Source organism: Somniosus microcephalus, unplaced genomic scaffold (genome assembly GCF_052327205.1).
Source record: "Somniosus microcephalus isolate GS21.2 unplaced genomic scaffold, FLI_Smic_1.0 unresolved_chr5, whole genome shotgun sequence".
NCBI classification, from domain to species: domain Eukaryota; kingdom Metazoa; phylum Chordata; class Chondrichthyes; order Squaliformes; family Somniosidae; genus Somniosus; species Somniosus microcephalus.
In genome coordinates, this window is record NW_028225183.1 from 35,407,779 (window position 1) to 35,475,250 (window position 67,472).

Below are 67,472 nucleotides of genomic sequence, written 5' to 3' on the forward strand. Positions count from 1 at the left end.
ATTCCTCTGTTTCAGGTTCTCTCCTAATTTCTCTGTTTCTGGTTCTCTCCTAAGTCCTCTGTTCATGGTTCTCTCCTAATTCCTCTGTTGCTGGTTCACTCCTAATTCCCCTGTTTCTGGTTCTCTCCTAATTCACTGTTTCTGCTGCTCTCTCCTATTTCCCCTGTTTCTGGTGCTCTCTCCTAATTCCCCTGTTTCTGGTTCTCTCCTCATTCCCCTGTTTCTGGTTCTCTCCGAATTCCTCTGTTTCATGTTCTCTCCTAATTCCCCTGTTTCTGGTTCTCTCCTAATTCCCCTGTTCCTGGTTCTCTTCTAATTCCCCTGTTTCTGGTTCTCTCCTAATTCCCCTGTTTCTGTTTCTCCCCTAAATGCCATGTTTCTAGTTCTCTCCTAAATCCTCTGTTTCTGGTTCTCTCCTAATTCCTCTGTTTCTGGTTCTCTCCTAATTTTCCTGTTTCTGGTTCTTTCCTAATTCCCCTGTTTCTGGTTCTCTCCTAATTCCTCTGTTTTTTGTTCTCTCCTAATTCCCCTGTTTTTGGTTCTCTCTCCTAATTCCCCTGTTTCTGTTTCTCCCCTTAATCCCATGTTTCTGGTTCTCTCTTAAATTCTCTGTTTCTGGTTCTCTCCTAATTCCTCTGCTTCTGGTTCTCTCCTAATTTCTCTGTTTCTGCTTCTCTCCTAATTCCTCTGTTCATGGTTCTCTCCTAATTCCTCTGTTGCTGGTTCTCCCCTAATTCCTCTGCTTCTGGTTCTCTCCTTATTCCCCTGTTTCTAGTGCTCTCTCCTAATTCCCATTTTTCTGGTTCTCTCCTAATTCCTCAGTTTTTGGTTCTCTCCTAGTTCCCCTCTTTCTGGTTCTCTCCTAATTCCTCAGTTTCTGGTTTTCTCCTAATTCCCCTGTTTCTGGTTCTCTCCTAATTCCCCTGTTTCTGGTTTTCTCCTAAATCCTCTGTTTCTGGTTCTCTCCTAATTCCTCTGTTTCTGGTTCTCTCCTAACTTCTCTCTTTCTGGTTCTCTCCTAATTCCTCTGTTCATGGTTCTCTCCTAATTCCTCTGTTGCTGGTTCTCTCCTAATTCCCCTGTTTCTTGTTCTCTCCTAATTCCTCTGTTTCTGGTTCTCTCCTAATTCACCTGTTTCTGGTTCTCTCCTAATTCCTCTTTTTCTGCTTCTCTCCTAATTCTCCTGCTTCTGATTCTCTCCTAATTCCCCTGTTTCTGGTTCTCTCCTAATTCCCCTGTTTCTGGTGGTCTCTCCTAATTCCCCTGTTTCTGGTTCTCTCCTAATTCCCCTGTTGCTGGTTCTCTACTAATTCTCTGTTTCTGGTTATCTCCTAATTCCCTGTTTCTGGTGCTCTCTCCTCATTCCCCTGTTTCTGGTGCTCTCTCCTAATTCCCCTGTTTCTGGTTCTCTCCTAATTCCCCTGTTTCTGTTTCTCTCCTAATTCCCCTGTTTCTGGCTCTCTCCTAAATCCTCTGTTTCTGTTTCTCTCCTAATTCCCCCGTTTCTGGTTCTCTCCTAAGTCCTCTGTTCATGGTTCTCTCCTAATTCCTCTGTTGCTGGTTCTCTCCTAATTCCCCTGTTTCTGGTTCTCTCCTAATTCCCCTGTTTCTGGTCCTCTCTCCTAATTCCCCTGTTTCTGGTTCTCTCCTAATTCCCCTGTTTCTGGTTCTCTCCTAATTCCTCAGTTTCTGATTCTCTCCGAATTCCTCTGTTTCTGGTTCTCTCCTAATTTCTCTGTTTCTGCTTCTCTCCTAAGTCCTCTGTTCATGGTTCTCTCCTAATTCCTCTGTTGCTGGATCTCTCCTAATTCCCCTGTTTCTGGTTCTCTCCTAATTCCCTGTTTCTGCTGCTCTCTCCTATTTCCCCTGTTTCTGGTGCTCTCTCCTAATTCCCCTGTTTCTGGTTCTCTCCTAATTCCCCTGTTCCTGGTTCTCTCCTAATTCCCCTGTTCCTGGTTCTCTTCTAATTCCCCTGTTTCTGGTTCTCTCCTAACTCCCCTGTTTCTGTTTCTCCCCTAAATCCCATGTTTCTATTTCTCTCCTGAATCCTCTGTTTCTGGTTCTCTCCTAATTCCTCTGTTTCTGGTTCTCTCCTAATTCCCCTGTTTCTGTTACTCCCCTGAATCCCATGTTTCTGGTTCTCTCCTAATTCCCCTGTTTCTGGTTCTCTACTAATTCCTCTGTTTCTGGTTCTCTCCTAATTCCCCTGTTTCTGGTTCTCTCCTAATTCCTCTGTTTTTTGTTCTCTCCTAATTCCCCTGTTTTTGGTTCTCTCTCCTAATTCCCCTGTTTCTGTTTCTCCCCTAAATCCCATGGTTCTGGTTCTCTCTTAAATTCTCTGTTTCTGGTTCTCTCCTAATTCCTCTGCTTCTGGTTCTCTCCTAATTTCTCTGTTTCTGCTTCTCTCCTAATTCCTCTGTTCATGGTTCTCTCCTAATTCCTCTGTTGCTGGTTCTCCCCTAATTCCTCTGCTTCTGGTTCTCTCCTTATTCCCCTGTTTCTAGTGCTCTCTCCTAATTCCCATTTTTCTGGTTCTCTCCTAATTCCTCAGTTTTTGGTTCTCTCCTAGTTCCCCTCTTTCTGGTTCTCTCCTAATTCCTCAGTTTCTGGTTCTCTCCTAATTCCCCTGTTTCTGGTTCTCTCCTAATTCCCCTGTTTCTGGTTTTCTCCTAAATCCTCTGTTTCTGGTTCTCTCCTAATTCCTCTGTTTCTGGTTCTCTCCTAACTTCTCTCTTTCTGGTTCTCTCCTAATTCCTCTGTTCATGGTTCTCTCCTAATTCCTCTGTTGCTGGTTCTCTCCTAATTCCCCTGTTTCTGGTTCTCTCCTAATTCCTCTGTTTCTGGTTCTCTCCTAATTCACCTGTTTCTGGTTCTCTCCTAATTCCTCTTTTTCTGCTTCTCTCCTAATTCTCCTGCTTCTGATTCTCTCCTAATTCCCCTGTTTCTGGTTCTCTCCTAATTCCCCTGTTTCTGGTGGTCTCTCCTAATTCCCCTGTTTCTGGTTCTCTCCTAATTCCCCTGTTGCTGGTTCTCTACTAATTCTCTGTTTCTGGTTATCTCCTAATTCCCTGTTTCTGGTGCTCTCTCCTCATTCCCCTGTTTCTGGTGCTCTCTCCTAATTCCCCTGTTTCTGGTTCTCTCCTAATTCCCCTGTTTCTGTTTCTCTCCTAATTCCCCTGTTTCTGGCTCTCTCCTAAATCCTCTGTTTCTGTTTCTCTCCTAATTCCCCCGTTTCTGGTTCTCTCCTAAGTCCTCTGTTCATGGTTCTCTCCTAATTCCTCTGTTGCTGGTTCTCTCCTAATTCCCCTGTTTCTGGTTCTCTCCTAATTCCCCTGTTTCTGGTCCTCTCTCCTAATTCCCCTGTTTCTGGTTCTCTCCTAATTCCCCTGTTTCTGGTTCTCTCCTAATTCCTCAGTTTCTGATTCTCTCCGAATTCCTCTGTTTCTGGTTCTCTCCTAATTTCTCTGTTTCTGGTTCTCTCCTAAGTCCTCTGTTCATGGTTCTCTCCTAATTCCTCTGTTGCTGGATCTCTCCTAATTCCCCTGTTTCTGGTTCTCTCCTAATTCCCTGTTTCTGCTGCTCTCTCCTATTTCCCCTGTTTCTGGTGCTCTCTCCTAATTCCCCTGTTTCTGGTTCTCTCCTAATTCCCCTGTTCCTGGTTCTCTCCTAATTCCCCTGTTCCTGGTTCTCTTCTAATTCCCCTGTTTCTGGTTCTCTCCTAACTCCCCTGTTTCTGTTTCTCCCCTAAATCCCATGTTTCTATTTCTCTCCTGAATCCTCTGTTTCTGGTTCTCTCCTAATTCCTCTGTTTCTGGTTCTCTCCTAATTCCCCTGTTTCTGTTACTCCCCTGAATCCCATGTTTCTGGTTCTCTCCTAATTCCCCTGTTTCTGGTTCTCTACTAATTCCTCTGTTTCTGGTTCTCTCCTAATTCCCCTGTTTCTGGTTCTTTCCTAATTCCCCTGTTTCTGGTTCTCTCCTAATTCCTCTGTTTCTGGTTCTCTCCTAATTCCTCTGTTTTTTGTTCTCTCCTAATTCCCCTGTTTCTGGTTCTCTCTCCTAATTCCCCTGTTTCTGTTTCTCCCCTAAATCCCATGTTTCTGGTTCTCTCTTAAATCCTCTGTTTCTGGTTCTCTCCTTATTCCTCTGCTTCTGGTTCTCTCCTAATTTCTCTGTTTCTGGTTCTCTCCTAATTCCTCTGTTCATGGTTCTCTCCTAATTCCTCTGTTGCTGGTTCTCCCCTAATTCCTCTGCTTCTGATTCTCTCCTAATTCCCCTGTTTCCGGTTCTCTCCTTATTCCCCTGTTTCTAGTGCTCTCTCCTAATTCCCATGTTTCTGGTTCTCTCCTAATTCCTCAGTTTTTGGTTCTCTCCTAATTCCCCTCTTTCTGGTTCTCTCCTAATTCCTCAGTTTCTGGTTCTCTCCTAATTCCCCTGTTTCTGGTTCTCTCCTAATTCCCCTGTTTCTGGTTTTCTCCTAAATCCTCTGTTTCTGGTTCTCTCCTAATTCCTCTGTTTCTGGTTCTCTCCTAATTTCTCTCTTTCTGGTTCTCTCCTAATTCCTCTGTTCATGGTTCTCTCCTAATTCCCCTGTTGCTGGTTCTCTCCTAATTCCCCTGTTTCTGGTTCTCTCCTAATTCCTCTGTTTCTGGTTCTCTCCTAATTCACCTGTTTCTGGTTCTCTCCTAATTCCTCTGTTTCTGGTTCTCTCCTAATTCTCCTGCTCCTGATTCTCTCCTAATTCCCCTGTTTCTGGTTCTCTCCTAATTCCCCTGTTTCTGGTGGTCTCTCCTAATTCCCCTGTTTCTGGTTCTCTCCTAATTCCCCTGTTGCTGGTTCTCTCCTAATTCTCTGTTTCTGGTTATCTCCTAATTCCCTGTTTCTGGTGCTCTCTCCTAATTCCCCTGCTTCTGGTGCTCTCTCATAATTCCCCTGTTTCTGGTTCTCTCCTAATTCCCCTGTTTCTGTTTCTCTCCTAATTCCCCTGTTTCTGGTTCTCTCCTAAATCCTCTGTTTCTGTTTCTCTCCTAATTCCCCTGTTACTGGTTCTCTCCTAAGTCCTCTGTTCATGGTTCTCTCCTAATTCCTCTGTTGCTGGTTCTCTCCTAATTCCCCTGTTTCTGGTTCTCTCCTAATTCCCCTGTTTCTGGTGCTCTCTCCTAATTCCCCTGTTTCTGGTTCTCTCCTAATTCCCCTGTTTCTGGTTCTCTCCTCATTCCTCAGTTTCTGGTTCTCTCCTAATTCCTCTGTTTCTGGTTCTCTCCTAATTTCTCTGTTTCTGGTTCTCTCCTAAGTCCTCTGTTCATGGTTCTCTCCTAATTCCTCTGTTGCTGGATCTCTCCTAATTCCCCTGTTTCTGGTTCTCTCCTAATTCCCTGTTTCTGCTGCTCTCTCCTATTTCCCCTGTTTCTGGTGCTCTCTCCTAATTCCCCTGTTTCTGGTTCTCTCCTAATTCCCCTGTTTCTGATTCTCTCCGAATTCCTCTTTTTCATGTTCTCTCCAAATTCCCCTGTTTCTGGTTCTCCCCTAATTCCCCTGTTCCTGGTTCTCTTCTAATTCCCTTGTTTCCGGTTCTCTCCTAACTCCCCTGTTTCTGTTTCTCCCCTAAATCCCATGTTTCTGGTTCTCTCTTAAATCATCTGTTTCTGGTTCTCTCCTAATTCCTCTGCTTCTGGTTCTCTCCTAATTTCTCTGTTTCTGGTTCTCTCCTAATTCCTCTGTTCATGGTTCTCTCCTAATTCCTCTGTTGCTGGTTCTCTCCTAATTCCTCTGCTTCTGGTTCTCTCCTAATTCCCCTGTTTCTGGTTCTCTCCTAATTCCCCTGTTTCTGGTGCTCTCTCCTAATTCCCATGTTTCTGGTTCTCTCCTAATTCCTCAGTTTTTGGTTCTCTCCTAATTCTCTGTTTCTGGTTCTCTCCTAAATCCTCTGTTTCTGGTTCTCTCCTAATTCCTCTGTTCATGGTTCTCTCCTAATTCCTCTGTTTCTGGTTATCTCCTAATTCCTCTGCTTCTGAAGCTCTCTCCTAATTCACCTGTTTCTCGTTCTCTCCTAATTCACATGTTTCTGGTTCTCTCCTAATTCTCTGTTTCTGGTTATCTCCTAATTCCTATGTTTCTCAAGCTCTCTCCTAATTCCCCTGTTCCTCGTTCTCTCCTTATTCCCCTGTTTCGAGTGCTCTCTCCTAATTCCCCTGTTTCTGGTGCTCTCTCCTAATTCCCCTGTTTCTGGTTCTCTCCTAATTCCTCTGTTTCAGGTTCCCTCCTAAGTCCCCTGTTTCTGTTACTCTCCGAATTCCCCTGTTCCTGGTTCTCTTCTAATTCCCTGTTTCTGGTTCTCTTGTAATTCACCTGTTTCCGATTCTCTCCTAATTCCCCTGTTTCTGGATCTCTCCTAATTACTCTGTTCATGGTTCTCTCCTAATTCCTCTGTTGCTGGTCCTCTCCTAATTCCCCTGTTTCTGGTTCTCTCCTAATTCCCCTCTTTCTGGTTCTCTCCTAATTCCTCAGTTTCTGGTTCTCTCCTAATTCCCCTGTTTCTGGTTTTCTCCTAATTCCTCTGTTCATGGTTCTCTCCTAATTCCTCTGTTGCTGGTCCTCTCCTAATTCCCCTGTTTCTGGTTCTCTCCTAATTCCCCTCTTTCTGGTTTTCTCCTAAATCCTCTGTTTCTGGTTCTCTCCTAATTCCTCTGTTTCTGGTTCTCTCCTAATTTCTCTCTTTCTGGTTCTCTCCTAATTCCTCTGTTCATGGTTCTCTCCTAATTCCTCTGTTGCTGGTTCTCTCCTAATTCCCCTGTTTCTGGTTCTCTCCTAATTCCCCTGTTTCTGGTTCTCTCCTAATTCACCTGTTTCTGGTTCTCTCCTAATTCCTCTGTTTCTGGTTCTCTCCTAATTCTCCTGTTTCTGATTCTCTCCTAATTCCCCTGTTTCTGGTTCTCTCCTAATTCCCCTGTTTCTGGTGGTCTCTCCTAATTCCCCTGTTTCTGGTTCTCTCCTAATTCCCCTGTTGCTGGTTCTCTCCTAATTCTCTGTTTCTGGTTATCTCCTAATTTCCTGTTTCTGATTCTCTCCTAATTCCCCTGTTTCTGGTTCTCTCCTAATTCCCCTGTTTCTGATGGTCTCTCCTAATTCCCCTGTTTCTGCTTCTCTCCTAATTCCACTGTTTCTGGTTCTCTCCTAATTCCCCTGTTTCTGGTTCTCTCCCAATTCCTCTGTTTCAGGTTCTCTCCTAATTCCTCTGTTTCTATTTCTCTCCTAATTCCCCTGTTTCTGGTGCTCTCTCCTAATTCCCCTGTTTCAGGTTCTCTCCTAATTCCCCTGTTTCTGGTTCTCTCCTAATTCCCCTGTTGCTGGTTCTCTCCTAATTCCCCTGTTGCTGGTTCGCTCCTAATTCCCCTGTTACTGGTTCTCTTCTAATTCCCCTGTTTCTGGTTCTCTCCTAATTCCCCTGTTCCTGGTTATCTCCTAATTCCTCTGTTTTTGGTTCTCTCCTAATTCCCCTGCTTCTGGTTTTCTCCTAAATCCTCTGTTTCTGGTTCTCTCCTAATTCCCCTGTTTCTGGTTCTCTCCTAATTCCCATGTTTCTGGTTCTCTCCTAATTCCTCAGTTTCTGGTTCACTCCTAATTCCCATGTTTCTGGTTCTCTCCTAATTCCCCTGTTTCTGGTTCTCTCCTAATTCTTCTGTTTCTGGTTCTCTCCTAATTCCCCTGTTTCTGGTTCTCTCCTAATTCCCCTGTTTCTGGTTCTCTCCTAATTCTCTGTTTCTGGTTCTCTCCTAATTCCCCTGTTTCTGGTTCTCACCGAATTCCCCTGTTTCTGGTTCTCTCCTAATTCCCCTGTTTCTGGTTCTCTGCTAATTCTCTGTTTCTGGTTCTCTCCTAATTCCCATGTTTCTGGTGCTCTCTCCTAATTCCCCTGTTTCTGGTGCTCTCTCCTAATTCCCCTGTTTCTGGCTCTCTCCTAATTCCTCTGTTTCTGGTTCTCTCCTAATTCCCCTGTTTCTGGTGCTCTCTCCTAATTCCCCTGTTTCTGTTTCTCTCCTAATTCCCCTGTTTCTGGTTTTCTGCTAATTCCTCTGTTTCTGGTTCTCACCTAATTCCCCTGTTTCTGGTTCTCCACTAATTCCCCGGTTTCTGGTTCTCTCCTAATTCCCCGGTTTCTGGTTCTCTCCTAATTCCCCTGTTTCTGGTTCTATTCTAATTCCCCTGTTTCTGGTTCTCTCCTAATTCCCCTGTTTCTGGTTCTCTCCTAATTCCCCTGTTTCTGGTTCTCTTCTGATTCCTCTGTTTCTGGTTCTCTCCTAATTCTCTGTTTCTGGTTCTCTCCTAATTCCCCTGTTTCTGGTGCTCTCTCCTAATTTCCCTGTTTCTCGTTCTCTCCTAATTCCCCTGTTTCTGGTTCTATCCTAATTCCCCTGTTTCTGGTTCTCTCCTAATTCCCCTGTTTCTGGTTCTCTCCTAATTCCCCTGTTTCTCGTTCTCTCCTAATTCCCCTGTTTCTGGTTCTATCCTAATTCCCCTGTTTCTGGTTCTCTCCTAATTCCCCTGTTTCTGGTTCTCTCCTAATTCCCCTGTTTCTCGTTCTCTCCTAATTCCACTGTTTCTGGTTCTCTCCTAATTCGCCTGTTTCTGGTTCTCTCCTAATTCCCCTGTTTCTGGTTCTCTTCTAATTCCTCTGTTTCTGGTTCTCTCCTAATTCTCTGTTGCTGGTTCTCTCCTAATTCCCCTGTTTCTGGTGCTCTCTCCTAATTCCCCTGTTTCTCGTTCTCCCCTAATTCCCCTGTTTCTGGTTCTATCCTAATTCCCCTGTTTCTGGTTCTCTCCTAATTCCCCTGTTTCTGGTTCTCTCCTAATTCCCCTGTTTCTGGTTCTCTCCTAATTCCTCTGTTTCTGGTTCTCTCCTAATTCCCCTGTTTCTGGTTCTCTCCTAATTCCCCTGTTTCTCGTTCTCTCCTAATTCCCCTGTTTCTGGTTCTATCCTAATTCCCCTGTTTCTGGTTCTCTCCTAATTCCCCTGTTTCTGGTTCTCTCCTGATTCCCCTGTTTCTGGTTCTCTCCTAATTCCCTTGTTTCAGGTTCCCTCCTAATTCCTCTGTTTCTGGTTCTCTTCTAATTCCCCTGTTTCTGGTTCTCTCCTAATTCCCCTGTTTCTGGTTCTCTTGTAATTCCCCTGTTTCTGGTACTCTTTTAATTCCCCTGTTTCTGGTTCTCTTGTAATTCCCCTGTTTCTGGTTCTCTTCTAATTCCCCTGTTTCTGGATCTCTCCTAATTCCTCTGTTGCTGGTCCTCTCCTAATTCCCCTGTTTCTGGTTCTCTCCTAATTCCCCTGTTTCTGGATCTCTCCTAATTCCTCTGTTCATGGTTCTCTCCTAATTCCTCTGTTGCTGGTCCTCTCCTAATTCCCCTGTTTCTGGTTCTCTCCTAATTCCCCTCTTTCTGGTTCTCTCCTAATTCCTCAGTTTCTGGTTCTCTCCTAATTCCCCTGTTTCTGGTTTTCTCCTAATTCCTCTGTTCATGGTTCTCTCCTATTTCCTCTGTTGCTGGTCCTCTCCTAATTCCCCTGTTTCTGGTTCTCTCCTAATTCCCCTCTTTCTGGTTTTCTCCTAAATCCTCTGTTTCTGGTTCTCTCCTAATTCCTCTGTTTCTGGTTCTCTCCTAATTTCTCTCTTTATGGTTCTCTCCTAATTCCTCTGTTCATGGTTCTCTCCTAATTCCTCTGTTGCTGGTTCTCTCCTAATTCCCCTGTTTCTGGTTCTCTCCTAATTCCCCTGTTTCTGGTTCTCTCCTAATTCACATGTTTCTGGTTCTCTCCTAATTCCTCTGTTTCTGGTTCTCTCCTAATTCTCCTGTTTCTGATTCTCTCCTAATTCCCCTGTTTCTGGTTCTCTCCTAATTCCCCTGTTTCTGGTGGTCTCTCCTAATTCCCCTGTTTCTGGTTCTCTCCTAATTCCCCTGTTGCTGGTTCTCTCCTAATTCTCTGTTTCTGGTTATCTCCTAATTTCCTGTTTCTGATTCTCTCCTAATTCCCCTGTTTCTGGTTCTCTCCTAATTCCCCTGTTTCTGATGGTCTCTCCTAATTCCCCTGTTTCTGCTTCTCTCCTAATTCCACTGTTTCTGGTTCTCTCCTAATTCCCCTGTTTCTGGTTCTCTCCCAATTCCTCTGTTTCAGGTTCTCTCCTAATTCCTCTGTTTCTATTTCTCTCCTAATTCCCCTGTTTCTGCTGCTCTCTCCTAATTCCCCTGTTTCAGGTTCTCTCCTAATTCCCCTGTTTCTGGTTCACTCCCATTTCCCCTGTTGCTGGTTCTCTCCTAATTCCCCAGTTGCTGGTTCTCTCCTAATTCCCCTGTTACTGGTTCTCTTCTAATTCCCCTGTTTCTGGTTCTCTCCTAATTCCCCTGTTCCTGGTTATCTCCTAATTCCTCTGTTTTTGGTTCTCTCCTAATTCCCCTGCTTCTGGTTTTCTCCTAAATCCTCTGTTTCTGGTTCTCTCCTAATTCCCCTGTTTCTGGTTCTCTCCTAATTCCCATGTTTCTGGTTCTCTCCTAATTCCTCAGTTTCTGGTTCACTCCTAATTCCCATGTTTCTGGTTCTCTCCTAATTCCCCTGTTTCTGGTTCTCTCCTAATTCTTCTGTTTCTGGTTCTCTCCTAATTCCCCTGTTTCTGGTTCTCTCCTAATTCCCCTGTTTCTGGTTCTCTCCTAATTCTCTGTTTCTGGTTCTCTCCTAATTCCCCTGTTTCTGGTTCTCACCGAATTCCCCTGTTTCTGGTTCTCTCCTAATTCCCCTGTTTCTGGTTCTCTCCTAATTCTCTGTTTCTGGTTCTCTCCTAATTCCCCTGTTTCTGGTGCTCTCTCCTAATTCCCCTGTTTCTGGTGCACTCTCCTAATTCCCCTGTTTCTGGCTTTCTCCTAATTCCTCTGTTTCTGGTTCTCTCCTAATTCCCCTGTTTCTGGTGCTCTCTCCTAATTCCCCTGTTTCTGTTTCTCTCCTAATTCCCCTGTTTCTGGTTTTCTGCTAATTCCTCTGTTTCTGGTTCTCTCCTAATTCCCCTGTTTCTGGTTCTCCCCTAATTCCCCGGTTTCTGGTTCTCTCCTAATTCCCCGGTTTCTGGTTCTCTCCTAATTCCCCTGTTTCTGGTTCTCTTCTAATTCCCCTGTTTCTGCTTCTCTCCTAATTCCCCTGTTTCTGGTTCTCTCCTAATTCCCCTGTTTCTGGTTCTCTTCTAATTCCTCTGTTTCTGGTTCTCTCCTAATTCTCTGTTTCTGGTTCTCTCCTAATTCCACTGTTTCTGGTGCTCTCTCCTAATTCCCCTGTTTCTCGTTCTCTCCTAATTCCCCTGTTTCTGGTTCTATCCTAATTCCCCTGTTTCTGGTTCTCTCCTAATTCCCCTGTTTCTGGTTATCTCCTAATTCCCCTGTTTCTCGTTCTCTCCTAATTCCCCTGTTTCTGGTTCTATCCTAATTCCCCTGTTTCTGGTTCTCTCATAATTCCCCTGTTTCTGGTTCTCTCCTAATTCCCCTGTTTCTCGTTCTCTCCTAATTCCCCTGTTTCTGGTTCTCTCCTAATTCCCCTGTTTCTGGTTCTCTCCTAATTCCCCTGTTTCTGGTTTTCTCCTAATTCCTCTGTTCATGGTTCTCTCCTAATTCCTCTGTTGCTGGTCCTCTCCTAATTCCCCTGTTTCTGGTTCTCTCCTAATTCCCCTCTTTCTGGTTTTCTCCTAAATCCTCTGTTTCTGGTTCTCTCCTAATTCCTCTGTTTCTGGTTCTCTCCTAATTTCTCTCTTTATGGTTCTCTCCTAATTCCTCTGTTCATGGTTCTCTCCTAATTCCTCTGTTGCTGGTTCTCTCCTAATTCCCCTGTTTCTGGTTCTCTCCTAATTCCCCTGTTTCTGGTTCTCTCCTAATTCACATGTTTCTGGTTCTCTCCTAATTCCTCTGTTTCTGGTTCTCTCCTAATTCTCCTGTTTCTGATTCTCTCCTAATTCCCCTGTTTCTGGTTCTCTCCTAATTCCCCTGTTTCTGGTGGTCTCTCCTAATTCCCCTGTTTCTGGTTCTCTCCTAATTCCCCTGTTGCTGGTTCTCTCCTAATTCTCTGTTTCTGGTTATCTCCTAATTTCCTGTTTCTGATTCTCTCCTAATTCCCCTGTTTCTGGTTCTCTCCTAATTCCCCTGTTTCTGATGGTCTCTCCTAATTCCCCTGTTTCTGCTTCTCTCCTAATTCCACTGTTTCTGGTTCTCTCCTAATTCCCCTGTTTCTGGTTCTCTCCCAATTCCTCTGTTTCAGGTTCTCTCCTAATTCCTCTGTTTCTATTTCTCTCCTAATTCCCCTGTTTCTGCTGCTCTCTCCTAATTCCCCTGTTTCAGGTTCTCTCCTAATTCCCCTGTTTCTGGTTCTCTCCCACTTCCCCTGTTGCTGGTTCTCTCCTAATTCCCCTGTTGCTGGTTCTCTCCTAATTCCCCTGTTACTGGTTCTCTTCTAATTCCCCTGTTTCTGGTTCTCTCCTAATTCCCCTGTTCCTGGTTATCTCCTAATTCCTCTGTTTTTGGTTCTCTCCTAATTCCCCTGCTTCTGGTTTTCTCCTAAATCCTCTGTTTCTGGTTCTCTCCTAATTCCCCTGTTTCTGGTTCTCTCCTAATTCCCATGTTTCTGGTTCTCTCCTAATTCCTCAGTTTCTGGTTCACTCCTAATTCCCATGTTTCTGGTTCTCTCCTAATTCCCCTGTTTCTGGTTCTCTCCTAATTCTTCTGTTTCTGGTTCTCTCCTAATTCCCCTGTTTATGGTTCTCTCCTAATTCCCCTGTTTCTGGTTCTCTCCTAATTCTCTGTTTCTGGTTCTCTCCTAATTCCCCTGTTTCTGGTTCTCACCGAATTCCCCTGTTTCTGGTTCTCTCCTAATTCCCCTGTTTCTGGTTCTCTCCTAATTCTCTGTTTCTGGTTCTCTCCTAATTCCCCTGTTTCTGGTGCTCTCTCCTAATTCCCCTGTTTCTGGTGCTCTCTCCTAATTCCCCTGTTTCTGGCTTTCTCCTAATTCCTCTGTTTCTGGTTCTCTCCTAATTCCCCTGTTTCTGGTGCTCTCTCCTAATTCCCCTGTTTCTGTTTCTCTCCTAATTCCCCTGTTTCTGGTTTTCTGCTAATTCCTCTGTTTCTGGTTCTCTCCTAATTCCCCTGTTTCTGGTTCTCCCCTAATTCCCCGGTTTCTGGTTCTCTCCTAATTCCCCTGTTTCTGGTTCTCTCCTAATTCCCCTGTTTCTGGTTCTCTTCTAATTCCTCTGTTTCTGGTTCTCTCCTAATTCTCTGTTTCTGGTTCTCTCCTAATTCCACTGTTTCTGGTGCTCTCTCCTAATTCCCCTGTTTCTCGTTCTCTCCTAATTCCCCTGTTTCTGGTTCTATCCTAATTCCCCTGTTTCTGGTTCTCTCCTAATTCCCCTGTTTCTGGTTCTCTCCTAATTCCCCTGTTTCTCGTTCTCTCCTAATTCCCCTGTTTCTGGTTCTATCCTAATTCCCCTGTTTCTGGTTCTCTCCTAATTCCCCTGTTTCTGGTTCTCTCCTAATTCCCCTGTTTCTCGTTCTCTCCTAATTCCCCTGTTTCTGGTTCTCTCCTAATTCCCCTGTTTCTGGTTCTCTCCTAATTCCCCTGTTTCTGGTTCTCTTCTAATTCCTCTGTTTCTGGTTCTCTCCTAATTCTCTGTTTCTGGTTCTCTCCTAATTCCCCTGTTTCTGGTGCTCTCTCCTAATTCCCCTGTTTCTCGTTCTCTCCTAATTCCCCTGTTTCTGGTTCTATCCTAATTCCCCTGTTTCTGGTTCTCTCCTAATTCCCCTGTTTCTGGTTCTCTCCTAATTCCCCTGTTTCTGGTTCTCTCCTAATTCCCTTGTTTCAGGTTCCCTCCTAATTCCTCTGTTTCTGGTTCTCTTCTAATTCCCCTGTTTCTGGTTCTCTCCTAATTCCCCTGTTTCTGGTTCGCTTGTAATTCCCCAGTTTCTGGTACTCTTTTAATTCCCCTGTTTCTGGTTCTCTTGTAATTCCCCTGTTTCTGGTTCTCTTCTAATTCCCCTGTTTCTGGTTCTCTCCTAATTCCCCTGTTTCTGGATCTCTCCTAATTCCTCTGTTCATGGTTCTCTCCTAATTCCTCTGTTGCTGGTCCTCTCCTAATTCCCCTGTTTCTGGTTCTCTCCTAATTCCCCTGTTTCTGGTTCTCTCCTAATTCCCCTGTTTCTGGTTTTCTCCTAAATCCACTGTTTCTGGTTCTCTCCTAATTCCTCTGTTTCTGGTTCTCTCCTAATTTCTCTCTTTCTGGTTCTCTCCCAATTCCTCTGTTCATGGTTCTCTCCTAATTCCCCTGTTTCTGGTTCTCTCCTAATTCCCCTGTTTCTGGTGGTCTCTCCTAATTCTCCTGTTTCTGATTCTCTCCTAATTCCTCTGTTGCTGGTTCTCTCCTAATTCTCTGTTTCTGGTTATCTCCTAATTCCCTGTTTCTGGTGCTCTCTCCTAATTCCCCTGTTTCTGGTGCTCTCTCCTAATTCCCCTGTTTCTGGTTCACTCCTAATTCCCCTGTTTCTGGTTCTCTCCTAATTCCCCTGTTTCTGGTTCACTCCTAATTCCACTGTTTTCGGTTCTCTCCAAATTCCCCTGTTTCTGGTTCTCTCCTAATTCTCTGTTTCTCGTTCTCTCCTAATTCCCCTGTTTCTGGTTCCCTCCTAATGCCTCTGTTTCAGGTTCACTCCTAATTCCCCTGTTTCAGGTTCTCTCCTAATACCTCTGTTTCTGGTTCTCTCCTAATTCCACTGTTTCTGGTTCTCTCCTAATTCCCCTGTTTCTGGTTCTCTCCCAATTCCTCTGTTTCAGGTTCTCTCCCAATTCCTCTGTTTCTGGTTCTCTCCTAATTCCTCTGTTTCTATTTCTCTCCTAATTGCCCTGTTTCTGCTTCTCTCCTAATTCCCCTGTTTCTGGTTCTCTCCTAATTCCCCTGTTTCTGCTTCTCTCCTAATTCCCCTGTTTCTGGTGCTCTCTCCTAATTCCCCTGTTTCTGGTTCTCTCCTAATTCCCCTGTTTCTGGTTCTCTCCTAATTTCTATGTTTCTGGTCCTCTCCTAATTCCTCTGTTGCTGGTTCTCTCCTAATTCCCCTGTTTCTGGTTCTCTCCTCATTCCCATGTTTCTGGTTCTCTCCTAATTCCTCTGTTTCTGGTTCTCTCCTAATTCCCCTGTTTCTGCTTCTCTCCTAATTCCCCTTTCTCTGGTGCTCTCTCCTAATTCCCCTGTTTCTGGTTCTCTCCTAATTCCTTTGTTTTTGGTTCTCTCCTAATTCCCCTGTTTCTGGTTTTCTCCTAAATCCTCTGTTTCTGGTTCTCTCCTAATTCCTCTGTTTCTGGTTCTCTCCGAATTTCTCTGTTTCTGGTTCTCTCCTAAATCCTCTGTTTCTGGTTCTCTCCTAATTCCTCTGTTCATGGTTCTCTCCTAATTCCTCTGTTTCTGGTTATCTCCTATTCCTCTGCTTCTGAAGCTCTCTCCTAATTCACCTGTTTCTGGTGCTCTCTCCTAATACCCCTGTTTCTCGTTCTCTCCTAATTCCCCTGTTTCTGGTTCTCTCCTAATTCTATGTTTCTGGTTATCTCCTAATTCCTATGTTTCTCAAGCTCTCTCCTAATTCCCCTGTTCCTCGTTCTCTCCTAATTCCCCTGTTTCTAGTGCTCTCTCCTAATTCCCCTGGTTCTGGTGCTCTCTCCTAATTCCCCTGTTTCTGGTTCTCTCCTAATTCCTCTGTTTCAGGTTCCCTCCTAATTCCCCTGTTTCTGGTACTCTCCGAATTCCCCTGTTCCTGGTTCTCTTCTAATTCCCCTGTTTATGGTTCTCTTGTAATTCCCCTGTTTCTGGTTCTCTCCTAATTCCCCTGTTTCTGGATCTCTCCTAATTCCTCTGTTCATGGTTCTCTCCTAATTCCTCTGTTGCTGGTCCTCTCCTAATTCCCCTGTTTCTGGTTCTCTCCTAATTCCCCTGTTTCTGGTTCTTTCCTAATTCCCCTGTTTCTGGTTTTCTCCTAAATCCTCAGTTTCTGGTTCTCTCCTAATTCCTCTGTTTCTGGTTCTCTCCTAATTTCTCTCTTTCTGGTTCTCTCCTAATTCCTCTGTTCATGGTTCTCTCCTAATTCTTCTGTTGCTGGTTCTCTCCTAATTCCCCTGTTTCTGGTTCTCTCCTAATTCCCCTGTTTCTGGATCTCTCCTAATTCCTCTGTTCATGGTTCTCTCCTAATTCCTCTGTTGCTGGTCCTCTCCTAATTCCCCTGTTTCTGGTTCTCTCCTAATTCCCCTCTTTCTGGTTCTCTCCTAATTCCTCAGTTTCTGGTTCTCTCCTAATTCCCCTGTTTCTGGTTTTCTCCTAATTCCTCTGTTCATGGTTCTCTCCTAATTCCTCTGTTGCTGGTCCTCTCCTAATTCCCCTGTTTCTGGTTCTCTCCTAATTCCCCTCTTTCTGGTTTTCTCCTAAATCCTCTGTTTCTGGTTCTCTCCTAATTCCTCTGTTTCTGGTTCTCTCCTAATTTCTCTCTTTCTGGTTCTCTCCTAATTCCTCTGTTCATGGTTCTCTCCTAATTCCTCTGTTGCTGGTTCTCTCCTAATTCCCCTGTTTCTGGTTCTCTCCTAATTCCCCTCTTTCTGGTTCTCTCCTAATTCCCCTGTTTCTGGTTCTCTCCCAATTCCTCTGTTTCAGGTTCTCTCCTAATTCCTCTGTTTCTATTTCTCTCCGAATTCCCCTGTTTCTGATGCTCTCTCCTAATTCCCCTGTTTCTGATTCCCTCCTAATTCCCCTGTTGCTGGTTCTCTCCTAATTCCCCTGTTACTGGTTCTCTTCTAATTCCCCTATTTCTGGTTCTCTCCTAATTCCCCTGTTCCTGGTTCTCTCCTAATTCCTCTGTTTTTGGTTCTCTCCTAATTCCCCTGTTTCTGGTTCTCTCCTAATTCCCCTGTTGCTGGTTCTCTCCTAATTCCCCTGTTACTGGTTCTCTTCTAATTCCCCTGTTTCTGGTTCTCTCCTAATTCCCCTGTTCCTGGTTCTCTCCTAATTCCTCTGTTTTTGGTTCTCTCCTAATTCCCCTGTTTCTGGTTCTCTCCTAATTCCCATGTTTCTGGTTCTCTCCTAATTCCCATGTTTCTGGTTCTCTTGTAATTCCCCTGTTTCTGGTTCTCTCCTAATTCCCCTGTTTCTGGATCTCTCCTAATTCCTCTGTTCATGGTTCTCTCCTAATTCCTCTGTTGCTGGTCCTCTCCTAATTCCCCTGTTTCTGGTTCTCTCCTAATTCCCCTCTTTCTGGTTCTCTCCTAATTCCCCTGTTTCTGGTTCTTTCCTAATTCCCCTGTTTCTGGTTTTCTCCTAAATCCTCAGTTTCTGGTTCTCTCCTAATTCCTCTGTTTCTGGTTCTCTCCTAATTTCTCTCTTTCTGGTTCTCTCCTAATTCCTCTGTTCATGGTTCTCTCCTAATTCCTCTGTTGCTGCTTCTCTCCTAATTCCCCTGTTTCTGGTTCTCTCCTAATTCCCCTGTTTCTGGATCTCTCCTAATTCCTCTGTTCATGGTTCTCTCCTAATTCCTCTGTTGCTGGTCCTCTCCTAATTCCCCTGTTTCTGGTTCTCTCCTAATTCCCCTCTTTCTGGTTCTCTCCTAATTCCTCAGTTTCTGGTTCTCTCCTAATTCCCCTGTTTCTGGTTTTCTCCTAATTCCTCTGTTCATGGTTCTCTCCTAATTCCTCTGTTGCTGGTCCTCTCCTAATTCCCCTGTTTCTGGTTCTCTCCTAATTCCCCTCTTTCTGGTTTTCTCCTAAATCCTCTGTTTCTGGTTCTCTCCTAATTCCTCTGTTTCTGGTTCTCTCCTAATTTCTCTCTTTCTGGTTCTCTCCTAATTCCTCTGTTCATGGTTCTCTCCTAATTCCTCTGTTGCTGGTTCTCTCCTAATTCCCCTGTTTCTGGTTCTCTCCTAATTCCCCTCTTTCTGGTTCTCTCCTAATTCCCCTGTTTCTGGTTCTCTCCCAATTCCTCTGTTTCAGGTTCTCTCCTAATTCCTCTGTTTCTATTTCTCTCCGAATTCCCCTGTTTCTGATGCTCTCTCCTAATTCCCCTGTTTCTGATTCCCTCCTAATTCCCCTGTTGCTGGTTCTCTCCTAATTCCCCTGTTACTGGTTCTCTTCTAATTCCCCTATTTCTGGTTCTCTCCTAATTCCCCTGTTCCTGGTTCTCTCCTAATTCCTCTGTTTTTGGTTCTCTCCTAATTCCCCTGTTTCTGATTCTCTCCTAATTCCCCTGTTGCTGGTTCTCTCCTAATTCCCCTGTTACTGGTTCTCTTCTAATTCCCCTGTTTCTGGTTCTCTCCTAATTCCCCTGTTCCTGGTTCTCTCCTAATTCCTCTGTTTTTGGTTCTCTCCTAATTCCCCTGTTTCTGGTTCTCTCCTAATTCCCATGTTTCTGGTTCTCTCCTAATTCCCATGTTTCTGGTTCCCTCCTAATTCCTCAGTTTCTGGTTCACTCCTAATTCCCATGTTTCTGGTTCTCTCCTAATTCCCCTGTTTCTGGTTCTCTCCTAATTCTTCTGTTTCTGGTTCTCTCCTAATTCCCCTCTTTCTGGTTCTCTCCTAATTCCTCAGTTTCTGGTTCTCTCCTAATTCCCCTGTTTCTGGTTCTCTCCTAATTCCTCTGTTGCTGGTCCTCTCCTAATTCCCCTGTTTCTGGTTCTCTCCTAATTCCCCTCTTTCTGGTTTTCTCCTAAATCCTCTGTTTCTGGTTCTCTCCAAATTCCTCTGTTTCTGGTTCTCTCCTAATTTCTCTCTTTCTGGTTCTCTCCTAATTCCTCTGTTCATGGTTCTCTCCTAATTCCTCTGTTGCTGGTTCTCTCCTAATTCCCCTGTTTCTGGTTCTCTCCTAATTCCCCTGTTTCTGGTTCTCTCCTAATTCACCTGTTTCTGGTTCTCTCCTAATTCCTCTGTTTCTGGTTCTCTCCTAATTCTCCTGTTTCTGATTCTCTCCTAATTCCCCTGTTTCTGGTTCTCTCCTAATTCCCCTGTTTCTGGTTGTCTCTCCTAATTCCCCTGTTTCTGGTTCTCTCCTAATTCCCCTGTTGCTGGTTCTCTCCTAATTCTCTGTTTCTGGTTATCTCCTAATTTCCTGTTTCTGATTCTCTCCTAATTCCCCTGTTTCTGGTTCTCTCCTAATTCCCCTGTTTCTGATGGTCTCTCCTAATTCCCCTGTTTCTGCTTCTCTCCTAATTCCACTGTTTCTGGTTCTCTCCTAATTCCCCTGTTTCTGGTTCTCTCCCAATTCCTCTGTTTCAGGTTCTCTCCTAATTCCTCTGTTTCTATTTCTCTCCTAATTCCCCTGTTTCTGGTGCTCTCTCCTAATTCCCCTGTTTCAGGTTCTCTCCTAATTCCCCTGTTTCTGGTTCTCTCCTAATTCCCCTGTTGCTGGTTCTCTCCTAATTCCCCTGTTGCTGGTTCTCTACTAATTCCCCTGTTACTGGTTCTCTTCTAATTCCCCTGTTTCTGGTTCTCTCCTAATTCCCCTGTTTCTGGTTCTCTCCTAATTCCCCTGTTCCTGGTTATCTACTAATTCCTCTGTTTTTGGTTCTCTCCTCATTCCCCTGCTTCTGGTTTTCTCCTAAATCCTCTGTTTCTGGTTCTCTCCTAATTCCCCTGTTTCTGGTTCTCTCCTAATTCCCATGTTTCTGGTTCTCTCCTAATTCCTCAGTTTCTGGTTCACTCCTAATTCCCATGTTTCTGGTTCTCTCCTAATTCCCCTGTTTCTGGTTCTCTCCTAATTCCCCTGTTTCTGGTTCTCTCCTAATTCTCTGTTTCTGGTTCTCTCCTAATTCCCCTGTTTCTGGTTCTCACCGAATTCCCCTGTTTCTGGTTCTCTCCTAATTCCCCTGTTTCTGGTTCTCTCCTAATTCTCTGTTTCTGGTTCTCTCCTAATTCCCCTGTTTCTGGTGCTCTCTCCTAATTCCCCTGTTTCTGGTGCTCTCTCCTAATTCCCCTGTTTCTGGCTCTCTCCTAATTCCTCTGTTTCTGGTTCTCTCCTAATTCCCCTGTTTCTGGTGCTCTCTCCTAATTCCCCTGTTTCTGTTTCTCTCCTAATTCCCCTGTTTCTGGTTTTCTGCTAATTCCTCTGTTTCTGGTTCTCTCCTAATTCCCCTGTTTCTGGTTCTCCCCTAATTCCCCGGTTTCTGGTTCTCTCCTAATTCCCCGGTTTCTGGTTCTCTCCTAATTCCTAGGTTTCTGGTTCTCTTCTAATTCCCCTGTTTCTGGTTCTCTCCTAATTCCCCTGTTTCTGGTTCTCTCCTAATTCCCCTGTTTCTGGTTCTCTTCTAATTCCTCTGTTTCTGGTTCTCTCCTAATTCTCTGTTTCTGGTTCTCTCCTAATTCCCCTGTTTCTGGTGCTCTCTCCTAATTCCCCTGTTTCTGGTTTTCTGCTAATTCCTCTGTTTCTGGTTCTCCCCTAATTCCCCGGTTACTGGTTCTCTCCTAATTCCCCTGTTTCTGGTGCTCTCTCCTAATTCCCCTGTTTCTGGTTCTCACCTAATTCCCCTGTTTCTGGTTCTCTCCTAATTCCTCTGTTTCTGGTTCTCTCCTAATTCCTCTGTTGCTGGTTCTCTCCTAATTCCCCTGTTTCTGGTTCTCTCCTAATTCCTCTGTTCATGGTTCTCTCCTAATTCCTCTGTTGCTGGTTCTCTCCTAATTCCCCTGTTTCTGGTTCTCTCCTAATTCCCCTGTTTCTGGTTCTCTCCTAATTCCCTTGTTTCAGGTTCCCTCCTAATTCCTCTGTTTCTGGTTCTCTTCTAATTCCCCTGTTTCTGGTTCTCTCCTAATTCCCCTGTTTCTGGTTCTCTTGTAATTCCCCTGTTTCTGGTACTCTTTTAATTCCCCTGTTTCTGGTTCTCTTGTAATTCCCCTGTTTCTGGTTCTCTTCTAATTCCCCTGTTTCTGGTTCTCTCCTAATTCCCCTGTTTCTGGATCTCTCCGAATTCCTCTGTTCATGGTTCTCTCCTAATTCCTCTGTTGCTGGTCCTCTCCTAATTCCCCTGTTTCTGGTTCTCTCCTAATTCCCCTGTTTCTGGTTCTCTCCTAATTCCCCTGTTTCTGGTTTTCTCCTAAATCCTCTGTTTCTGGTTCTCTCCTAATTCCTCTGTTTCTGGTTCTCTCCTAATTTCTCTCTTTCTGGTTCTCTCCCAATTCCTCTGTTCATGGTTCTCTCCTAATTCCCCTGTTTCTGGTTCTCTCCTAATTCCCCTGTTTCTGGTGTTCTCTCCTAATTCTCCTGTTTCTGATTCTCTCCTAATTCCTCTGTTGCTGGTTCCCTCCTAATTCTCTGTTTCTGGTTATCTCCTAATTCCCTGTTTCTGGTGCTCTCTCCTAATTCCCCTGTTTCTGGTGCTCTCTCCTAATTCCCCTGTTTCTGGTTCACTCCTAATTCCCCTGTTTCTGGTTCTCTCCTAATTCCCCTGTTTCTGGTTCACTCCTAATTCCACTGTTTTCGGTTCTCTCCAAATTCCCCTGTTTCTGGTTCTCTCCTAATTCTCTGTTTCTCGTTCTCTCCTAATTCCCCTGTTTCTGGTTCCCTCCTAATGCCTCTGTTTCAGGTTCTCTCCTAATTCCCCTGTTTCAGGTTCTCTCCTAATTCCTCTGTTTCTGGTTCTCTCCTAATTCCACTGTTTCTGGTTCTCTCCTAATTCCCCTGTTTCTGGTTCTCTCCCAATTCCTCTGTTTCAGGTTCTCTCCCAATTCCTCTGTTTCTGGTTCTCTCCTAATTCCTCTGTTTCTATTTCTCTCCTAATTGCCCTGTTTCTGCTTCTCTCCTAATTCCCCTGTTTCTGGTTCTCTCCTAATTCCCCTGTTTCTGCTTCTCTCCTAATTCCCCTGTTTCTGGTGCTCTCTCCTAATTCCCCTGTTTCTGGTTCTCTCCTAATTCCCCTGTTTCTGGTTCTCTCCTAATTCCCCTGTTTCTGGTTCTCTCCTCATTCCCATGTTTCTGGTTCTCTCCTAATTCTCTGTTTCTGGTTATCTCCTAATTTCCTGTTTCTGATTCTCTCCTAATTCCCCTGTTTCTGGTTCTCTCCTAATTCCCCTGTTTCTGATGGTCTCTCCTAATTCCCCTGTTTCTGCTTCTCTCCTAATTCCACTGTTTCTGGTTCTCTCCTAATTCCCCTGTTTCTGGTTCTCTCCCAATTCCTCTGTTTCAGGTTCTCTCCTAATTCCTCTGTTTCTATTTCTCTCCTAATTCCCCTGTTTCTGGTGCTCTCTCCTAATTCCCCTGTTTCAGGTTCTCTCCTAATTCCCCTGTTTCTGGTTCTCTCCTAATTCCCCTGTTGCTGGTTCTCTCCTAATTCCCCTGTTGCTGGTTCTCTCCTAATTCCCCTGTTACTGGTTCTCTTCTAATTCCCCTGTTTCTGGTTCTCTCCTAATTCCCCTGTTTCTGGTTCTCTCCTAATTCCCCTGTTCCTGGTTATCTCCTAATTCCTCTGTTTTTGGTTCTCTCCTAATTCCCCTGCTTCTGGTTTTCTCCTAAATCCTCTGTTTCTGGTTCTCTCCTAATTCCCCTGTTTCTGGTTCTCTCCTAATTCCCATGTTTCTGGTTCTCTCCTAATTCCTCAGTTTCTGGTTCACTCCTAATTCCCATGTTTCTGGTTCTCTCCTAATTCCCCTGTTTCTGGTTCTCTCCTAATTCTTCTGTTTCTCGTTCTCTCCTAATTCCCCTGTTTCTGGTTCTCTCCTAATTCCACTGTTTCTGGTTCTCTCCTAATTCTCTGTTTCTGGTTCTCTCCTAATTCCCCTGTTTCTGGTTCTCACCGAATTCCCCTGTTTCTGGTTCTCTCCTAATTCCCCTGTTTCTGGTTCTCTCCTAATTCTCTGTTTCTGGTTCTCTCCTAATTCCCCTGTTTCTGGTGCTCTCTCCTAATTCCCCTGTTTCTGGTGCTCTCTCCTAATTCCCCTGTTTCTGGCTCTCTCCTAATTCCTCTGTTTCTGGTTCTCTCCTAATTCCCCTGTTTCTGGTGCTCTCTCCTACTTCCCCTGTTTCTGTTTCTCTCCTAATTCCCCTGTTTCTGGTTTTCTGCTAATTCCTCTGTTTCTGGTTCTCTCCTAATTCCCCTGTTTCTGGTTCTCCCCTAATTCCCCGGTTTCTGGTTCTCTCCTAATTCCCCGGTTTCTGGTTCTCTCCTAATTCCCCTGTTTCTGGTTCTCTTCTAATTCCCCTGTTTCTGGTTCTCTCCTAATTCCCCTGTTTCTGGTTCTCTCCTAATTCCCCTGTTTCTGGTTCTCTTCTAATTCCTCTGTTTCTGGTTCTCTCCTAATTCTCTGTTTCTGGTTCTCTCCTAATTCCCCTGTTTCTGGTGCTCTCTCCTAATTCCCCTGTTTCTCGTTCTCTCCTAATTCCCCTGTTTCTGGTTCTCTCCTAATTCCCCTGTTTCTGGTTCTCTCCTAATTCCCCTGTTTCTCGTTCTCTCCTAATTCCCCTGTTTCTGGTTCTATCCTAATTCCCCTGTTTCTGGTTCTCTCCTAATTCCCCTGTTTCTGGTTCTCTCCTAATTCCCCTGTTTCTCGTTCTCTCCTAATTCCCCTGTTTCTGGTTCTCTCCTAATTCCCCTGTTTCTGGTTCTCTCCTAATTCCCCTGTTTCTGGTTCTCTTCTAATTCCTCTGTTTCTGGTTCTCTCCTAATTCTCTGTTTCTGGTTCTCTCCTAATTCCCCTGTTTCTGGTGCTCTCTCCTAATTCCCCTGTTTCTCGTTCTCTCCTAATTCCCCTGTTTCTGGTTCTATCCTAATTCCCCTGTTTCTGGTTCTCTCCTAATTCCCCTGTTTCTGGTTCTCTCCTAATTCCCCTGTTTCTGGTTCTCTCCTAATTCCTCTGTTTCTGGTTCTCTCCTAATTCCCCTGTTTCTGGTTCTCTCCTAATTCCCCTGTTTCTCGTTCTCTCCTAATTCCCCTGTTTCTGGTTCTATCCTATTTCCCCTGTTTCTGGTTCTCTCCTAATTCCTCTGTTTCTGTTTCTCTCCTAATTCCCCTGTTTCTGGTTCTCTCCTAATTCCCTTGTTTCAGGTTCCCTCCTAATTCCTCTGTTTCTGGTTCTCTTCTAATTCCCCTGTTTCTGGTTCTCTCCTAATTTCCCTGTTTCTGGTTCTCTTGTAATTCCCCTGTTTCTGGTACTCTTTTAATTCCCCTGTTTCTGGTTCTCTTGTAATTCCCCTGTTTCTGGTTCTCTTCTAATTCCCCTGTTTCTGGTTCTCTCCTAATTCCCCTGTTTCTGGATCTCTCCTAATTCCTCTGTTCATGGTTCTCTCCTAATTCCTCTGTTGCTGGTCCTCTCCTAATTCCCCTGTTTCTGGTTCTCTCCTAATTCCCCTGTTTCTGGTTCTCTCCTAATTCCCCTGTTTCTGGTTTTCACCTAAATCCTCTGTTTCTGGTTCTCTCCTAATTCCTCTGTTTCTGGTTCTCTCCTAATTTCTCTCTTTCTGGTTCTCTCCCAATTCCTCTGTTCATGGTTCTCTCCTAATTCCCCTGTTTCTGGTTCTCTCCTAATTCCCCTGTTGCTGGTTCTCTCCTAATTCCCCTGTTGCTGGTTCTCTACTAATTCCCCTGTTACTGGTTCTCTTCTAATTCCCCTGTTTCTGGTTCTCTCCTAATTCCCCTGTTTCTGGTTCTCTCCTAATTCCCCTGTTCCTGGTTATCTACTAATTCCTCTGTTTTTGGTTCTCTCCTCATTCCCCTGCTTCTGGTTTTCTCCTAAATCCTCTGTTTCTGGTTCTCTCCTAATTCCCCTGTTTCTGGTTCTCTCCTAATTCCCATGTTTCTGGTTCTCTCCTAATTCCTCAGTTTCTGGTTCACTCCTAATTCCCATGTTTCTGGTTCTCTCCTAATTCCCCTGTTTCTGGTTCTCTCCTAATTCCCCTGTTTCTGGTTCTCTCCTAATTCTCTGTTTCTGGTTCTCTCCTAATTCCCCTGTTTCTGGTTCTCACCGAATTCCCCTGTTTCTGGTTCTCTCCTAATTCCCCTGTTTCTGGTTCTCTCCTAATTCTCTGTTTCTGGTTCTCTCCTAATTCCCCTGTTTCTGGTGCTCTCTCCTAATTCCCCTGTTTCTGGTGCTCTCTCCTAATTCCCCTGTTTCTGGCTCTCTCCTAATTCCTCTGTTTCTGGTTCTCTCCTAATTCCCCTGTTTCTGGTGCTCTCTCCTAATTCCCCTGTTTCTGTTTCTCTCCTAATTCCCCTGTTTCTGGTTTTCTGCTAATTCCTCTGTTTCTGGTTCTCTCCTAATTCCCCTGTTTCTGGTTCTCCCCTAATTCCCCGGTTTCTGGTTCTCTCCTAATTCCCCGGTTTCTGGTTCTCTCCTAATTCCTAGGTTTCTGGTTCTCTTCTAATTCCCCTGTTTCTGGTTCTCTCCTAATTCCCCTGTTTCTGGTTCTCTCCTAATTCCCCTGTTTCTGGTTCTCTTCTAATTCCTCTGTTTCTGGTTCTCTCCTAATTCTCTGTTTCTGGTTCTCTCCTAATTCCCCTGTTTCTGGTGCTCTCTCCTAATTCCCCTGTTTCTGGTTTTCTGCTAATTCCTCTGTTTCTGGTTCTCCCCTAATTCCCCGGTTTCTGGTTCTCTCCTAATTCCCCTGTTTCTGGTGCTCTCTCCTAATTCCCCTGTTTCTGGTTCTCTCCTAATTCCCCTGTTTCTGGTTCTCTCCTAATTCCTCTGTTTCTGGTTCTCTCCTAATTCCTCTGTTGCTGGTTCTCTCCTAATTCCCCTGTTTCTGGTTCTCTCCTAATTCCTCTGTTCATGGTTCTCTCCTAATTCCTCTGTTGCTGGTTCTCTCCTAATTCCCCTGTTTCTGGTTCTCTCCTAATTCCCCTGTTTCTGGTTCTCTCCTAATTCCCTTGTTTCAGGTTCCCTCCTAATTCCTCTGTTTCTGGTTCTCTTCTAATTCCCCTGTTTCTGGTTCTCTCCTAATTCCCCTGTTTCTGGTTCTCTTGTAATTCCCCTGTTTCTGGTACTCTTTTAATTCCCCTGTTTCTGGTTCTCTTGTAATTCCCCTGTTTCTGGATCTCTCCGAATTCCTCTGTTCATGGTTCTCTCCTAATTCCTCTGTTGCTGGTCCTCTCCTAATTCCCCTGTTTCTGGTTCTCTCCTAATTCCCCTGTTTCTGGTTCTCTCCTAATTCCCCTGTTTCTGGTTTTCTCCTAAATCCTCTGTTTCTGGTTCTCTCCTAATTCCTCTGTTTCTGGTTCTCTCCTAATTTCTCTCTTTCTGGTTCTCTCCCAATTCCTCTGTTCATGGTTCTCTCCTAATTCCCCTGTTTCTGGTTCTCTCCTAATTCCCCTGTTTCTGGTGTTCTCTCCTAATTCTCCTGTTTCTGATTCTCTCCTAATTCCTCTGTTGCTGGTTCCCTCCTAATTCTCTGTTTCTGGTTATCTCCTAATTCCCTGTTTCTGGTGCTCTCTCCTAATTCCCCTGTTTCTGGTGCTCTCTCCTAATTCCCCTGTTTCTGGTTCACTCCTAATTCCCCTGTTTCTGGTTCTCTCCTAATTCCCCTGTTTCTGGTTCACTCCTAATTCCACTGTTTTCGGTTCTCTCCAAATTCCCCTGTTTCTGGTTCTCTCCTAATTCTCTGTTTCTCGTTCTCTCCTAATTCCCCTGTTTCTGGTTCCCTCCTAATGCCTCTGTTTCAGGTTCTCTCCTAATTCCCCTGTTTCAGGTTCTCTCCTAATTCCTCTGTTTCTGGTTCTCTCCTAATTCCACTGTTTCTGGTTCTCTCCTAATTCCCCTGTTTCTGGTTCTCTCCCAATTCCTCTGTTTCAGGTTCTCTCCCAATTCCTCTGTTTCTGGTTCTCTCCTAATTCCTCTGTTTCTATTTCTCTCCTAATTGCCCTGTTTCTGCTTCTCTCCTAATTCCCCTGTTTCTGGTTCTCTCCTAATTCCCCTGTTTCTGCTTCTCTCCTAATTCCCCTGTTTCTGGTGCTCTCTCCTAATTCCCCTGTTTCTGGTTCTCTCCTAATTCCCCTGTTTCTGGTTCTCTCCTAATTCCCCTGTTTCTGGTTCTCTCCTCATTCCCATGTTTCTGGTTCTCTCCTAATTCTCTGTTTCTGGTTATCTCCTAATTTCCTGTTTCTGATTCTCTCCTAATTCCCCTGTTTCTGGTTCTCTCCTAATTCCCCTGTTTCTGATGGTCTCTCCTAATTCCCCTGTTTCTGCTTCTCTCCTAATTCCACTGTTTCTGGTTCTCTCCTAATTCCCCTGTTTCTGGTTCTCTCCCAATTCCTCTGTTTCAGGTTCTCTCCTAATTCCTCTGTTTCTATTTCTCTCCTAATTCCCCTGTTTCTGGTGCTCTCTCCTAATTCCCCTGTTTCAGGTTCTCTCCTAATTCCCCTGTTTCTGGTTCTCTCCTAATTCCCCTGTTGCTGGTTCTCTCCTAATTCCCCTGTTGCTGGTTCTCTCCTAATTCCCCTGTTACTGGTTCTCTTCTAATTCCCCTGTTTCTGGTTCTCTCCTAATTCCCCTGTTTCTGGTTCTCTCCTAATTCCCCTGTTCCTGGTTATCTCCTAATTCCTCTGTTTTTGGTTCTCTCCTAATTCCCCTGCTTCTGGTTTTCTCCTAAATCCTCTGTTTCTGGTTCTCTCCTAATTCCCCTGTTTCTGGTTCTCTCCTAATTCCCATGTTTCTGGTTCTCTCCTAATTCCTCAGTTTCTGGTTCACTCCTAATTCCCATGTTTCTGGTTCTCTCCTAATTCCCCTGTTTCTGGTTCTCTCCTAATTCTTCTGTTTCTCGTTCTCTCCTAATTCCCCTGTTTCTGGTTCTCTCCTAATTCCACTGTTTCTGGTTCTCTCCTAATTCTCTGTTTCTGGTTCTCTCCTAATTCCCCTGTTTCTGGTTCTCACCGAATTCCCCTGTTTCTGGTTCTCTCCTAATTCCCCTGTTTCTGGTTCTCTCCTAATTCTCTGTTTCTGGTTCTCTCCTAATTCCCCTGTTTCTGGTGCTCTCTCCTAATTCCCCTGTTTCTGGTGCTCTCTCCTAATTCCCCTGTTTCTGGCTCTCTCCTAATTCCTCTGTTTCTGGTTCTCTCCTAATTCCCCTGTTTCTGGTGCTCTCTCCTACTTCCCCTGTTTCTGTTTCTCTCCTAATTCCCCTGTTTCTGGTTTTCTGCTAATTCCTCTGTTTCTGGTTCTCTCCTAATTCCCCTGTTTCTGGTTCTCCCCTAATTCCCCGGTTTCTGGTTCTCTCCTAATTCCCCGGTTTCTGGTTCTCTCCTAATTCCCCTGTTTCTGGTTCTCTTCTAATTCCCCTGTTTCTGGTTCTCTCCTAATTCCCCTGTTTCTGGTTCTCTCCTAATTCCCCTGTTTCTGGTTCTCTTCTAATTCCTCTGTTTCTGGTTCTCTCCTAATTCTCTGTTTCTGGTTCTCTCCTAATTCCCCTGTTTCTGGTGCTCTCTCCTAATTCCCCTGTTTCTCGTTCTCTCCTAATTCCCCTGTTTCTGGTTCTCTCCTAATTCCCCTGTTTCTGGTTCTCTCCTAATTCCCCTGTTTCTCGTTCTCTCCTAATTCCCCTGTTTCTGGTTCTATCCTAATTCCCCTGTTTCTGGTTCTCTCCTAATTCCCCTGTTTCTGGTTCTCTCCTAATTCCCCTGTTTCTCGTTCTCTCCTAATTCCCCTGTTTCTGGTTCTCTCCTAATTCCCCTGTTTCTGGTTCTCTCCTAATTCCCCTGTTTCTGGTTCTCTTCTAATTCCTCTGTTTCTGGTTCTCTCCTAATTCTCTGTTTCTGGTTCTCTCCTAATTCCCCTGTTTCTGGTGCTCTCTCCTAATTCCCCTGTTTCTCGTTCTCTCCTAATTCCCCTGTTTCTGGTTCTATCCTAATTCCCCTGTTTCTGGTTCTCTCCTAATTCCCCTGTTTCTGGTTCTCTCCTAATTCCCCTGTTTCTGGTTCTCTCCTAATTCCTCTGTTTCTGGTTCTCTCCTAATTCCCCTGTTTCTGGTTCTCTCCTAATTCCCCTGTTTCTCGTTCTCTCCTAATTCCCCTGTTTCTGGTTCTATCCTAATTCCCCTGTTTCTGGTTCTCTCCTAATTCCCCTGTTTCTGTTTCTCTCCTAATTCCCCTGTTTCTGGTTCTCTCCTAATTCCCTTGTTTCAGGTTCCCTCCTAATTCCTCTGTTTCTGGTTCTCTTCTAATTCCCCTGTTTCTGGTTCTCTCCTAATTTCCCTGTTTCTGGTTCTCTTGTAATTCCCCTGTTTCTGGTACTCTTTTAATTCCCCTGTTTCTGGTTCTCTTGTAATTCCCCTGTTTCTGGTTCTCTTCTAATTCCCCTGTTTCTGGTTCTCTCCTAATTCCCCTGTTTCTGGATCTCTCCTAATTCCTCTGTTCATGGTTCTCTCCTAATTCCTCTGTTGCTGGTTCTCTTCTAATTCCCCTGTTTCTGGTTCTCTCCTAATTCCCCTGTTTCTGGATCTCTCCGAATTCCTCTGTTCATGGTTCTCTCCTAATTCCTCTGTTGCTGGTCCTCTCCTAATTCCCCTGTTTCTGGTTCTCTCCTAATTCCCCTGTTTCTGGTTCTCTCCTAATTCCCCTGTTTCTGGTTTTCTCCTAAATCCTCTGTTTCTGGTTCTCTCCTAATTCCTCTGTTTCTGGTTCTCTCCTAATTTCTCTCTTTCTGGTTCTCTCCCAATTCCTCTGTTCATGGTTCTCTCCTAATTCCCCTGTTTCTGGTTCTCTCCTAATTCCCCTGTTTCTGGTGTTCTCTCCTAATTCTCCTGTTTCTGATTCTCTCCTAATTCCTCTGTTGCTGGTTCCCTCCTCATTCTCTGTTTCTGGTTATCTCCTAATTCCCTGTTTCTGGTGCTCTCTCCTAATTCCCCTGTTTCTGGTGCTCTCTCCTAATTCCCCTGTTTCTGGTTCACTCCTAATTCCCCTGTTTCTGGTTCTCTCCTAATTCCCCTGTTTCTGGTTCACTCCTAATTCCACTGTTTTCGGTTCTCTCCAAATTCCCCTGTTTCTGGTTCTCTCCTAATTCTCTGTTTCTCGTTCTCTCCTAATTCCCCTGTTTCTGGTTCCCTCCTAATGCCTCTGTTTCAGGTTCTCTCCTAATTCCCCTGTTTCAGGTTCTCTCCTAATTCCTCTGTTTCTGGTTCTCTCCTAATTCCACTGTTTCTGGTTCTCTCCTAATTCCCCTGTTTCTGGTTCTCTCCCAATTCCTCTGTTTCAGGTTCTCTCCCAATTCCTCTGTTTCTGGTTCTCTCCTAATTCCTCTGTTTCTATTTCTCTCCTAATTGCCCTGTTTCTGCTTCTCTCCTAATTCCCCTGTTTCTGGTTCTCTCCTAATTCCCCTGTTTCTGCTTCTCTCCTAATTCCCCTGTTTCTGGTGCTCTCTCCTAATTCCCCTGTTTCTGGTTCTCTCCTAATTCCCCTGTTTCTGGTTCTCTCCTAATTCCCCTGTTTCTGGTTCTCTCCTCATTCCCATGTTTCTGGTTCTCTCCTAATTCTCTGTTTCTGGTTATCTCCTAATTTCCTGTTTCTGATTCTCTCCTAATTCCCCTGTTTCTGGTTCTCTCCTAATTCCCCTGTTTCTGATGGTCTCTCCTAATTCCCCTGTTTCTGCTTCTCTCCTAATTCCACTGTTTCTGGTTCTCTCCTAATTCCCCTGTTTCTGGTTCTCTCCCAATTCCTCTGTTTCAGGTTCTCTCCTAATTCCTCTGTTTCTATTTCTCTCCTAATTCCCCTGTTTCTGGTGCTCTCTCCTAATTCCCCTGTTTCAGGTTCTCTCCTAATTCCCCTGTTTCTGGTTCTCTCCTAATTCCCCTGTTGCTGGTTCTCTCCTAATTCCCCTGTTGCTGGTTCTCTCCTAATTCCCCTGTTACTGGTTCTCTTCTAATTCCCCTGTTTCTGGTTCTCTCCTAATTCCCCTGTTTCTGGTTCTCTCCTAATTCCCCTGTTCCTGGTTATCTCCTAATTCCTCTGTTTTTGGTTCTCTCCTAATTCCCCTGCTTCTGGTTTTCTCCTAAATCCTCTGTTTCTGGTTCTCTCCTAATTCCCCTGTTTCTGGTTCTCTCCTAATTCCCATGTTTCTGGTTCTCTCCTAATTCCTCAGTTTCTGGTTCACTCCTAATTCCCATGTTTCTGGTTCTCTCCTAATTCCCCTGTTTCTGGTTCTCTCCTAATTCTTCTGTTTCTCGTTCTCTCCTAATTCCCCTGTTTCTGGTTCTCTCCTAATTCCACTGTTTCTGGTTCTCTCCTAATTCTCTGTTTCTGGTTCTCTCCTAATTCCCCTGTTTCTGGTTCTCACCGAATTCCCCTGTTTCTGGTTCTCTCCTAATTCCCCTGTTTCTGGTTCTCTCCTAATTCTCTGTTTCTGGTTCTCTCCTAATTCCCCTGTTTCTGGTGCTCTCTCCTAATTCCCCTGTTTCTGGTGCTCTCTCCTAATTCCCCTGTTTCTGGCTCTCTCCTAATTCCTCTGTTTCTGGTTCTCTCCTAATTCCCCTGTTTCTGGTGCTCTCTCCTACTTCCCCTGTTTCTGTTTCTCTCCTAATTCCCCTGTTTCTGGTTTTCTGCTAATTCCTCTGTTTCTGGTTCTCTCCTAATTCCCCTGTTTCTGGTTCTCCCCTAATTCCCCGGTTTCTGGTTCTCTCCTAATTCCCCGGTTTCTGGTTCTCTCCTAATTCCCCTGTTTCTGGTTCTCTTCTAATTCCCCTGTTTCTGGTTCTCTCCTAATTCCCCTGTTTCTGGTTCTCTCCTAATTCCCCTGTTTCTGGTTCTCTTCTAATTCCTCTGTTTCTGGTTCTCTCCTAATTCTCTGTTTCTGGTTCTCTCCTAATTCCCCTGTTTCTGGTGCTCTCTCCTAATTCCCCTGTTTCTCGTTCTCTCCTAATTCCCCTGTTTCTGGTTCTCTCCTAATTCCCCTGTTTCTGGTTCTCTCCTAATTCCCCTGTTTCTCGTTCTCTCCTATTTCCCCTGTTTCTGGTTCTATCCTAATTGCCCTGTTTCTGGTTCTCTCCTAATTCCCCTGTTTCTGGTTCTCTCCTAATTCCCCTGTTTCTCGTTCTCTCCTAATTCCCCTGTTTCTGGTTCTCTCCTAATTCCCCTGTTTCTGGTTCTCTCCTAATTCCCCTGTTTCTGGTTCTCTTCTAATTCCTCTGTTTCTGGTTCTCTCCTAATTCTCTGTTTCTGGTTCTCTCCTAATTCCCCTGTTTCTGGTGCTCTCTCCTAATTCCCCTGTTTCTCGTTCTCTCCTAATTCCCCTGTTTCTGGTTCTATCCTAATTCCCCTGTTTCTGGTTCTCTCCTAATTCCCCTGTTTCTGGTTCTCTCCTAATTCCCCTGTTTCTGGTTCTCTCCTAATTCCTCTGTTTCTGGTTCTCTCCTAATTCCCCTGTTTCTGGTTCTCTCCTAATTCCCCTGTTTCTCGTTCTCTCCTAATTCCCCTGTTTCTGGTTCTATCCTAATTCCCCTGTTTCTGGTTCTCTCCTAATTCCCCTGTTTCTGTTTCTCTCCTAATTCCCCTGTTTCTGGTTCTCTCCTAATTCCCTTGTTTCAGGTTCCCTCCTAATTCCTCTGTTTCTGGTTCTCTTCTAATTCCCCTGTTTCTGGTTCTCTCCTAATTTCCCTGTTTCTGGTTCTCTTGTAATTCCCCTGTTTCTGGTACTCTTTTAATTCCCCTGTTTCTGGTTCTCTTGTAATTCCCCTGTTTCTGGTTCTCTTCTAATTCCCCTGTTTCTGGTTCTCTCCTAATTCCCCTGTTTCTGGATCTCTCCTAATTCCTCTGTTCATGGTTCTCTCCTAATTCCTCTGTTGCTGGTCCTCTCCTAATTCCCCTGTTTCTGGTTCTCTCCTAATTCCCCTGTTTCTGGTTCTCTCCTAATTCCCCTGTTTCTGGTTTTCACCTAAATCCTCTGTTTCTGGTTCTCTCCTAATTCCTCTGTTTCTGGTTCTCTCCTAATTTCTCTCTTTCTGGTTCTCTCCCAATTCCTCTGTTCATGGTTCTCTCCTAATTCCCCTGTTTCTGGTTCTCTCCTAATTCCCCTGTTTCTGGTGGTCTCTCCTAATTCTCCTGTTTCTGATTCTCTCCTAATTCCTCTGTTGCTGGTTCTCTCCTAATTCTCTGTTTCTGGTTATCTCCTAATTCCCTGTTTCTGGTGCTCTCTCCTAATTCCCCTGTTTCTGGTGCTCTCTCCTAATTCCCCTGTTTCTGGTTCACTCCTAATTCCCCTGTTTCTGGTTCTCTCCTAATTCCCCTGTTTCTGGTTCACTCCTAATTCCACTGTTTTCGGTTCTCTCCAAATTCCCCTGTTTCTGGTTCTCTCCTAATTCTCTGTTTCTCGTTCTCTCCTAATTCCCCTGTTTCTGGTTCCCTCCTAATGCCTCTGTTTCAGGTTCTCTCCTAATTCCCCTGTTTCAGGTTCTCTCCTAATTCCCCTGTTTCTGGTTCTCTCCTAATTCCTCTGTTTCTGGTTCTCTCCTAAATCCACTGTTTCTGGTTCTCTCCTAATTCCCCTGTTTCTGGTTCTCTCCCAATTCCTCTGTTTCAGGTTCTCTCCCAATTCCTCTGTTTCTGGTTCTCTCCTAATTCCTCTGTTTCTATTTCTCTCCTAATTGCCCTGTTTCTGCTTCTCTCCTAATTCCCCTGTTTCTGGTTCTCTCCTAATTCCCCTGTTTCTGCTTCTCTCCTAATTCCCCTGTTTCTGGTGCTCTCTCCTAATTCCCCTGTTTCTGGTTCTCTCCTAATTCCTCTGTTTTTGGTTCTCTCCTAATTCCCCTGTTTCTGGTTTTCTCCTAAATCCTCTGTTTCTGGTTCTCTCCTAATTCCCCTGTTTCTGGTTCTCTCCTAATTCCTCTGTTTCTGGTTCTCTCCTAATTCCTCTGTTGCTGGTTCTCTCCTAATTCCCCTGTTTCTGGTTCTCTCCTCATTCCCATGTTTCTGGTTCTCTCCTAATTCCTCTGTTTCTGGTTCTCTCCTAATTCCCCTGTTTCTGCTTCTCTCCTAATTCCCCTTTCTCTGGTGCTGTCTCCTAATTCCCCTGTTTCTGGTTCTCTCCTAATTCCTTTGTTTTTGGTTCTCTCCTAATTCCCCTGTTTCTGGTTTTCTCCTAAATCCTCTGTTTCTGGTTCTCTCCTAATTCCTCTGTTTCTGGTTCTCTCCGAATTTCTCTGTTTCTGGTTCTCTCCTAAATCCTCTGTTTCTGGTTCTCTCCTAATTCCTCTGTTCATGGTTCTCTCCTAATTCCTCTGTTTCTGGTTATCTCCTATTCCTCTGCTTCTGAAGCTCTCTCCTAATTCACCTGTTTCTGGTGCTCTCTCCTAATACCCCTGTTTCTCGTTCTCTCCTAATTCCCCTGTTTCTGGTTCTCTCCTAATTCTCTGTTTCTGGTTATCCCCTAATTCCTATGTTTCTCAAGCTCTCTCCTAATTCCCCTGTTCCTCGTTCTCTCCTAATTCCCCTGTTTCTAGTGCTCTCTCCTAATTCCCCTGTTTCTGGTGCTCTCTCCTGATTCCCCTGTTTCTGGTTCTCTCCTAATTCCTCTGTTTCAGGTTCCCTCCTAATTCCCCTGTTTCTGGTACTCTCCGAATTCTCCTGTTCCTGGTTCTCTTCTAATTCCCCTGTTTCTGGTTCTCTTGTAATTCCCCTGTTTCTGGTTCTCTCCTAATTCCCCTGTTTCTGGATCTCTCCTAATTCCTCTGTTCATGGTTCTCTCCTAATTCCTCTGTTGCTGGTCCTCTCCTAATTCCCCTGTTTCTGGTTCTCTCCTAATTCCCCTCTTTCTGGTTCTCTCCTAATTCCTCAGTTTCTGGTTCTCTCCTAATTCCCCTGTTTCTGGTTCTTTCCTAATTCCCCTGTTTCTGGTTTTCTCCTAAATCCTCTGTTTCTGGTTCTCTCCTAATTCCTCTGTTTCTGGTTCTCTCCTAATTTCTCTCTTTCTGGTTCTCTCCTAATTCCTCTGTTCATGGTTCTCTCCTAATTCCTCTGTTGCTGGTTCTCTCCTAATTCCCCTGTTTCTGGTTCTCTCCTAATTCCCCTGTTTCTGGATCTCTCCTAATTCCTCTGTTCATGGTTCTCTCCTAATTCCTCTGTTGCTGGTCCTCTCCTAATTCCCCTGTTTCTGGTTCTCTCCTAATTACCCTCTTTCTGGTTCTCTCCTAATTCCTCAGTTTCTGGTTCTCTCCTAATTCCCCTGTTTCTGGTTTTCTCCTAATTCCTCTGTTCATGGTTCTCTCCTAATTCCTCTGTTGCTGGTCCTCTCCTAATTCCCCTGTTTCTGGTTCTCTCCTAATTCCCCTCTTTCTGGTTTTCTCCTAAATCCTCTGTTTCTGGTTCTCTCCTAATTCCTCTGTTTCTGGTTCTCTCCTAATTTCTCTCTTTCTGGTTCTCTCCTAATTCCTCTGTTCATGGTTCTCTCCTAATTCCTCTGTTGCTGGTTCTCTCCTAATTCCCCTGTTTCTGGTTCTCTCCTAATTCCCCTCTTTCTGGTTCTCTCCTAATTCACCTGTTTCTGGTTCTCTCCTAATTCCTCTGTTTCTGGTTCTCTCCTCATTCTCCTGTTTCTGATTCTCTCCTAATTCCCCTGTTTCTGGTTCTCTCCTAATTCCCCTTTTTCTGGTGGTCTCTCCTAATTCCCCTGTTTCTGGTTCTCTCCTAATTCCCCTGTTTCTGATGGTCTCTCCTAATTCCCCTGTTTCTGCTTCTCTCCTAATTCCACTGTTTCTGGTTCTCTCCTAATTCCCCTGTTTCTGGTTCTCTCCCAATTCCTCTGTTTCAGGTTCTCTCCTAATTCCTCTGTTTCTATTTCTCTCCTAATTCCCCTGTTGCTGGTTCTCTCCTAATTCCCCTGTTGCTGGTTCTCTCCTAATTCTCTGTTTCTTGTTATCTCCTAATTTCCTGTTTCTGATTCTCTCCTAATTCCCCTGTTTCTGGTTCTCTCCTAATTCCCCTGTTTCTGATGGTCTCTCCTAATTCCCCTGTTTCTGCTTCTCTCCTAATTCCACTGTTTCTGGTTCTCTCCTAATTCCCCTGTTTCTGGTTCTCTCCCAATTCCTCTGTTTCAGGTTCTCTCCTAATTCCTCTGTTTCTATTTCTCTCCTAATTCCCCTGTTTCTGCTGCTCTCTCCTAATTCCCCTGTTTCAGGTTCTCTCCTAATTCCCCTGTTTCTGGTTCTCTTCTAATTCCCCTGTTTCTGCTTCTCTCCTAATTCCCCTGTTTCTGCTTCTCTCCTAATTCCCCTGTTTCTCGTTCTCTCCTAATTCCCCTGTTTCTGGTTCTATCCTAATTCCCCTGTTTCTGGTTCTCTCCTAATTCCCCTGTTTCTGGTTCTCTTCTAATTCCCCTGTTTCTGCTTCTCTCCTAATTCCCCTGTTTCTGGTTCTCTCCTAATCCCCTGTTTCTGGTTCTCTTCTAATTCCTCTGTTTCTGGTTCTCTCCTAATTCTCTGTTTCTGGTTCTCTCCTAATTCCTCTGTTTCTGATGGTCTCTCCTAATTCCCCTGTTTCTGCTTCTCTCCTAATTCCACTGTTTCTGGTTCTCTCCTAATTCCCCTGTTTCTGGTTCTCTCCCAATTCCCCTGTTTCAGGTTCTCTCCTAATTCCTCTGTTTCTATTTCTCTCCTAATTCCCCTGTTTCTGCTGCTCTCTCCTAATTCCCCTGTTTCAGGTTCTCTCCTAATTCCCCTGTTTCTGGTTCTCTCCTAATTCCCCTGTTGCTGGTTCTCTCCTAATTCCCCTGTTTCTGGTTCTCTCCTAATCCCCTGTTTCTGGTTCTCTTCTAATTCCTCTGTTTCTGGTTCTCTCCTAATTCTCTGTTTCTGGTTCTCTCCTAATTCCCCTGTTTCTGGTGCTCTCTCCTAATTCCCCTGTTTCTCGTTCTCTCCTAATTCCCCTGTTTCTGGTTCTCTTCTAATTCCCCTGTTTCTGGTTCTCTTCTAATTCCCCTGTTTCTGCTTCTCTCCTAATTCCCCTGTTTCTGGTTCTCTCCTAATCCCCTGTTTCTGGTTCTCTTCTAATTCCTCTGTTTCTGGTTCTCTCCTAATTCTCTGTTTCTGGTTCTCTCCTAATTCCCCTGTTTCTGGTGCTCTCTCCTAATTCCCCTGTTTCTCGTTCTCTCCTAATTCCCCTGTTTCTGGTTCTATCCTAATTCCCCTGTTTCTGGTTCTCTCCTAATTCCCCTGTTTCTGGTTCTCTCCTAATTCCCCTGTTTCTCGTTCTCTCCAAATTCCCCTGTTTCTGGTTCTCTCCTAATTCTCTGTTTCTCGTTCTCTCCTAATTCCCCTGTTTCTGGTTCCCTCCTAATGCCTCTGTTTCAGGTTCTCTCCTAATTCCCCTGTTTCAGGTTCTCTCCTAATTCCCCTGTTTCTGGTTATCTCCTAATTCCTCTGTTTCTGGTTCTCTCCTAATTCCACTGTTTCTGGTTCTCTCCTAATTCCCCTGTTTCTGGTTCTCTCCCAATTCCTCTGTTTCAGGTTCTCTCCCAATTCCTCTGTTTCTGGTTCTCTCCTAATTCCTCTGTTTCTATTTCTCTCCTAATTGCCCTGTTTCTGCTTCTCTCCTAATTCCCCTGTTTCTGGTTCTCTCCTAATTCCCCTGTTTCTGCTTCTCTCCTAATTCCCCTGTTTCTGGTGCTCTCTCCTAATTCCCCTGTTTCTGGTTCTCTCCTAATTCCTCTGTTTTTGGTTCTCTCCTAATTCCCCTGTTTCTGGTTTTCTCCTAAATCCTCTGTTTCTGGTTCTCTCCTAATTCCCCTGTTTCTGGTTCTCTCCTAATTCCTCTGTTTCTGGTTCTCTCCTAATTCCTCTGTTGCTGGTTCTCTCCTAATTCCCCTGTTTCTGGTTCTCTCCTCATTCCCATGTTTCTGGTTCTCTCCTAATTCCTCTGTTTCTGGTTCTCTCCTAATTCCCCTGTTTCTGCTTCTCTCCTAATTCCCCTTTCTCTGGTGCTGTCTCCTAATTCCCCTGTTTCTGGTTCTCTCCTAATTCCTTTGTTTTTGGTTCTCTCCTAATTCCCCTGTTTCTGGTTTTCTCCTAAATCCTCTGTTTCTGGTTCTCTCCTAATTCCTCTGTTTCTGGTTCTCTCCGAATTTCTCTGTTTCTGGTTCTCTCCTAAATCCTCTGTTTCTGGTTCTCTCCTAATTCCTCTGTTCATGGTTCTCTCCTAATTCCTCTGTTTCTGGTTATCTCCTATTCCTCTGCTTCTGAAGCTCTCTCCTAATTCACCTGTTTCTGGTGCTCTCTCCTAATACCCCTGTTTCTCGTTCTCTCCTAATTCCCCTGTTTCTGGTTCTCTCCTAATTCTCTGTTTCTGGTTATCTCCTAATTCCTATGTTTCTCAAGCTCTCTCCTAATTCCCCTGTTCCTCGTTCTCTCCTAATTCCCCTGTTTCTAGTGCTCTCTCCTAATTCCCCTGTTTCTGGTGCTCTCTCCTGATTCCCCTGTTTCTGGTTCTCTCCTAATTCCTCTGTTTCAGGTTCCCTCCTAATTCCCCTGTTTCTGGTACTCTCCGAATTCCCCTGTTCCTGGTTCTCTTCTAATTCCCCTGTTTCTGGTTCTCTTGTAATTCCCCTGTTTCTGGTTCTCTCCTAATTCCCCTGTTTCTGGATCTCTCCTAAATCCTCTGTTCATGGTTCTCTCCTAATTCCTCTGTTGCTGGTCCTCTCCTAATTCCCCTGTTTCTGGTTCTCTCCTAATTCCCCTCTTTCTGGTTCTCTCCTAATTCCTCAGTTTCTGGTTCTCTCCTAATTCCCCTGTTTCTGGTTCTTTCCTAATTCCCCTGTTTCTGGTTTTCTCCTAAATCCTCTGTTTCTGGTTCTCTCCTAATTCCTCTGTTTCTGGTTCTCTCCTAATTTCTCTCTTTCTGGTTCTCTCCTAATTCCTCTGTTCATGGTTCTCTCCTAATTCCTCTGTTGCTGGTTCTCTCCTAATTCCCCTGTTTCTGGTTCTCTCCTAATTCCCCTGTTTCTGGATCTCTCCTAATTCCTCTGTTCATGGTTCTCTCCTAATTCCTCTGTTGCTGGTCCTCTCCTAATTCCCCTGTTTCATGTTCTCTCCTAATTCCCCTCTTTCTGGTTCTCTACTAATTCCTCAGTTTCTGGTTCTCTCCTAATTCCCCTGTTTCTGGTTTTCTCCTAATTCCTCTGTTCATGGTTCTCTCCTAATTCCTCTGTTGCTGGTCCTCTCCTAATTCCCCTGTTTCTGGTTCTCTCCTAATTCCCCTCTTTCTGGTTCTCTCCTAATTCACCTGTTTCTGGTTCTCTCCTAATTCCTCTGTTTCTGGTTCTCTCCTCATTCTCCTGTTTCTGATTCTCTCCTAATTCCCCTGTTTCTGGTTCTCTCCTAATTCCCCTTTTTCTGGTGGTCTCTCCTAATTCCCCTGTTTCTGGTTCTCTCCTAATTCCCCTGTTTCTGATGGTCTCTCCTAATTCCCCTGTTTCTGCTTCTCTCCTAATTCCACTGTTTCTGGTTCTCTCCTAATTCCCCTGTTTCTGGTTCTCTCCCAATTCCTCTGTTTCAGGTTCTCTCCTAATTCCTCTGTTTCTATTTCTCTCCTAATTCCCCTGTTGCTGGTTCTCTCCTAATTCCCCTGTTGCTGGTTCTCTCCTAATTCTCTGTTTCTGGTTATCTCCTAATTTCCTGTTTCTGATTCTCTCCTAATTCCCCTGTTTCTGGTTCTCTCCTAATTCCCCTGTTTCTGATGGTCTCTCCTAATTCCCCTGTTTCTGCTTCTCTCCTAATTCCACTGTTTCTGGTTCTCTCCTAATTCCCCTGTTTCTGGTTCTCTCCCAATTCCTCTGTTTCAGGTTCTCTCCTAATTCCTCTGTTTCTATTTCTCTCCTAATTCCCCTGTTTCTGCTGCTCTCTCCTAATTCCCCTGTTTCAGGTTCTCTCCTAATTCCCCTGTTTCTGGTTCTCTCCTAATTCCCCTGTTGCTGGTTCTCTCCTAATTCCCCTGTTTCTGGTTCTCTCCTAATCCCCTGTTTCTGGTTCTCTTCTAATTCCTCTGTTTCTGGTTCTCTCCTAATTCTCTGTTTCTGGTTCTCTCCTAATTCCCCTGTTTCTGGTGCTCTCTCCTAATTCCCCTGTTTCTCGTTCTCTCCTAATTCCCCTGTTTCTGGTTCTATCCTAATTCCCCTGTTTCTGGTTCTCTCCTAATTCCCCTGTTTCTGGTTCTCTTCTAATTCCCCTGTTTCTGGTTCTCTTCTAATTCCCCTGTTTCTGCTTCTCTCCTAATTCCCCTGTTTCTGGTTCTCTCCTAATCCCCTGTTTCTGGTTCTCTTCTAATTCCTCTGTTTCTGGTTCTCTCCTAATTCTCTGTTTCTGGTTCTCTCCTAATTCCCCTGTTTCTGGTGCTCTCTCCTAATTCCCCTGTTTCTCGTTCTCTCCTAATTCCCCTGTTTCTGGTTCTATCCTAATTCCCCTGTTTCTGGTTCTCTCCTAATTCCCCTGTTTCTGGTTCTCTCCTAATTCCCCTGTTTCTCGTTCTCTCCTAATTCCCCTGTTTCTGGTTCTATCCTAATTCCCCTGTTTCTGGTTCTCTCCTAATTCCCCTGTTTCTGGTTCTCTCTTAATTCCCCTGTTTCTCGTTCTCTCCTAATTCCCCTGTTTCTGGTTCTCTCCTAATTCCCCTGTTTCTGGTTCTCTCCTAATTCCCCTGTTTCTGGTTCTCTTCTAATTCCTCTGTTTTTGGTTCTCTCCTAATTCTCTGTTTCTGGTTCTCTCCTAATTCCCCTGTTTCTGGTTCTCTCCTAATTCCCCTGTTTCTGGTTCTCTTGTAATTCCCCTGTTTCTGGTACTCTTTTAATTCCCCTGTTTCTGGTTCTCTTGTAATTCCCCTGTTTCTGGTTCTCTTCTAATTCCCCTGTTTCTGGTTCTCTCCTAATTCCCCTGTTTCTGGATCTCTCCTAATTCCTCTGTTCATGGTTCTCTCCTAATTCCTCTGTTGCTGGTCCTCTCCTAATTCCCCTGTTTCTGGTTCTCTCCTAATTCCCCTGTTTCTGGTTCTCTCCTAATTCCCCTGTTTCTGGTTTTCTCCTAAATCCTCTGTTTCTGGTTCTCTCCTAATTCCTCTGTTTCTGGTTCTCTCCTAATTTCTCTCTTTCTGGTTCTCTCCCAATTCCTCTGTTCATGGTTCTCTCCTAATTCCCCTGTTGCTGGTTCTCCCCTAATTCCCCTGTTACTGGTTCTCTTCTAATTCCCCTGTTTCTGGTTCTCTCCTAATTCCCCTGTTCCTGGTTATCTCCTAATTCCTCTGTTTTTGGTTCTCTCCTAATTCCCCTGCTTCTGGTTTTCTCCTAAATCCTCTGTTTCTGGTTCTCTCCTAATTCCCCTGTTTCTGGTTCTCTCCTAATTCCCATGTTTCTGGTTCTCTCCTAATTCCTCAGTTTCTGGTTCACTCCTAATTCCCATGTTTCTGGTTCTCTCCTAATTCCCCTGTTTCTGGTTCTCTCCTAATTCCCCTGTTTCTGGTTCTCTCCTAATTCCCCTGTTTCTGGTTCTCTCCTAATTCTCTGTTTCTGGTTCTCTCCTAATTCCCCTGTTTCTGGATCTCACCGAATTCCCCTGTTTCTGGTTCTCTCCTAATTCCCCTGTTTCTGGTTCTCTCCTAATTCTCTGTTTCTGGTTCTCTCCTAATTCCCCTGTTTCTGGTGCTCTCTCCTAATTCCCCTGTTTCTGGTGCTCTCTCCTAATTCCCCTGTTTCTGGCTTTCTCCTAATTCCTCTGTTTCTGGTTCTCTCCTAATTCCCCTGTTTCTGGTGCTCTCTCCTAATTCCCCTGTTTCTGTTTCTCTCCTAATTCCCCTGTTTCTGGTTTTCTGCTAATTCCTCTGTTTCTGGTTCTCTCCTAATTCCCCTGTTTCTGGTTCTCCCCTAATTCCCCGGTTTCTGGTTCTCTCCTAATTCCCCGGTTTCTGGTTCTCTCCTAATTCCCCTGTTTCTGGTTCTCTTCTAATTCCCCTGTTTCTGCTTCTCTCCTAATTCCCCTGTTTCTGGTTCTCTCCTAATCCCCTGTTTCTGGTTCTCTTCTAATTCCTCTGTTTCTGGTTCTCTCCTAATTCTCTGTTTCTGGTTCTCTCCTAATTCCCCTGTTTCTGGTGCTCTCTCCTAATTCCCCTGTTTCTCGTTCTCTCCTAATTCCCCTGTTTCTGGTTCTATCCTAATTCCCCTGTTTCTGGTTCTCTCCTAATTCCCCTGTTTCTGGTTCTCTCCTAATTCCCCTGTTTCTCGTTCTCTCCTAATTCCCCTGTTTCTGGTTCTATCCTAATTCCCCTGTTTCTGGTTCTCTCCTAATTCCCCTGTTTCTCGTTCTCTCCTAATTCCCCTGTTTCTCGTTCTCTCCTAATTCCCCTGTTTCTGGTTCTCTCCTAATTCCCCTGTTTCTGGTTCTCTCCTAATTCCCCTGTTTCTGGTTCTCTTCTAATTCCTCTGTTTCTGGTTCTCTCCTAATTCTCTGTTTCTGGTTCTCTCCTAATTCCCCTGTTTCTGGTGCTCTCTCCTAATTCCCCTGTTTCTCGTTCTCTCCTAATTCCCCTGTTTCTGGTTCTATCCTAATTCCCCTGTTTCTGGTTCTCTCCTAATTCCCCTGTTTCTGGTTCTCTCGTAATTCCCCTGTTTCTGGTTCTCTCCTAATTCCCTTGTTTCAGGTTCCCTCCTAATTCCTCTGTTTCTGGTTCTCTTCTAATTCCCCTGTTTCTGGTTCTCTCCTAATTCCCCTGTTTCTGGTTCTCTTGTAATTCCCCTGTTTCTGGTACTCTTTTAATTCCCCTGTTTCTGGTTCTCTTGTAATTCCCCTGTTTCTGGTACTCTTTTAATTCCCCTGTTTCTGGTTCTCTTGTAATTCCCCTGTTTCTGGTTCTCTTCTAATTCCCCTGTTTCTGGTTCTCTCCTAATTCCCCTGTTTCTGGATCTCTCCTAATTCCTCTGTTCATGGTTCTCTTCTAATTCCTCTGTTGCTGGTCCTCTCCTAATTCCCCTGTTTCTGGTTCTCTCCTAATTCCCCTGTTTCTGGTTCTCTCCTAATTCCCCCGTTTCTGGTTTTCTCCTAAATCCTCTGTTTCTGGTTCTCTCCTAATTCCTCTGTTTCTGGTTCTCTCCTAATTTCTCTCTTTCTGGTTCTCTCCCAATTCCTCTGTTCATGGTTCTCTCCTAATTCCCCTGTTTCTGGTTCTCTCCTAATTCCCCTGTTTCTGGTGGTCTCTCCTAATTCTCCTGTTTCTGATTCTCTCCTAATTCCTCTGTTGCTGGTTCTCTCCTAATTCTCTGTTTCTGGTTATCTCCTAATTCCCTGTTTCTGGTGCTCTCTCCTAATTCCCCTGTTTCTGGTCCTCTCTCCTAATTCCCCTGTTTCTGGTTCACTCCTAATTCCCCTGTTTCTGGTTCTCTCCTAATTCCCCTGTTTCTGGTTCACTCCTAATTCCACTGTTTTCGGTTCTCTCCAAATTCCCCTGTTTCTGGTTCTCTCCTAATTCTCTGTTTCTCGTTCTCTCCTAATTCCCCATGTTTCTGGTTCCCTCCTAATGCCTCTGTTTCAGGTTCTCTCCTAATTCCCCTGTTTCAGGTTCTCTCCTAATTCCCCTGTTTCTGGTTCTCTCCTAATTCCTCTGTTTCTGGTTCTCTCCTAATTCCACTGTTTCTGGTTCTCTCCCAATTCCCCTGTTTCTGGTTCTCTCCCAATTCCTCTGTTTCAGGTTCTCTCCCAATTCCTCTGTTTCTGGTTCTCTCCAAATTCCTCTGTTTCTATTTCTCTCCTAATTGCCCTGTTTCTGCTTCTCTCCTAATTCCCCTGTTTCTGGTTCTCTCCTAATTCCCCTGCTTCTGCTTCTCTCCTAATTCCCCTGTTTCTGGTGCTCTCTCCTAATTCCCCTGTTTCTGGTTCTCTCCTAATTCCCCTGTTTCTGGTTCTCTCCTAATTCCTCTGTTTCTGGTTCTCTCCTAATTCCTCTGTTGCTGGTTCTCTCCTAATTCCCCTGTTTCTGGTTCTCTCCTCATTCCCATGTTTCTGGTTCTCTCCTAATTCCTCTGTTTCTGGTTCTCTCCTAATTCCCCTGTTTCTGCTTCTCTCCTAATTCCCCTTTCTCTGGTGCTCTCTCCTAATTCCCCTGTTTCTGGTTTTCTCCTAAATCCTCTGTTTCTGGTTCTCTCCTAATTCCTCTGTTTCTGGTTCTCTCCGAATTTCTCTGTTTCTGGTTCTCTCCTAAATCCTCTGTTTCTGGTTCTCTCCTAATTCCTCTGTTCATGGTTCTCTCCTAATTCCTCTGTTTCTGGTTATCTCCTATTCCTCTGCTTCTGAAGCTCTCTCCTAATTCACCTGTTTCTGGTGCTCTCTCCTAATACCCCTGTTTCTCGTTCTCTCCTAATTCCCCTGTTTCTGGTTCTCTCCTAATTCTCTGTTTCTGGTTATCTCCTAATTCCTATGTTTCTCAAGCTCTCTCCTAATTCCCCTGTTCCTCGTTCTCTCCTAATTCCCCTGTTTCTAGTGCTCTCTCCTAATTCCCCTGTTTCTGGTGCTCTCTCCTAATTCCCCTGTTTCTGGTTCTCTCCTAATTCCTCTGTTTCAGGTTCCCTCCTAATTCCCCTGTTTCTGGTACTCTCCGAATTCCCCTGTTCCTGGTTCTCTTCTAATTCCCCTGTTTTTGGTTCTCTTGTAATTCCCCTGTTTCTGGTTCTCTCCTAATTCCCCTGTTTCTGGATCTCTCCTAATTCCTCTGTTCATGGTTCTCTCCTAATTCCTCTGTTGCTGGTCCTCTCCTAATTCCCCTGTTTCTGGTTCTCTCCTAATTCCCCTCTTTCTGGTTCTCTCCTAATTCCTCAGTTTCTGGTTCTCTCCTAATTCCCCTGTTTCTGGTTCTTTCCTAATTCCCCTGTTTCTGGTTTTCTCCTAAATCCTCTGTTTCTGGTTCTCTCCTAATTCCTCTGTTTCTGGTTCTCTCCTAATTTCTCTCTTTCTGGTTCTCTCCTAATTCCTCTGTTCATGGTTCTCTCCTAATTCCTCTGTTGCTGGTTCTCTCCTAATTCCCCTGTTTCTGGTTCTCTCCTAATTCCCCTGTTTCTGGATCTCTCCTAATTCCTCTGTTCATGGTTCTCTCCTAATTCCTCTGTTGCTGGTCCTCTCCTAATTCCACTGTTTCTGGTTCTCTCCTAATTCCCCTCTTTCTGGTTCTCTCCTAATTCCTCAGTTTCTGGTTCTCTCCTAATTCCCCTGTTTCTGGTTTTCTCCTAATTCCTCTGTTCATGGTTCTCTCCTAATTCCTCTGTTGCTGGTCCTCTCCTAATTCCCCTGTTTCTGGTTCTCTCCTAATTCCCCTCTTTCTGGTTTTCTCCTAAATCATCTGTTTCTGGTTCTCTCCTAATTCCTCTGTTTCTGGTTCTCTCCTAATTTCTCTCTTTCTGGTTCTCTCCTAATTCCTCTGTTCATGGTTCTCTCCTAATTCCTCTGTTGCTGGTTCTCTCCTAATTCCCCTGTTTCTGGTTCTCTCCTAATTCCCCTCTTTCTGGTTCTCTCCTAATTCCTCTGTTTCTGGTTCTCTCCTAATTCTTCTGTTTCTGATTCTCTCCTAATTCCCATGTTTCTGGTTCTCTCCTAATTCCCCTGTTTATGGTGGTCTCTCCTAATTCCCCTGTTTCTGGTTCTCTCCTAATTCCCCTGTTTCTGATGGTCTCTCCTAATTCCCCTGTTTCTGCTTCTCTCCTAATTCCACTGTTTCTGGTTCTCTCCTAATTCCCCTGTTTCTGGTTCTCTCCCAATTCCTCTGTTTCAGGTTCTCTCCTAATTCCTCTGTTTCTATTTCTCTCCGAATTCCCCTGTTTCTGGTGCTCTCTCCTAATTCCCCTGTTTCTGGTTCCCTCCTAATTCCCCTGTTGCTGGTTCTCTCCTAATTCCCCTGTTACTGGTTCTCTTCTAATTCCCCTGTTTCTGGTTCTCTCCTAATTCCCCTGTTCCTGGTTCTCTCCTAATTCCTCTGTTTTTGGTTCTCTCCTAATTCCCCTGTTTCTGGTTCTCTCCTAATTCCCCTGTTGCTGGTTCTCTCCTAATTCCCCTGTTACTGGTTCTCTTCTAATTCCCCTGTTTCTGGTTCTCTCCTAATTCCCCTGTTCCTGGTTCTCTCCTAATTCCTCTGTTTTTGGTTCTCTCCTAATTCCCCTGTTTCTGGTTCTCTCCTAATTCCCATGTTTCTGGTTCTCTCCTAATTCCCATGTTTCTGGTTCTCTCCTAATTCCTCAGTTTCTGGTTCACTCCTAATTCCCATCTTTCTGGTTCTCTCCTAATTCCCCTGTTTCTGGTTCTCTCCTAATTCCCCTGTTTCTGGTTCTCTCCTAATTCACCTGTTTCTGGTTCTCTCCTAATTCCTCTGTTTCTGGTTCTCTCCTAATTCTCCTGTTTCTGATTCTCTCCTAATTCCCCTGTTTCTGGTTCTCTCCTAATTCCCCTGTTTCTGGTGGTCTCTCCTAATTCCCCTGTTTCTGGTTCTCTCCTAATTCCCCTGTTGCTGGTTCTCTCCTAATTCTCTGTTTCTGGTTATCTCCTAATTTCCTGTTTCTGATTCTCTCCAATTCCCCTGTTTCTGGTTCTCTCCTAATTCCCCTGTTTCTGATGGTCTCTCCTAATTCCCCTGTTTCTGCTTCTCTACTAATTCCACTGTTTCTGGTTCTCTCCTAATTCCCCTGTTTCTGGTTCTCTCCCAATTCCTCTGTTTCAGGTTCTCTCCTAATTCCTCTGTTTCTATTTCTCTCCTAATTCCCCTGTTTCTGGTGCTCTCTCCTAATTCCCCTGTTTCAGGTTCTCTCCTAATTCCCCTGTTTCTGGTTCTCTCCTAATTCCCCTGTTGCTGGTTCTCTCCTAATTCCCCTGTTGCTGGTTCTCTCCTAATTCCCCTGTTACTGGTTCTCTTCTAATTCCCCTGTTTCTGGTTCTCTCCTAATTCCCCTGTTTCTGGTTCTCTCCTAATTCCCCTGTTTCTGGTTCTCTCCTAATTCCCCTGTTTCTGGTTCTCTCCTAATTCCCCTGTTTCTCGTTCTCTCCTAATTCCCCTGTTTCTGGTTCTCTCCTAATTCCCCTGTTTCTGGTTCTCTCCTAATTCCCTTGTTTCAGGTTCCCTCCTAATTCCTCTGTTTCTGGTTCTCTTCTAATTCCCCTGTTTCTGGTTCTCTCCTAATTCCCCTGTTTCTGGTTCTCTTGTAATTCCCCTGTTTCTGGTACTCTTTTAATTCCCCTGTTTCTGGTTCTCTTGTAATTCCCCTGTTTCTGGTTCTCTTCTAATTCCCCTGTTTCTGGTTCTCTCCTAATTCCCCTGTTTCTGGATCTCTCCTAATTCCTCTGTTCATGGTTGTCTCCTAATTCCTCTGTTGCTGGTCCTCTCCTAATTCCCCTGTTTCTGGTTCTCTCCTAATTCCCCTGTTTCTGGTTCTCTCCTAAATCCTCTGTTTCTGGTTCTCTCCTAATTCCTCTGTTTCTGGTTCTCTCCTAATTTCTCTCTTTCTGGTTCTCTCCCAATTCCTCTGTTCATGGTTCTCTCCTAATTCCCCTGTTTCTGGTTCTCTCCTAATTCCCCTGTTTCTGGTGGTCTCTCCTAATTCTCATGTTTCTGATTCTCTCCTAATTCCTCTGTTGCTGGTTCTCTCCTAATTCTCTGTTTCTGGTTATCTCCTAATTCCCTGTTTCTGGTGCTCTCTCCTAATTCCCCTGTTTCTGGCGCTCTCTCCTAATTCCCCTGTTTCTGGTTCACTCCTAATTCCCCTGTTTCTGGTTCTCTCCAAATTCCCCTGTTTCTGGTTCTCTCCTAATTCTCTGTTTCTCGTTCTCTCCTAATTCCCCTGATTCTGGTTCCCTCCTAATGCCTCTGTTTCAGGTTCTCTCCTAATTCCCCTGTTTCAGGTTCTCTCCTAATTCCCCTGTTTCTGGTTCTCTCCTAATTCCTCTGTTTCTGGTTCTTTCCTAATTCCACTGTTTCTGGTTCTCTCCTAATTCCCCTGTTTCTGGTTCTCTCCCAATTCCTCTGTTTCAGGTTCTCTCCCAATTCCTCTGTTTCTGGTTCTCTCCTAATTCCTCTGTTTCTATTTCTCTCCTAATTGCCCTGTTTCTGCTTCTCTCCTAATTCCCCTGTTTCTGGTTCTCTCCTAATTCCCCTGTTTCTGCTTCTCTCCTAATTCCCCTGTTTCTGGTGCTCTCTCCTAATTCCCCTGTTTCTGGTTCTCTCCTAATTCCTCTGTTTTTGGTTCTTTCCTAATTCCCCTGTTTCTGGTTCTCTCCTAATTCCTCTGTTGCTGATTCTCTCCTAATTCCCCTGTTTCTGGTTCTCTCCTCATTCCCATGTTTCTGGTTCTCTCCTAATTCCTCTGTTTCTGGTTCTCTCCTAATTCCCCTGTTTCTGCTTCTCTCCTAATTCCCCTTTCTCTGGTGCTGTCTCCTAATTCCCCTGTTTCTGGTTCTCTCCTAATTCCTTTGTTTTTGGTTCTCTCCTAATTCCCCTGTTTCTGGTTTTCTCCTAAATCCTCTGTTTCTGGTTCTCTCCTAATTCCTCTGTTTCTGGTTCTCTCCGAATTTCTCTGTTTCTGGTTCTCTCCTAAATCCTCTGTTTCTGGTTCTCTCCTAATTCCTCTGTTCATGGTTCTCTCCTAATTCCTCTGTTTCTGGTTATCTCCTATTCCTCTGCTTCTGAAGCTCTCTCCTAATTCACCTGTTTCTGGTGCTCTCTCCTAATACCCCTGTTTCTCGTTCTCTCCTAATTCCCCTGTTTCTGGTTCTCTCCTAATTCTCTGTTTCTGGTTATCTCCTAATTCCTATGTTTCTCAAGCTCTCTCCTAATTCCCCTGTTCCCCGTTCTCTCCTAATTCCCCTGTTTCTAGTGCTCTCTCCTAATTCCCCTGTTTCTGGTGCTCTCTCCTAATTCCCCTGTTTCTGGTTCTCTCCTAATTCCTCTGTTTCAGGTTCCCTCCTAATTCCCCTGTTTCTGGTACTCTCCAAATTCCCCTGTTCCTGGTTCTCTTCTAATTCCCCTGTTTCTGGTTCTCTTGTAATTCCCCTGTTTCTGGTTCTCTCCTAATTCCCCTGTTTCTGGATCTCTCCTAATTCCTCTGTTCATGGTTCTCTCCTAATTCCTCTGTTGCTGGTCCTCTCCTAATTCCCCTGTTTCTGGTTCTCTCCTAATTCCCCTCTTTCTGGTTCTCTCCTAATTCCTCAGTTTCTGGTTCTCTCCTAATTCCCCTGTTTCTGGTTCTTTCCTAATACCCCTATTTCTGGTTTTCTCCTAAATCCTCTGTTTCTGGTTCTCTCCTAATTCCTCTGTTTCTGGTTCACTCCTAATTTCTCTCTTTCTGGTTCTCTCCTAATTCCTCTGTTGCTGGTTCTCTCCTAATTCCCCTGTTTCTGGTTCTCTCCTAATTCCCCTGTTTCTGGATCTCTCCTAATTCCTCTGTTCATGGTTCTCTCCTAATTCCTCTGTTGCTGGTCCTCTCCTAATTCCCCTGTTTCTGGTTCTCTCCTAATTCCCCTCTTTCTGGTTCTCTCCTAATTCCTCAGTTTCTGGTTCTCTCCTAATTCCCCTGTTTCTGGTTTTCTCCTAATTCCTCTGTTTATGGTTCTCTCCTAATTCCTCTGTTGCTGGTCCTCTCCTAATTCCCCTGTTTCTGGTTCTCTCCTAATTCCCCTCTTTCTGGTTCTCTCCTAATTCACCTGTTTCTGGTTCTCTCCTAATTCCTCTGTTTCTGGTTCTCTCCTAATTCTCCTGTTTCTGATTCTCTCCTAATTCCCCTGTTTCTGGTTCTCTCCTAATTCCCCTGTTTCTGGTGGTCTCTCCTAATTCCCCTGTTTCTGGTTCTCTCCTAATTCCCCTGTTTCTGATGGTCTCTCCTAATTCCCCTGTTTCTGCTTCTCTCCAATTCCACTGTTTCTGGTTCTCTCCTAATTCCCCTGTTTCTGGTTCTCTCCCAATTCCTCTGTTTCAGGTTCTCTCCTAATTCCTCTGTTTCTATTTCTCTCCTAATTCCCCTGTTTCTGGTACTCTCTCCTAATTCCCCTGTTTCTGGTTCCCTCCTAATGCCTCTGTTTCAGGTTCTCTCCTAATTCCCCTGTTTCTGGTTCTCTCCTAATTCCCCTGTTGCTGGTTCTCTCCTAATTCTTCTGTTTCTGGTTCTCTCCTAATTCCCCTGTTTCTGGTTCTCTCCTAATTCCCCTGTTTCTGCTTCTCTCCTAATTCTCTGTTTCTGGTTCTCTCCTAATTCCCCTGTTTCTGGTTCTCACCGAATTCCCCTGTTTCTGGTTCTCTCCAAATTCCCCTGTTTCTGGTTCTCTCCTAATTCTCTGTTTCTGGTTCTCTCCTAATTCCCCTGTTTCTGGTTCTCACCGAATTCCCCTGTTTCTGGTTCTCTCCTAATTCCCCTGTTTCTGGTTCTCTCCTAATTCTCTGTTTCTGGTTCTCTCCTAATTCCCCTGTTTCTGGTGCTCTCTCCTAATTCCCCTGTTTCTGGTGCTCTCTCCTAATTCCCCTGTTTCTGGCTCTCTCCTAATTCCCCTGTTTCTGGCTCTCTCCTAATTCCTCTGTTTCTGGTTCTCTCCTAATTCCCCTGTTTCTGGTGGTCTCTCCTAATTCCCCTGTTTCTGGTTCTCTCCTAATTCCCCTGTTGCTGGTTCTCTCCTAATTCTCTGTTTCTGGTTATCTCCTAATTCCCTGTTTCTGGTGCTCTCTCCTAATTCCCCTGTTTCTGGTGCTCTCTCCTAATTCCCCTGTTTCTGGTTCTCTCCTAATTCCCCTGTTTCTGTTTCTCTCCTAATTCCCCTGTTTCTGGTTCTCTCCTAAATCCTCTGTTTCTGTTTCTCTCCTAATTCCCCTGTTACTGGTTCTCTCCTAAGTCCTCTGTTCATGGTTCTCTCCTAATTCCTCTGTTGCTGGTTCTCTCCTAATTACCCTGTTTCTGGTTCTCTCCTAATTCCCCTGTTTCTGGTGCTCTCTCCTAATTCCCCTGTTTCTGGTTCTCTCCTAATTCCCCTGATTCTGGTTCTCTCCTAATTCCTCAGTTTCTGGTTCTCTCCTAATTCCTCTGTTTCTGGTTCTCTCCTAATTTCTCTGTTTCTGGTTCTCTCCTAAGTTCTCTGTTCATGGTTCTCTCCTAATTCCTCTGTTGCTGGTCCTCTCCTAATTCCCCTGTTTCTGGTTCTCTCCTAATTCCCCTGTTTCTGGATCTCTCCTAATTCCTCTGTTCATGGTTCTCTCCTAATTCCTCTGTTGCTGGTCCTCTCCTAATTCCCCTGTTTCTGGTTCTCTCCTAATTCCCCTCTTTCTGGTTCTCTCCTAATTCCTCAGTTTCTGGTTCTCTCCTAATTCCCCTGTTTCTGGTTTTCTCCTAATTCCTCTGTTCATGGTTCTCTCCTAATTCCTCTGTTTCTGGTTCTCTCCTAATTCCCCTGTTTCTGGTTCTCTCCTAATTCCCCTCTTTCTGGTTTTCTCCTAAATCCTCTGTTTCTGGTTCTCTCCTAATTCCTCTGTTTCTGGTTCTCTCCTAATTTCTCTCTTTCTGGTTCTCTCCTAATTCCTCTGTTCATGGTTCTCTCCTAATTCCTCTGTTTCTGGTTCTCTCCTAATTCCCCTGTTTCTGGTTCTCTCCTAATTCCCCTGTTTCTGGTTCTCTCCTAATTCCCCTGTTTCTCGTTCTCTCCTAATTCCCCTGTTTCTGGTTCTATCCTCATTCCCCTGTTTCTGGTTCTCTCCTAATTCCCCTGTTTCTGGTTCTCTCCTAATTCCCCTGTTTCTCGTTCTCTCCTAATTCCCCTGTTTCTGGTTCTCTCCTAATTCCCCTGTTTCTGGTTCTCTCATAATTCCCCTGTTTCTGGTTCTCTTCTAATTCCTCTGTTTCTGGTTCTCTCCTAATTCTCTGTTTCTGGTTCTCTCCTAATTACCCTGTTTCTGGTGCTCTCTCCTAATTCCCCTGTTTCTCGTTCTCTCCTAATTCCCCTGTTTCTGGTTCTATCCTAATTCCCCTGTTTCTGGTTCTCTCCTAATTCCCCTGTTTCTGGTTCTCTCCTAATTCCCCTGTTTCTGGTTCTCTCCTAATTACTCTGTTTCTGGTTCTCTCCTAATTCCCCTGCTTCTGGTTCTCTCCTAATTCCCCTGTTTCTCGTTCTCTCCTAATTCCCCTGTTTCTGGTTCTATCCTAATTCCCCTGTTTCTGGTTCTCTCCATAATTCCCCTGTTTCTGGTTCTCTCCTAATTCCCCTGTTTCTGGTTCTCTCCTAATTCCCTTGCTTCAGGTTCCCTCCTAATTCCTCTGTTTCTGGTTCTCTTCTAATTCCCCTGTTTCTGGTTCTCTCCTAATTCCCCTGTTTCTGGTTCTCTTGTAATTCCCCTGTTTCTGGTACTCTTTTAATTCCCCTGTTTCTGGTTCTCTTGTAATTCCCCTGTTTCTGGTTCTCTTCTAATTCCCCTGTTTCTGGTTCTCTCCTAATTCCCCTGTTTCTGGATCTCTCCTAATTCCTCTGTTCATGGTTGTCTCCTAATTCCTCTGTTGCTGGTCCTCTCCTAATTCCCCTGTTTCTGGTTCTCTCCTAATTCCCCTGTTTCTGGTTCTCTCCTAATTCCCCTGTTTCTGGTTTTCTCCTAAATCCTCTGTTTCTGGTTCTCTCCTAATTCCTCTGTTTCTGGTTCTCTCCTAATTTCTCTCTTTCTGGTTCTCTCCCAATTCCTCTGTTCATGGTTCTCTCCTAATTCCCCTGTTTCTGGTTCTCTCCTAATTCCCCTGTTTCTGGTGGTCTCTCCTAATTCTCCTGTTTCTGATTCTCTCCTAATTCCTCTGCTGCTGGTTCTCTCCTAATTCTCTGTTTCTGGTTATCTCCTAATTCCCTGTTTCTGGTGCTCTCTCCTAATTCCCCTGTTTCTGGCGCTCTCTCCTAATTCCCCTGTTTCTGGTTCACTCCTAATTCCCCTGTTTCTGGTTCTCTCCTAATTCCCCTGTTTCTGGTTCACTCCTAATTCCACTGTTTTCGGTTCTCTCCAAATTCCCCTGTTTCTGGTTCTCTCCTAATTCTCTGTTTCTCGTTCTCTCCTAATTCCCCTGTTTCTGGTTCCCTCCTAATGCCTCTGTTTCAGGTTCTCTCCTAATTCCCCTGTTTCAGGTTCTCTCCTAATTCCCCTGTTTCTGGTTCTCTGCTTATTCCTCTGTTTCTGGTTCTCTCCTAATTCCACTGTTTCTGGTTCTCTCCTAATTCCCCTGTTTCTGGTTCTCTCCTAATTCCTCTGTTTCTGGTTCTCTCCTAATTCCTCTGTTGCTGGTTCTCTCCTAATTCCCCTGTTTCTGGTTCTCTCCTCATTCCCATGTTTCTGGTTCTCTCCTAATTCCTCTGTTTCTGGTTCTCTCCTAATTCCCCTGTTTCTGCTTCTCTCCTAATTCCCCTTTCTCTGGTGCTGTCTCCTAATTCCCCTGTTTCTGGTTCTCTCCTAATTCCTTTGTTTTTGGTTCTCTCCTAATTCCCCTGTTTCTGGTTTTCTCCTAAATCCTCTGTTTCTGGTTCTCTCCTAATTCCTCTGTTTCTGGTTCTCTCCGAATTTCTCTGTTTCTGGTTCTCTCCTAAATCCTCTGTTTCTGGTTCTCTCCTAATTCCCCTGTTTCTGGTTCTCACCGAATTCCCCTGTTTCTGGTTCTCTCCTAATTCCCCTGTTTCTGGTTCTCTCCTAATTCTCTGTTTCTGGTTCTCTCCTAATTCCCCTGTTTCTGGTGCTCTCTCCTAATTCCCCTGTTTCTGGTGCTCTCTCCTAATTCCCCTGTTTCTGGCTCTCTCCTAATTCCCCTGTTTCTGGCTCTCTCCTAATTCCTCTGTTTCTGGTTCTCTCCTAATTCCCCTGTTTCTGGTGGTCTCTCCTAATTCCCCTGTTTCTGGTTCTCTCCTAATTCCCCTGTTGCTGGTTCTCTCCTAATTCTCTGTTTCTGGTTATCTCCTAATTCCCTGTTTCTGGTGCTCCCTCCTAATTCCCCTGTTTCTGGTGCTCTCTCCTAATTCCCCTGTTTCTGGTTCTCTCCTAATTCCCCTGTTTCTGTTTCTCTCCTAATTCCCCTGTTTCTGGTTCTCTCCTAAATCCTCTGTTTCTGTTTCTCTCCTAATTCCCCTGTTACTGGTTCTCTCCTAACTCCTCTGTTCATGGTTCTCTCCTAATTCCTCTGTTGCTGGTTCTCTCCTAATTACCCTGTTTCTGGTTCTCTCCTAATTCCCCTGTTTCTGGTGCTCTCTCCTAATTCCCCTGTTTCTGGTTCTCTCCTAATTCCCCTGTTTCTGGTTCTCTCCTAATTCCTCAGTTTCTGGTTCTCTCCTAATTCCTCTGTTTCTGGTTCTCTCCTAATTTCTCTGTTTCTGGTTCTCTCCTAAGTTCTCTGTTCATGGTTCTCTCCTAATTCCTCTGTTGCTGGTCCTCTCCTAATTCCCCTGTTTCTGGTTCTCTCCTAATTCCCCTGTTTCTGGATCTCTCCTAATTCCTCTGTTCATGGATCTCTCCTAATTCCTCTGTTGCTGGTCCTCTCCTAATTCCCCTGTTTCTGGTTCTCTCCTAATTCCCCTCTTTCTGGTTCTCTCCTAATTCCTCAGTTTCTGGTTCTCTCCTAATTCCCCTGTTTCTGGTTTTCTCCTAATTCCTCTGTTCATGGTTCTCTCCTAATTCCTCTGTTTCTGGTTCTCTCCTAATTCCCCTGTTTCTGGTTCTCTCCTAATTCCCCTCTTTCTGGTTTTCTCCTAAATCCTCTGTTTCTGGTTCTCTCCTAATTCCTCTGTTTCTGGTTCTCTCCTAATTTCTCTCTTTCTGGTTCTCTCCTAATTCCTCTGTTCATGGTTCTCTCCTAATTCCTCTGTTTCTGGTTCTCTCCTAATTCCCCTGTTTCTGGTTCTCTCCTAATTCCCCTGTTTCTGGTTCTCTCCTAATTCCCCTGTTTCTCGTTCTCTCCTAATTCCCCTGTTTCTGGTTCTATCCTCATTCCCCTGTTTCTGGTTCTCTCCTAATTCCCCTGTTTCTGGTTCTCTCCTAATTCCCCTGTTTCTCGTTCTCTCCTAATTCCCCTGTTTCTGGTTCTCTCCTAATTCCCCTGTTTCTGGTTCTCTCATAATTCCCCTGTTTCTGGTTCTCTTCTAATTCCTCTGTTTCTGGTTCTCTCCTAATTCTCTGTTTCTGGTTCTCTCCTAATTCCCCTGTTTCTGGTGCTCTCTCCTAATTCCCCTGTTTCTCGTTCTCTCCTAATTCCCCTGTTTCTGGTTCTATCCTAATTCCCCTGTTTCTGGTTCTCTCCTAATTCCCCTGTTTCTGGTTCTCTCCTAATTCCCCTGTTTCTGGTTCTCTCCTAATTACTCTGTTTCTGGTTCTCTCCTAATTCCCCTGTTTCTGGTTCTCTCCTAATTCCCCTGTTTCTCGTTCTCTCCTAATTCCCCTGTTTCTGGTTCTATCCTAATTCCCCTGTTTCTGGTTCTCTCCTAATTCCCCTGTTTCTGGTTCTCTCCTAATTCCCCTGTTTCTGGTTCTCTCCTAATTCCCTTGCTTCAGGTTCCCTCCTAATTCCTCTGTTTCTGGTTCTCTTCTAATTCCCCTGTTTCTGGTTCTCTCCTAATTCCCCTGTTTCTGGTTCTCTTGTAATTCCCCTGTTTCTGGTACTCTTTTAATTCCCCTGTTTCTGGTTCTCTTGTAATTCCCCTGTTTCTGGTTCTCTTCTAATTCCCCTGTTTCTGGTTCTCTCCTAATTCCCCTGTTTCTGGATCTCTCCTAATTCCTCTGTTCATGGTTGTCTCCTAATTCCTCTGTTGCTGGTCCTCTCCTAATTCCCCTGTTTCTGGTTCTCTCCTAATTCCCCTGTTTCTGGTTCTCTCCTAATTCCCCTGTTTCTGGTTTTCTCCTAAATCCTCTGTTTCTGGTTCTCTCCTAATTCCTCTGTTTCTGGTTCTCTCCTAATTTCTCTCTTTCTGGTTCTCTCCCAATTCCTCTGTTCATGGTTCTCTCCTAATTCCCCTGTTTCTGGTTCTCTCCTAATTCCCCTGTTTCTGGTGGTCTCTCCTAATTCTCCTGTTTCTGATTCTCTCCTAATTCCTCTGCTGCTGGTTCTCTCCTAATTCTCTGTTTCTGGTTATCTCCTAATTCCCTGTTTCTGGTGCTCTCTCCTAATTCCCCTGTTTCTGGCGCTCTCTCCTAATTCCCCTGTTTCTGGTTCACTCCTAATTCCCCTGTTTCTGGTTCTCTCCTAATTCCCCTGTTTCTGGTTCACTCCTAATTCCACTGTTTTCGGTTCTCTCCAAATTCCCCTGTTTCTGGTTCTCTCCTAATTCTCTGTTTCTCGTTCTCTCCTAATTCCCCTGTTTCTGGTTCCCTCCTAATGCCTCTGTTTCAGGTTCTCTCCTAATTCCCCTGTTTCAGGTTCTCTCCTAATTCCCCTGTTTCTGGTTCTCTGCTTATTCCTCTGTTTCTGGTTCTCTCCTAATTCCACTGTTTCTGGTTCTCTCCTAATTCCCCTGTTTCTGGTTCTCTCCTAATTCCTCTGTTTCTGGTTCTCTCCTAATTCCTCTGTTGCTGGTTCTCTCCTAATTCCCCTGTTTCTGGTTCTCTCCTCATTCCCATGTTTCTGGTTCTCTCCTAATTCCTCTGTTTCTGGTTCTCTCCTAATTCCCCTGTTTCTGCTTCTCTCCTAATTCCCCTTTCTCTGGTGCTGTCTCCTAATTCCCCTGTTTCTGGTTCTCTCCTAATTCCTTTGTTTTTGGTTCTCTCCTAATTCCCCTGTTTCTGGTTTTCTCCTAAATCCTCTGTTTCTGGTTCTCTCCTAATTCCTCTGTTTCTGGTTCTCTCCGAATTTCTCTGTTTCTGGTTCTCTCCTAAATCCTCTGTTTCTGGTTCTCTCCTAATTCCTCTGTTCATGGTTCTCTCCTAATTCCTCTGTTTCTGGTTATCTCCTATTCCTCTGCTTCTGAAGCTCTCTCCTAATTCACCTGTTTCTGGTGCTCTCTCCTAATACCCCTGTTTCTCGTTCTCTCCTAATTCCCCTGTTTCTGGTTCTCTCCTAATTCTCTGTTTCTGGTTATCTCCTAATTCCTATGTTTCTCAAGCTCTCTCCTAATTCCCCTGTTCCTCGTTCTCTCCTAATTCCCCTGTTTCTAGTGCTCTCTCCTAATTCCCCTGTTTCTGGTGCTCTCTCCTAATTCCCCTGTTTCTGGTTCTCTCCTAATTCCTCTGTTTCAGGTTCCCTCCTAATTCCCCTGTTTCTGGTACACTCCGAATTCCCCTGTTCCTGGTTCTCTTCTAATTCCCCTGTTTCTGGTTCTCTTGTAATTCCCCTGTTTCTGGTTCTCTCCTAATTCCCCTGTTTCTGGATCTCTCCTAATTCCTCTGTTCATGGTTCTCTCCTAATTCCTCTGTTTCTGGTTCTCTCCTAATTCCCCTGTTTCTGGATCTCTCCTAATTCCTCTGTTCATGGTTCTCTCCTAATTCCTCTGTTGCTGGTCCTCTCCTAATTCCCCTGTTTCTGGTCCTCTCCTAATTCCCCTGTTTCATGTTCTCTCCTAATTCCCCTCTTTCTGGTTCTCTCCTAATTCCTCAGTTTCTGGTTCTCTCCTAATTCTCCTGTTTCTGGTTCTTTCCTAATTCCCCTATTTCTGGTTTTCTCCTAAATCCTCTGTTTCTGGTTCTCTCCTAATTCCTCTGTTTCTGGTTCTCTCCTAATTTCTCTCTTTCTGGTTCTCTCCTAATTCCTCTGTTCATGGTTCTCTCCTAATTCCTCTGTTGCTGGTTCTCTCCTAATTCCCCTGTTTCTGGTTCTCTCCTAATTCCCCTGTTTCTGGATCTCTCCTAATTCCTCTGTTCATGGTTCTCTCCTAATTCCTCTGTTGCTGGTCCTCTCCTAATTCCCCTGTTTCTGGTTCTCTCCTAATTCCCCTCTTTCTGGTTCTCTCCTAATTCCTCAGTTTCTGGTTCTCTCCTAATTCCCCTGTTTCTGGTTTTCTCCTAATTCCTCTGTTCATGGGTCTCTCCTAATTCCTCTGTTGCTGGTCCTCTCCTAATTCCCCTGTTTCTGGTTCTCTCCTAATTCCTCTCTTTCTGGTTTTCTCCTAAATCCTCTGTTTCTGATTCTCTCCTAATTCCTCTGTTTCTGGTTCTCTCCTAATTTCTCTCTTTCTGGTTCTCTCCTAATTCCTCTGCTCATGGTTCTCTCCTAATTCCTCTGTTGCTGGTTCTCTCCTAATTCCCCTGTTTCTGGTTCTCTCCTAATTCCCCTCTTTCTGGTTCTCTCCTAATTCACCTGTTTCTGGTTCTCTCCTAATTCCTCTGTTTCTGGTTCTCTCCTAATTCTCCTGTTTCTGATTCTCTCCTAATTCCCCTGTTTCTGGTTCTCTCCTAATTCCCCTGTTTCTGGTGGTCTCTCCTAATTCCCCTGTTTCTGGTTCTCTCCTAATTCCCCTGTTTCTGATGGTCTCTCCTAATTCCCCTGTTTCTGCTTCTCTCCTAATTCCACTGTTTCTGGTTCTCTACTAATTCCCCTGTTTCTGGTTCTCTCCCAATTCCTCTGTTTCAGGTTCTCTCCTAATTCCTCTGTTTCTATTTCTCTCCTAATTCCCCTGTTTCTGGTGCTCTCTCCTAATTCCCCTGTTTCTGGTTCCCTCCTAATGCCTCTGTTTCAGGTTCTCTCCTAATTCCCCTGTTTCTGGTTCTCTCCTAATTCCCCTGTTGCTGGTTCTCTCCTAATTCCCCTGTTACTGGTTCTCTTCTAATTCCCCTGTTTCTGGTTCTCTCCTAATTCCCCTGTTCCTGGTTCTCTCCTAATTCCTCTGTTTTTGGTTCTCTCCTAATTCCCATGTTTCTGGTTCTCTCCTAATTCCCATGTTTCTGGTTCTCTCCTAATTCCTCAGTTTCTGGTTCACTCCTAATTCCCATGTTTCTGGTTCTCTCCAAATTCCCCTGTTTCTGGTTCTCTCCTAATTCTTCTGTTTCTGGTTCTCTCCTAATTCCCCTGTTTCTGGTTCTCTCCTAATTCCCCTGTTTCTGGTTCTCTCCTAATTCTCTGTTTCTGGTTCTCTCCTAATTCCCCTGTTTCTGGTTCTCACCGAATTCCCCTGTTTCTGGTTCTCTCCAAATTCCCCTGTTTCTGGTTCTCTCCTAATTCTCTGTTTCTGGTTCTCTCCTAATTCCCCTGTTTCTGGTTCTCACCGAATTCCCCTGTTTCTGGTTCTCTCCTAATTCCCCTGTTTCTGGTTCTCTCCTAATTCTCTGTTTCTGGTTCTCTCCTAATTCCCCTGTTTCTGGTGCTCTCTCCTAATTCCCCTGTTTCTGGTGCTCTCTCCTAATTCCCCTGTTTCTGGTTCTCTCCTAATTCCCCTGTTTCTGTTTCTCTCCTAATTCCCCTGTTTCTGGTTCTCTCCTAAATCCTCTGTTTCTGTTTCTCTCCTAATTCCCCTGTTACTGGTTCTCTCCTAAGTCCTCTGTTCATGGTTCTCTCCTAATTCCTCTGTTGCTGGTTCTCTCCTAATTACCCTGTTTCTGGTTCTCTCCTAATTCCCCTGTTTCTGGTGCTCTCTCCTAATTCCCCTGTTTCTGGTTCTCTCCTAATTCCCCTGTTTCTGGTTCTCTCCTAATTCCTCAGTTTCTGGTTCTCTCCTAATTCCTCTGTTTCTGGTTCTCTCCTAATTTCTCTGTTTCTGGTTCTCTCCTAAGTTCTCTGTTCATGGTTCTCTCCTAATTCCTCTGTTGCTGGTCCTCTCCTAATTCCCCTGTTTCTGGTTCTCTCCTAATTCCCCTGTTTCTGGATCTCTCCTAATTCCTCTGTTCATGGTTCTCTCCTAATTCCTCTGTTCATGGTTCTCTCCTAATTCCTCTGTTTCTGGTTCTCTCCTAATTCCCCTGTTTCTGGTTCTCTCCTAATTCCCCTCTTTCTGGTTTTCTCCTAAATCCTCTGTTTCTGGTTCTCTCCTAATTCCTCTGTTTCTGGTTCTCTCCTAATTTCTCTCTTTCTGGTTCTCTCCTAATTCCTCTGTTCATGGTTCTCTCCTAATTCCTCTGTTTCTGGTTCTCTCCTAATTCCCCTGTTTCTGGTTCTCTCCTAATTCCCCTGTTTCTGGTTCTCTCCTAATTCCCCTGTTTCTGGTTCTCTCCTAATTCCTCTGTTTCTGGTTTTCTCCTAATTTCTCTCTTTCTGGTTCTCTCCTAATTCACCTGTTTCTGGTTCTCTCCTAATTCCTCTGTTTCTGGTTCTCTCCTAATTCTCCTGTTTCTGATTCTCTCCTAATTCCCCTGTTTCTGGTTCTCTCCTAATTCCCCTGTTTCTGGTGGTCTCTCCTAATTCCCCTGTTTCTGGTTCTCTCCTAATTCCCCTGTTTCTGATGGTCTCTCCTAATTCCCCTGTTTCTGCTTCTCTCCTAATTCCACTGTTTCTGGTTCTCTCCTAATTCCCCTGTTTCTGGTTCTCTCCCAATTCCTCTGTTTCAGGTTCTCTCCTAATTCCTCTGTTTCTATTTCTCTCCTAATTCCCCTGTTTCTGGTGCTCTCTCCTAATTCCCCTGTTTCTGGTTCCCTCCTAATTCCCCTGTTTCTGGTTCCCTCCTAATTCCACTGTTTCTGGTTCTCTCCTAATTCCCCTGTTTCTGGTTCTCTCCCAATTCCTCTGTTTCAGGTTCTCTCCTAATTCCTCTGTTTCTATTTCTCTCCTAATTCCCCTGTTTCTGGTGCTCTCTCCTAATTCCTCTGTTTCAGGTTCTCTCCTAATTCCTCTGTTTTTGGTTCTCTCCTAATTCCCCTGCTTCTGGTTTTCTCCTAAATCCTCTGTTTCTGGTTCTCTCCTAATTCCCATGTTTCTGGTTCTCTCCTAATTCCTCAGTTTCTAGTTCACTCCTAATTCCCATGTTTCTGGTTCTCTCCTAATTCTTCTGTTTCTGGTTCTCTCCTAATTCCCCTGTTTCTGGTTCTCTCCTAATTCCCCTGTTTCTGGTTCTCTCCTAATTCTCTGTTTCTGGTTCTCTCCTAATTCCCCTGTTTCTGGTTCTCACCTAATTCCCCTGTTTCTGGTTCTCTCCTAATTCTCTGTTTCTGGTTCTCTCCTAATTCCCCTGTTTCTGGTGCTCTCTCCTAATTCCCCTGTTTCTGGTGCTCTCTCCTAATTCCCCTGTTTCTGGCTCTCTCCTAATTCCCCTGTTTCTGGCTCTCTCCTAATTCCTCTGTTTCTGGTTATCTCCTAATTCCCTGTTTCTGGTGCTCTCTCCTAATTCCCCTGTTTCTGGTTCTCTCCTAATTCCCCTGTTTCTGTTTCTCTCCTAATTCCCCTGTTTCTGGTTCTCTCCTAAATCCTCTGTTTCTGTTTCTCTCCTAATTCCCCTGTTACTGGTTCTCTCCTAAGTCCTCTGTTCATGGTTCTCTCCTAATTCCTCTGTTGCTGGTTCTCTCCTAATTCCCCTGTTTCTGGTTCTCTCCTAATTCCCCTGTTTCTGGTTCTCTCCTAATTCCTCAGTTTATGGTTCTCTCCTAATTCCTCTGTTTCTGGTTCTCTCCTAATTTCTCTGTTTCTGGTTCTCTCCTAAGTTCTCTGTTCATGGTTCTCTCCTAATTCCCCTGTTTCTGGTTCTCTCCTAATTCCCTGTTTCTGCTGCTCTCTCCTATTTCCCCTGTTTCTGGTGCTCTCTCCTAATTCCCCTGTTTCTGGTTCTCTCCTAATTCCCCTGTTTCTGGTTCTCTCCGAATTCCTCTGTTTCATGTTCTCTCCAAATTCCCCTGTTTCTGGTTCTCTCCTAATTCCCCTGTTCCTGGTTCTCTCCTAAATCCTCTGTTTCTGTTTCTCTCCTAATTCCCCTGTTACTGGTTCTCTCCGAAGTCCTCTGTTCATGGTTCTCTCCTTATTCCTCTGTTGCTGGTTCTCTCCTAATTCCCCTGTTTCTGGTTCTCTCCTAATTCCCCTGTTTCTGGTGCTCTCTCCTAATTCCCCTGTTTCTGGTTCTCTCCTAATTCCCCTGTTTCTGGTTCTCTCCTAATTCCTCAGTTTCTGGTTCTCTCCTAATACCTCTGTTTCTGGTTCCCTCCTAATTTCTCTGTTTCTGGTTCTCTCCTAAGTTCTCTGTTCATGGTTCTCTCCTAATTCCTCTGTTGCTGGATCTCTCCTAATTCCCCTGTTTCTGGTTCTCTCCTAATTCCCTGTTTCTGCTGCTCTCTCCTATTTCCCCTGTTTCTGGTGCTCTCTCCTAATTCCCCTGTTTCTGGTTCTCTCCTAATTCCCCAGTTTCTGGTTCTCTCCGAATTCCTCTGTTTCATGTTCTCTCCAAATTCCCCTGTTTCTGGTTCTCTCCTAATTCCCCTGTTCCTGGTTCTCTTCTAATTCCCCTGTTTCTGGTTCTCTCCTAACTCCCCTGTTTCTGTTTCTCCCCTAAATCCCATGTTTCTATTTCTCTCCTAAATCCTCTGTTTCTGGTTCTCTCCTAATTCCCCTGTTTCTGTTTCTCCCCTAAATCCCATGTTTCTGGTTCTCTCTTAAATCATCTGTTTCTGGTTCTCTCCTAATTCCTCTGCTTCTGGTTCTCCCCTAATTTCTCTGTTTCTGGTTCTCTCCTAATTCCTCTGTTCATGGTTCTCTCCTAATTCCTCTGTTGCTGGTTCTCTCCTACTTCCTCTGCTTCTGGTTCTCTCCTAATTCCCCTGTTTCTGGTTCTCTCCTAATTTCCCTGTTTCTGGTGCTCTCTCCTAATTCCCATGTTTCTGGTTCTCTCCTAATTCCTCAGTTTTTGGTTCTCTCCTAATTCTCTGTTTCTGGTTCTCTCCTAAATCCTCTGTTTCTGGTTCTCTCCTAATTCCTCTGTTTCTGGTTCTCTCCGAATTTCTCTGTTTCTGGTTCTCTCCTAAATCCTCTGTTTCTGGTTCTCTCCTACTTCCTCTGCTTCTGGTTCTCTCCTAATTCCTCTGCTTCTGAAGCTCTCTCCTAATTCACCTGTTTCTGGTGCTCTCTCCTAATTCCCCTGTTTCTCGTTCTCTCCTAATTCACCTGTTTCTGGTTCTCTCCTAATTCTCTGTTTCTGGTTATCTCCTAATTCCTATGTTTCTCAAGCTCTCTCCTAATTCCCCTGTTCCTCGTTCTCTCCTTATTCCCCTGTTTCCAGTGCTCTCTCCTAATGCCCCTGTTCCTGGTGCTCTCTCCTAATTCCCCTGTTTCTGGTTCTCTCCTAATTCTTCTGTTTCAGGTTCCCTCCTAATTCCCCTGTTTCTGGTTCTCTCCTAATTCCCCTGTTTCTGGTTCTCTCCTAATTCCTCTGTTGCTGGTCCTCTCCTAATTCCTCTGTTCATGGTTCTCTCCTAATTCCTCTGTTTCTGGTCCTCTCCTAATTCCCCTGTTTCTGGTTCTCTCCTAAATCCCCTCCTTCTGATTTTCTCCTAATTCCTCTGTTCATGGTTCTCTCCTAATTCCTCTGTTGCTGGTCCTCTCCTAATTCCCCTGTTTCTGGTTCTCTCCTAATACCCCTCTTTCTGGTTTTCTCCTAAATCCTCTGTTTCTGGTTCTCTCCTAATTCCTCTGTTTCTGGTTCTCTCCTAATTTCTCTCTTTCTGGTTCTCTCCTAATTCCTCTGTTCATGGTTCTCTCCTAATTCCTCAGTTGCTGGTTCTCTCCTAATTCCCCTGTTTCTGGTACTCTCCTAATTCCCCTGTTTCTGGTTCTCTCCTAATTCACCTGTTTCTGGTTCTCTCCTAATTCCTCTGTTTCTGGTTCTCTCCTAATTCTCCTGTTTCTGATTCTCTCCTAATTCCCCTGTTTCTGGTTCTCTCCTAATTGCCCTGTTTCTGGTGGTCTCTCCTAATTCCCCTGTTTCTGGTTCTCTCCTAATTCCCCTGTTATGGTTCTCTCCTAATTCTCTGTTTCTGGTTATCTCCTAATTTCCTGTTTCTGATTCTCTCCTAATTCCCCTGTTTCTGGTTCTCTCCTAATTCCCCTGTTTCTGATGGTCTCTCCTAATTCCCCTGTTTCTGCTTCTCTCCTAATTCCACTGTTTCTGGTTCTCTCCTAATTCCCCTGTTTCTGGTTCTCTCCTAATTCCCCTGTTTCTGGTTCTCTCCTAATTCCCCTGTTGCTGGTTCTCTCCTAATTCCCCTGTTGCTGGTTCTCTCCTAATTCCCCTGTTACTGGTTCTCTTCTAATTCCCCTGTTTCTGGTTCTCTCCTAATTCCCCTGTTCCTGGTTCTCTCCTAATTCCTCTGTTTTTGGTTCTCTCCTAATTCCCCTGCTTCTGGTTTTCTCCTAAATCCTCTGTTTCTGGTTCTCTCCTAATTCCCCTGTTTCTGGTTCTCTCCTAAATCCCATGTTTCTGGTTCTCTCCTAATTCCTCAGTTTCTGGTTCACTCCTAATTCCCAAGTTTCTGGTTCTCTCCTAATTCCCCTGTTTCTGGTTCTCTCCTAATTCTTCTGTTTCTGGTTCTCTCCTAATTCCCCTGTTTCTGGTTCTCTCCTAATTCCCCTGTTTCTGGTTCTCTCCTAATTCTCTGTTTCTGGTTCTCTCCTAATTCCCCTGTTTCTGGTTCTCACCGAATTCCCCTGTTTCTGGTTCTCTCCTAATTCCCCTGTTTCTGGTTCTCTCCTAATTCTCTGTTTCTGGTTCTCTCCTAATTCCCCTGTTTCTGGTTCTCACCGAATTCCCCTGTTTCTGGTTCTCTCCTAATTCCCCTGTTTCTGGTTCTCTCCTAATTCTCTGTTTCTGGTTCTCTCCTAATTCCCCTGTTTCTGGTGCTCTCTCCTAATTCCCCTGTTTCTGGTGCTCTCTCCTAATTCCCCTGTTTCTGGCTCTCTCCTAATTCCTCTGTTTCTGGTTCTCTCCTAATTCCCCTGTTTCTGGTGCTCTCTCCTAATTCCCCTGTTTCTGTTTCTCTCCTAATTCCCCTGTTTCTGGTTCTCTCCTAATTCCCCTGTTTCTGGTTCTCTCCTAATTCTCTGTTTCTGGTTCTCTCCTAATTCCCCTGTTTCTGGTTCTCACCGAATTCCCCTGTTTGTGTTTCTCTCCTACTTCCCCTGTTTTTGGTTCTCACCGAATTCCCCTGTTTCTGTTTCTCTCCTACTTCCCCTGTTTCTGGTTCTCTCCTAATTCCCCTGTTTCTGGTGCTCTCTCCTAATTCCCCTGTTTCTGTTTCTCTCCTACTTCCCCTGTTTCTGGTTCTCTCCTAATTTCCCCTGTTTCTGGTTCTCTCCTAATTCCCCTGTTTCTGGTGCTCTCTCCTAATTCCCCTGTTTCTGGTGCTCTCTCCTAATTCCTCTGTTTCTGGCTCTTACCTAATTCCTCTGTTTCTGGTTCTCTCCTAATTCCCCGGTTTCTGGTGCTCTCTCCTAATTCCCCTGTTTCTGTTTCTCTCCTAATTCCCCTGTTTCTGGTTTTCTGCTAATTCCTCTGTTTCTGGTTCTCTCCTAATTCCCCTGTTTCTGGTTCTCCCCTAATTCCCCGGTTTCTGGTTCTCTCCTAATTCCCCGGTTTCTGGTTCTCTCCTAATTCCCCTGTTTCTGGTTCTCTTCTAATTCCCCTGTTTCTGGTTCTCTCCTAATTCCCCTGTTTCTGGTTCTCTCCTAATTCCCCTGTTTCTGGTTCTTTTCTTATTCCTCTGTTTCTGGTTCTCTCCTAATTCTCTGTTTCTGGTTCTCTCCTAATTCCCCTGTTTCTGGTTCTCTCCTAATTCCCCTGTTTCTGGTTCTCTCCTAATTCCCCTGTTTCTCGTTCTCTCCTAATTCCCCTGTTTCTGGTTCTATCCTAATTCCCCTGTTTCTGGTTCTCTCCTAATTCCCCTGTTTCTGGTTCTCTCCTAATTCCCCTGTTTCTGGTTCTAACCTAATTCCTCTGTTTCTGGTTCTCTCCTAATTCACCTGTTTCTGGTTCTCTCCTAATTCCCCTGTTTCTCGTTCTCTCCTAATTCCCCTGTTTCTGGTTCTATCCTAATTCCCTTGTTTCAGGTTCCCTCCTAATTCCTCTGTTTCTGGTTCTCTTCTAATTCCCCTGTTTCTGGTTCACTCCTAATTCCCCTGTTTCTGGTTCTCTTGTAATTCCCCTGTTTCTGGTACTCTTTTAATTCCCCTGTTTCTGGTTCTCTTGTAATTCCCCTGTTTCTGGTTCTCTTCTAATTCCCCTGTTTCTGGTTCTCTCCTAATTCCCCTGCTTCTGGATCTCTCCTAATTCCTCTGTTCATGGTTCTCTCCTAATTCCCCTGTTTCTGGTTCTCTCCTAATTCCCCTGCTTCTGGATCTCTCCTAATTCCTCTGTTCATGGTTCTCTCCTAATTCCCCTGTTTCTGGTTCTCTTCTAATTCCCCTGTTTCTGGTTCTCTCCTAATTCCCCTGCTTCTGGATCTCTCCTAATTCCTCTGTTGCTGGTCCTCTCCTAATTCCCCTGTTTCTGGTTCTCTCCTAATTCCCCTGTTTCTGGTGCTCTCTCCTAAATCCCCTCTTTCTGGTACCCTCCTAATTCCTCAGTTTCTGGTTCTCTCCTAATTCCCCTGTTTCTGGTTCTCTCCTAATTCCCCTGTTTCTGGTTTTCTCCTAAATCCTCTGTTTCTGGTTCTCTCCTAATTCCTCTGTTTCTGGTTCTCTCCTAATTTCTCTCTTTCTGGTTCTCTCCCAATTCCTCTGTTCATGGTTCTCTCCTAATTCCTCTGTTGCTGGTCCTCTCCTAATTCCCCTGTTTCTGGTTCTCTCCTAATTCCCCTGTTTCTGGTGCTCTCTCCTAAATCCCCTCTTTCTGGTTCCCTCCTAATTCCTCAGTTTCTGGTTCTCTCCTAATTCCCCTGTTTCTGGTTCTCTCCTAATTCCCCTGTTTCTAGTTTTCTCCTAAATCCTCTGTTTCTGGTTCTCTCCTAATTCTTCTGTTTCAGGTTCCCTCCTAATTCCCTTGTTTCTGTTACTCTCCGAATTCCCCTGTTCCTGGTTCTCTTCTAATTCCCCTGTTTCTGGTTCTCTTGTAATTCCCCTGTTTCTGGTTCTCTCCTAATTCCCCTGTTTCTGGTTCTCTCCTAATTCCCCTGTTTCTGGTTCTCTCCTAATTCCTCTGTTTCTGGTTCTCTCCTAATTCCTCTGTTGCTGGTCCTCTCCTAATTCCCCTGTTTCTGGTTCTCTCCTAATTCCCCTGTTTCTGGTTCTCACCGAATTCCCCTGCTTCTGGTTCTCTCCTAATTCCCCTGTTTCTGGTTCTCTCCTAATTCTCTGTTTCTGGTTCTCTCCTAATTCCCCTGTTTCTGGTGCTCTCTCCTAATTCCCCTGTTTCTGGTGCTCTCTCCTAATTCCCCTGTTTCTGGTTCTCTCCTAATTCCCCTGTTTCTGGTTCTCTCCTAATTCTCTGTTTCTGGTTCTCTCCTAATTCCCCTGTTTCTGGTTCTCACCGAATTCCCCTGTTTCTGTTTCTCTCCTAATTCCCCTGTTTCTGGTTCTAACCTAATTCCTCTGTTTCTGGTTCTCTCCTAATTCTCTGTTTCTGGTTCTCTCCTACTTCCCCTGTTTCTGGTTCTCACCGAATTCCCCTGTTTCTGTTTCTCTCCTACTTCCCCTGTTTCTGGTTCTCTCCTAATTCCCCTGTTTCTGGTGCTCTCTCCTAATTC